This window comes from Coffea arabica, chromosome 11c (assembly GCF_036785885.1).
Source record: "Coffea arabica cultivar ET-39 chromosome 11c, Coffea Arabica ET-39 HiFi, whole genome shotgun sequence".
Lineage (NCBI taxonomy): Eukaryota > Viridiplantae > Streptophyta > Magnoliopsida > Gentianales > Rubiaceae > Coffea > Coffea arabica.
The window spans coordinates 6,619,651-6,691,739 of record NC_092330.1 but is presented as its reverse complement, the minus strand read 5'-3'; the positions used below and the strand labels follow the sequence as shown (position 1 = coordinate 6,691,739).

General features: G+C 40.9%; 3 protein-coding genes across 3 annotated transcripts; 2 read left to right on the top strand and 1 right to left on the bottom strand.

Moving 5' to 3' along the window:
* Window positions 1-11,407: 11,407 nt before the first annotated feature.
* On the bottom strand, window positions 11,408-13,816 carry LOC140016444 (uncharacterized). The gene has a single exon (XM_072069965.1). It carries the CDS (start codon window positions 13,814-13,816, stop codon window positions 11,408-11,410), a length of 2,409 nt encoding a protein of 802 aa, XP_071926066.1.
* Window positions 13,817-18,380: 4,564 nt separating this feature from the next.
* On the top strand, window positions 18,381-19,784 carry LOC113715875 (uncharacterized). Its single transcript, XM_027240177.2, has one exon. The coding sequence runs from the start codon at window positions 18,381-18,383 to the stop codon at window positions 19,782-19,784; it is 1,404 nt and encodes a 467-aa protein (XP_027095978.2).
* Window positions 19,785-46,193: 26,409 nt separating this feature from the next.
* On the top strand, window positions 46,194-46,976 carry LOC140016443 (zinc finger BED domain-containing protein RICESLEEPER 1-like). The gene is made up of 2 exons (XM_072069964.1): window positions 46,194-46,836; window positions 46,933-46,976. The coding sequence occupies exons 1-2, from the start codon at window positions 46,194-46,196 to the stop codon at window positions 46,974-46,976; spliced, it is 687 nt and encodes a 228-aa protein (XP_071926065.1).
* The last annotated feature ends 25,113 nt before the right edge of the window (window positions 46,977-72,089 follow it).

The following is a 72,089-nucleotide window of genomic DNA, read 5'->3' as shown; positions in this document are numbered from 1 at the left end:
TCATATTACTCACAAATTTTGGAATAAACTAAAATATTATCAATGAATACTATGATAAATTGATCTAAATAGGGCTTAAAACTCGATGCATCAAATCCATAAAGGCTGTTGGGATGTTCGTCAATCTAAAAGGTATCACGGCAAACTCAAAATACCCATATCTTGAATTAAAAGTAGTCTTTAGCATATCTTCTTTCTTGATCCTTAATTGGTAGTACCCTTATCTAAAATTTAGGTTAAAAAAAATACCAAAACTCCTTGCAACTGATAAAACAATTTATTAATGTGCGGCAAAGGATCTTTATTCTGAATTGCAATATCACTCAAGCACCAATAATCTATACATAATCTCAAACTCCCATATTTCTTCTTAACAAATAGTACTGGTGCTCCCACGGGGATTCACTTTTTGAATAAACTCTCGTTCTAGTAAATCTTGTAATTGTACTTTCAATTTCTTTAATTCGGTAGGTGCCATTCTATAAGGAGTTTTTGAGATGGGCATTGTTCCAAGTACTAAATCAATCTTAAATTTTATCTCTCTTTCTAGTGGCAACGACACTAGCTTATCAGAAAAAACATTTGAATATTCTCTTATTACCGGCACATCTTTGATTTTCATCTTATCCCCTGGGGTGTTAATTGGAAAAAACTAGATATTGTTGGACTCCTTTATTCAACAATTTTTTAGTCCGAATTTTTGAAATAAGAGTAGACGAGACTAATCTACCGCTCACATCTAACCTTAAAATGGTCTCTCCAAATATACAAAATTTAACTACTTTTGTCCTACAATCCAATCGAGCATGATACCGAACTAACCAATCCATTACTAATATGATGTCATACCCTTTGATGTTTAAACTTATTAAATCTACCAACAATTTTTGCTCTCCAATTCAAATCTCACAATTCCTATAGAAAGTATTGGTGATTAGACATCGGTCGTCGGTAGGTGTTCTAACTTCCATGCCATAGGGTAACTTATCAGGTTTGACATTAATTCCATACATGAAATTAGGGTTCACAAATGAATGGGTTACACCAGAGCCTATCAAAATTTTAATCAAGCGATGGAAAACAAGGATCGTACTTTCGACAACTTCAAACGAATATAGGATTTAATGTTGATCTATTGCATATCCTAGTTGGCACTCTTGACCTGCCTCCTCCTACATTCGATTGCCTAGGGTTTACTCTGTCTAGTCGCTAGACGTCACTCCCTTCTCGATGTACATTTGGGCAATTAACAATTCTGTACTTGGTACTTCTACAACGCAAGCACCCCTTTCTCCAATACTCGTCCTCGGTGTGATTAGGTTTTTCATAAAATTCACAAGTTATATGAGGAACTGATGCTTACTAGGGGTGCAAACGAATCGAGTCGCTCGCGAGCGGCTCGATTCAAGCTCAACTCGAGCTCGATCAATATATCGAGCTCAAGTCGAGCTCGAGCTGGTCGAGCCAGAGTCAAGGTCAAGGTCGAGCTCAAAACATTAGCTCGCGAGCTCGAGTATATATATATATATTTTTTATTTTATTTTTAATAGTAAAATTACATAAATATCCTTAATATTTTATTATTTATTAAGAAAAAATATTATTTTATTTATTTTTTTAAAAATAAAATAATTATTTTTTATTTTTTTCTAGCTCGAGCTCTAAAATTACCAGCTCATCGAGTTCGAGCTCGAGTTCGAGTTCGAGTTCAATGAAATTAAGTCAAAGACTCGACTCGATAAGGTAAAAAACTCGACTCGACTCGACTCGTTTGCAACCCTAATGCTTACCTTCCTTGTGAGGTAGTTCTTTGTTGTCCTTACCCATTTTTGGACTCCTCTCAATTGGGTTCCTTTTAGTGTCCCCATAATTCTAACTTCTCCTGCCTCTTTTCCAATCTTGGGTGAAAGTGCACTCCTATCAACTTATCCCAAGTTAGTATTTGGTGTACCTCTTTTCCTGGTATGAAAGGCCTTTACTTGAAATCTTGCAGATTCAACCCTTTGAACTTTTCAAGTGTTTCCCCAAGAGTAGTTATTTGAGCGGCCGCTAATGCTTCTTGGATTTCTACATAAAAACCTTGCACAAAACGCCTTATTTTTTTCTATTCTATCACTACTAATTTAGGGGTGAATTTAGACAATTTAGTGAACTGTGTTTCATACTCGACAACATTTTGAGCTTCCTAACGAAACCTTATAAACTCATCCGCTATTTTCTCCTGGATCAAGGGTGAAAAAAATATTTCATTGAACTCCAGAATAAAGCTTATCCAAATTTTAGGGGTTTGTTCCCTTTCCCACCTACCTCTATTACATTCCATCAAAATCAAGTAACTCCCTCGAACTAAAATATGGCGAAATTCGCTTGGCTCTCTTCTGGATAATTCAAAATCGTGAAATATCAATCATCTTTGTTAACCAATTCTCGGCTATTTCAGGGTCAGGTCCACCAAAGAATTTAGATGAAGAGAATTTTTGAAAACATTTGAAAGCTCTATCTTCTCCTCCCTCAGGATTCTTAGGGTTTCTAGATTGGTTAATAGGGTTTTGACCCTAACGATCCACTAACTATACTAACAGGTCGGCTATATGATTAATGGCCATAGCCATTTGGTCTCCTACTCCAGTCTCCGATCCCTGATTTTGATTGCTTATAGATTTTCGATCACCTCCTTGTTCTTGGAATTGCATGGGTCCACGCCTATGGTCTCGTCCACGTCTTCTACCATTCATACTTATAATGGTCTAGATATACATGTATAAATATGCAGGAATAACAATTAAATATAGTCGTAAATTAGAACACCAAAAACAATAAAGCATAAATTCAGGAAACCAAGTACAAGTAAATACAATTTTTTTTATCTAACACAAGTTTTCATACATCCTACTTAATAATAAGTTCATAACTGAGTACATTAACTACTAGATAAGAGTGATTCACAAAACAAGTATACAAAGTCATCACAAAATATAATAAACGAGCCCATAGCAAAAGTCAAGGCAAGTACTATTCTAACTCTCAGCCTATCCACCCTTTAGAAAAGTTCAAAATAAGATTCACGCTCTAAAAGGTCACTGGCTTAGCTCCTCACGGCCTGCCACCGAACCAGAGGCTTCCCCGTCTTCAGTTGGTTCGAATTCAGATGCATTTCTCACACTAGAGGCTTTATTGCCCCTATCCCCAAGTAGAACCTCGTATTCATTCAATATTCCTTCAACTCTATTCTTTAGTCCTCTAACAAGGCAATCGTCAACCTCTCGTAGTTGTTCACGAAGAGCATTCATCTGTTCTTACTCCTTGAGAACACTCTCCCAAAGTTCCTAGATCCTATTCCTTTGTATCATCATAATGGCCCTCATTGTCTCTATCTCACTTTGGACTCTATCCTTATCTCCAGTTAATCTCCTCCTTTTATCTATCACTGCCAAAATCACTTGATCAAGATATGAGTAGTTCCTCCAACAATTGCACCGCCGAATCTTGCGTGCCGGACTCCAACATAAAAAAGGGCCCCCTGGTCTTTCTCGACAATGAATCATCGGACGGTGCCTCGGAGGCTGCTCCCTTTCATCACTTCAACCAGTTCCTTCCATAACCTACAAATCACAATTAGAAACTTAAGCATGTGACGCCCCCACTTCTCCCTAAGGCGAACCAAAGTGAGATATGCCCAACTTGGGATGAGCTACACAGCCCAGCGAGATTCTAAGACACTCTAACAGTTCAAATAAATCAAGTAAGTTGGGCATATCATATGAATGGTTCAAGGTTACACAATGGCATGTTATCATGAGGTGATAATCATTGTACGGGTAATTTGAGACATTTATCATGGTATGAGACATTTATCATGAGACAGTTATCATGGTTCAAGACATTGTCATGTATAGTTCACGAGTGATTGGAGCTTATTACGGGTGCGAGTAATTAAGCATGTTACAGGTATGAAGCATTAACATGAAACAGGTATCATGATATGAGTACATTGGACAGGTAACAGGTATGGAGCATATCATAGGCATAGCTCAGGATTTCGTGTTGGCATTTTAGCATGAAACAATTATCATGATACAAGATAAACATATACTGTAGGATACGATATTCTAGTGGAACTCTGTCGGTCATTTGTGCCTTATGACTTCCGGATCCCCTCGGTTTGACTGGCCATCATATTATCCCTCCAATGGTAATATTCGAGTATACCAAAATGGTGGTCCAGGGTTCCAACCTACCCGACCGAGCCCAGTCCTGACTCGAGTAGGTCAGTAACCAAGGGCAGGGCCCAAGTTCAGCTTAGAACTTACAACATTCACAGATAACCAAGTAATTCGACAAAAGGTAAAATTAATCATTTGAGTAGGTCAAGTGAGGTAAAGTACACACTCGTCTAACAATGATGGACAGTTTCATATAACATGTGATTCATGATAATCAAGTAATCAAGTGGATACTTAGCACGTAAGCACGTAAGCAATACAAGTTGATTTCATGGGAGCATGTAATTCACGGATATCCAATAGTCATGTAGATTGAAATCATTGAGCAAATAGTCAAGTAATCAGGTAGTCATGTGGGTTGGTAAACGGTTAATGGTTAATGGTTAACAGTTAACGGTTGACGGTTGACGGTTGACGGTTGACGGTTATCGGTTGAGTAGTGATGGTTAATTGACAGACATTTGTCATATTAATAGGCCATCATTGGCCGTTATCCCATTTTTAGCATGTGAGAGTCGAGGAGATTCACTCCAACGACGTATGCAACCTTAGTATACCAAGTCATGTTATTCGAGCATTTCCAAGTGAGGAGGTGATTTTTGGCTGGTAACTAGACCGACCTGGATCAGTCCTCTCTGAGATGAAGTGAGGTGAACTCATGTGTCCGAAGTGAACCTCCTTGTCCGAAGTGAGTGGCGGGGCTTCTCCCCTGGTATCACTCCGACGATCAAGTTAGTATGAGAACGAGAATAATGAGAATGAGTTAATGAACAGTGTTTGCTTACTTGTTGGGAGTGTGAATGAGGTATTTATAGAAGAGTAGTGGTCAAGACGGAAGGCTCATGCTAGCGGGACCCACTCTCTGGAATTACGGCTCTGTCTCCTGTCAGGAGGTCTGACTCTGACACTGTAGCCGCCTGGGAGTGATGACGGAGGGTATGGTGCAGGTGCCATTAAGTGCCTCCAGTGCTTTTCAGATAAAGTGCTGGTCTTGGATGATGTCAGGTGGGTTGACATCATCAGCGTGCAGCCGAGGTGGATGTGCCGAGGTCGTCCACACGGTAGACTAGGGATGTAGCCGAGCTCAGGGGTTACGCTCAAGACAGGGATGAGCTCTGATGAGGGATGAGGCTCGGGTTCACCTCGGACACGCGGGGTGGCCGAGGTGAGCATCCTCAATAAGCCCCCCAAACCTCGGGAGCTTCGGGCCAGGGAGGTACCGAGGCTTCCTTGTGCCGAAGCCATGAAGAGTTGGGGCCCCAAACCTGCTCCGGAAGATGCGGGGGCGTGACACGTGGGCGTGTCAGTTGAAGGGACTTGGAGTCAGTTGGCACGTAACCGTCACGTTGTGAAGTAGTGGGACGTCTCGTGCAGAGGGTGTCAGTCGAAAGGACGGGGCATTAATGAGGAGAGAGGGAGACGTGGCGTTTTGAATTCGAACGTGGTTGTCTTTTCGCATTCTGGCCGCCTCTTCGGATTCCCAAGAACCCCTATAAATAGAGGGTCCTTTTCACCGTATGGCCCATCATTTTCTCTCTTAGCTTGCGATTTGCAAAATTTACGTCTGTTGCCGAGATCAATCCTGCCAGCCGAGATCACAGCCGAAGTCACCCACTTCATCCAATTCCGTAGACAATAGTAAGTATCCCTTTTCTTTCTTATCTCGTCTTTCACTCATGGCCAAAACGGCTAAAACCCACAAGGAGACCGTGACACCGAGCTACCAGACCGAGGTGAGGCCGGGTCCGGAAGAAGAAGCGACGACATCCAGCTCGGAGGGGTCGACACCGAGTTCTGAAGAAGGATCAACCGAAGTGAGAGTCGGCGAGGCAGGCTCGGGATTGGAATCGTCCGAGATGAGCGAGGGTGGCTCCGAGGTCGAATACAATACCGAGCTCGGGACCGAGATACCCCATGACGAGGGCGTACCGGAGCCAGTTGCTCCAGCGGACGCAGCCAACATCGACTTCGGCCAGATGCCGAAGTTTAGGAGTCGCGTAGAAAGAGATAGGGCCGTGAAGGTGGTAGACAAGTACCCCTTCCGGCCGTGGTACGAAATTTTGCCGCCCGAGATGGATGACACAGCCGCGGAGCCCCCCTTTGGCATGGTGGCCGTCTACGTTCAACAGCTGGAGGCCGGGCTGAGGATGCCGACGTCGAGGTTCTTCCGGGACTTACTTCGTCACTTCCGGGTGAGAATCACCCAACTCACCCCGAATGCGATCCGCATAATTGTGGGGTTTGAGATGCTGTGCCGACATCAGGAGGTGACTCCCTCCGTCGATCTCTTCCACCGATGCTACACCCTCAAGGCGCACGCGACGGATAAGGGATGGTTTTATGTTGGCAACAGGAACAATGCCATCCCGAAATTGATGATCGGTGCTCCCAACTCGATCAAGAACTGGAAGCGCGACTACTTCTTCGTGTCCGGAGTGGATTTTCCGAGGGGTTTTTGGTGGAGGCCAATTAAAGCGAAGGCCGACCCCTCTGCGGGGGATGCCGAAAAGGAGTCCTTCCAGAAGTTGATGAAGTCGGGACTTCGGCTGTTCAGCCATGACTACCCCGAAGCCGTGCTCGTGGATGGGAGGATAAGTCGAGCCGTGATCAATACTACCAAAGCTCCCTTCTTTTCCATTGAACTTAAGAAACCTTGTAATTTTCTTTCATGATTTTTTTTTTCATTTCGGCTAAGGCATATGATAATATTTATTTCTTGTGCAGTGACTAAACTGTCCGACCTCGTCGTCTCTGGCTCGTCCGAAGTGGCCAAGAGGCAAAAGAGGAAGAGCACTGACGAGACATCGGCACCTCCGCCAAAGAAGAAGAAGTCACAAGGATTGGCTATCCAGACTTCGACAGCCAAAAGTACTCCCACCCCGGCAGGCCAAAGCAGCTCAGCCGCCGCGGCTACCGGGTCCAACTCATCTGTGCCAGAGGGGGTGCCCTTTGGAGCCGTCGCGGCACTTCCGCCTCCTCATGGCCGAGGCAAGCAGTTAAAGGCTCCGGTCAATCCAGTTTCGGGGACCTCGCTATGGAATCGTTTCCATAGCCCCCCGGTGTTTTCCGGGGAAGATAAAACGCACCCCGGCGGGCATTGGTGTCCGGACTGGAAGATTTCGGTCAACGACAGGTGCCAGAATCCTCGGGTTGCCCGAGAACTAGTCATGCACTTCCCCTTGCCAAGGGATTTGGAGTTCATGAAGAAGCTTTCCCCCGCCGAGCTGGTGCAAAGTTTTATGGTGACCACGGCTTTCACCTCAGCCTTTGCGGCCGAGATGACACACCGATATTGTGCTCTGGTCGATGAGTAGGACACCGGCAAGCTACAGAATCAGATCTCCAAGTTGGAGAAAAAATTGGCGGTGTCCGAGTTTGAGAAGGCCGAGCTTGAAAGGCGGCTTAAGGAGGCCGAGGCGAAGGATGAGGAGGCCGTGGCCACTGTCAACAGCCTCAGATCGGCCCTCGAGGAAGAGCAGAAGAGGGGGGAGGAGGTGAAGAAGTCCCATGAACAAGCCCTCAACAGTGCTGGGGCCTCGGCGGTGGACACATTTCGAAGGTCCGAGACCTTCATCAAAGATCTCGAGCAGCTACTCACACCGAACTTCATGTTTGGCTTTACCTCAGCCATAGATGAGGCTGCGGCTCACCTCACCTCCGAAGTCTTGGAGTTTCTGAAAAACTATGCCAGCTATAACGAGGACTCCAAGGAGCTATGCGATCGGATGGCCGAAGGCATCCAGACAGGAAGGAACTTGGCCGAAGTCCAGGTCGAGTTCAACAAGTGGCTGTCCGAACTCGACGAAGTGTTCGAGGAGGTGGAGGTAGAAGAAGCTGGAGGAGAGGACGCTGAGGGAGACGAAGCCGGAGGGGACGGAGTCGGAGGGGATATCGGCAAAGAGCATGGAGATGAACACCCCGGCGGAAAAGAGGCCGAAGAGAAGGCTGCCCAAGAGGGAGTCAAGACCGGAGATGGAGCCGAGACGGGGGTCTAGGCTCATAGGCTTTAGGGGGTGGCCGAGGTGGAGAGTGCTTAGTAGCATTCGGACCTCAGCCTTGTATTTTTTTTAGCACTCTTTTCTATTGAATGAAAGCATTTTTCTTCTCATCTCAGCGCTTTTTGTTTCTTACTTTGACTTCATCCCTTGTTTGTCCCCCTTATTTTTTAATAACGGATGTTGGGCATCATATTATTGAAAAAAAACTAAATAGCTGAAGTCATAACTTGACAAGATAACTGGATGAAGTCAACTTTGATGAAATAACTGAATGAAGTCACAACTTCAAGCATAATACAACCTAAGGTTCTCGGCGTGCCAAGACCTCGGCAGTAATGAGCCATCTCGGTAACTCAGTTTACAATACCCTTTAGGGTCAGATTCCACAACTCGGTAAGGGCCTTTCAATTTCGGGCATAATTTCCGTTGCGGCTCAGCTCGGCTGACTGAATTTTTCCTGAGAACCAAGTCTCCAGGACGGAATCTACGATGTCTGACACGGGCATTGTAATAGTGTGCCAGTGTGTTCTTGTATGAAACTATCCGGGCTGAGGCGAGGTCCCTTCGTTCTTCGACGAGGTCGAGGTCTAGCAGCCTCTCTTCGTCGTTCACCTCGGCGGCATAGGCTGCCAGCCGAGGGCTGGGAGTAAGGATCTCAGCCGTGATGACAGCCTCGGCGCCATAGGTCAGGGAGAATGGGGTTTCTTGCGTCGCTGATCTCGGCGTGGTCCGATATGACCACAAGATACTGGGGAGTTCCTCCACCCAAGATGACCCAACTCGGTGTAGTCGGGTCTTGAGGCCATGCAGGAGAGTCCGGTTGAAGTTTTCTGCTTGACCATTGGCCTGAGGGTGGCCTACCGAAATGAAGTGTTGTTTGATGCCGAGTTTTGCGCACCAGGATTTAAAGGGGTTCTCGGCAAATTGCCTTCCATTATCCGAGATGATGACCTGGGGTATGCCGAAGCGGCAGATAATGCATTTCCAAAAGAATTTTTGAATGGCCAGCCCCGAGATGATCCGAAGTGGCTCGGCCTCGACCCATTTAGTGAAGTAATCCACAGCGGTCACCAGGAAGGTATAACCCCCGACGGCTTTAGGGAAAGGACCTATGATGTCTGTCCCCCATTGCTCAAACGGCCAGGGTGAAGTGATGGGGACCATGAAATTAGAGGGCTGGTGATGCTCGGGTGCGTGAACTTGGCAGGAAGGACAGCCGAGAACGAGGTCTTGGGCGTCTTGCCGAAGTGATGGCCAGAAGTATCCAAGGAGCATAGTCTTCTTGGCTAACATCCTGTGACCGACGTGAGCTCCGCACAGGCCTTCGTGGATCTCGTGGAGGATATGACGTCCGACCTCGGGGGTGACGCACCTCAGCCAGGGGCCGAGGTAGGAGCGCTTGTACAGTTCTCCATCGCGGAGAGCGTACCGAGCCGCCTTGCGTTGTATTCTTCTCGCCTCGACTCGGTCTTCAGGGAGTGTTCCCTGACTCAAGAAGAGGATGAACGGGGTCATCCAGGTATCTTCGGAGTGCACGGGGCAGGCCACCTCTTCCACATATCCGGGTTCACTCAGAACTTCCACTAAAACCGTTTTGTTGAGGTCAGAGAATGAAGTGAAGGCCAGCCCGGATAAGGCGTCGGCTCGCTTATTCTGGGACCGGGGGATTCTTTGGATTTCGAATGACTTGAAGTACGTGGTGAGTTGGTGAACCTTGGAGAGGTACCGTTGCATGGTCTCATCCTTGGCCTCGTACTCACCAAGAACTTGGCGTACCACGAGCTGGGAGTCACTGCGGACGTGGATTTGTTGGGCGCCGAGTTTGCGGGCTAGCTGGAGTCCAACGATTAGAGTCTCGTACTCGGCTTCATTGTTGGTGGCCGGGAAGTCAAAGCGGAGGGCGTAGGAGCACACCTCTCCTTGAGGTCCTTCCAGGAGCAGTCCGGCTCCGCAGCCGTCTCCGTTAGAGGATCCATCGACATACAATGTCCACAGGGATGAGGTGGGCATCTCGGCTTTGGTGGAGGTGGACTCCGGACCTTCCGTGAAGGTCAGCTCGGCTAGGAAATCGGCTAGGGCTTGTGCTTTTATGGCGGTGCGTGGCTCGTAGGACAAGTCATATTCTCCCAATTCGACAGCCCACTTGGTGAGGCGACCAGAGGCTTCGGGCCGCACCAATATTTGCCGAATGGGCTGGTCGGTCCTGACGGAGATGGGATGAGCTAGAAAGTAAGGCTTCAATCGCCGAGCTGCGTGGACTAGCCCCAGCACCAGTTTTTTCACTTGAGTGTATCGAGTCTCCGGTCCTCGGAGAGCTCGGCTGACGTAGTAGACTGGCACTTGGGTGCTCTCATCCCGGATAAGAACAGCACTGACAGCCTCGTTGGCTGCGGAGAGATAGAGGTAGAGCTTCTCCTCGGGTCGAGGTGAAGCGAGAGTGGGTAGGTGATGCAAGTACTGCTTCAGCTGGTCGAAGGCAGCCTGACACTCCTCAGTCCAGGCAAATTGGTCAGCCTTCTTCAGCACCTTAAAGAAGGGCAGAGCTTTCTCAGCAGATTGGGACAGGAAGCGGTTCAACGCGGCCAGGCGTCCATTCAACATTTGGACTTCTCGGACGTTCCGAGGTGGGGACATGTCCTGAATGGCCTTGATTTTGTCGGGGTTGGCCTCGATTCCCCGGTGGGAAACCAGATACCCCAAGAATTTTCCCGAGGTGACGCCGAAGACGCACTTCTTGGGATTCAGTTTCATTCTCGAGTCTCGCAGGACCCCGAAGACTTCCCTCAAGTCTGCCAGGAAGGATGAAGTGGCGAGACTTTTGACGAGTATGTCATCCACATAGGCCTCCATATTGCGGCCGATCTGATTCTTGAAGAGTCGGTTGATCAGCCTTTGGTAGGTCGCCCCGGCGTTCTTTAGCCCAAATGGCATGGTGGTGTAGCAATAAACACTTTGGTCGGTGTAGAACGCCGTCTTCTCTTGGTCCTCTTCACTCATTCCTATTTGATGATACCCTTTGAAGGCATCTAGGAAGCAGAGGATCTCATACTCCATCGCCGAGTCGACGAGGGCGTCTATCCTCGGGAGGGGATAGCAGTCTTTGGGGCAGGCCTTGTTGAGATCGGTGAAGTCTACACACATTCTTCATCCACCGGTGTCCTTTTTGACCATAACTGGGTTGGACAGTCAGGTGGGATATTGGATCTCGTGGATCATCTTGGCCGGCAAGAGCTTATCGACCTCATCCGATATGGCCTTGTTACGCTCGGGGCCGAAGTGCCTCCGTTTCTGCCGCACAGGTCGTGCCTGTGGGTTGACGTTAAGTTGATGAATCATGAGGTCGGGTGGCACTCCGACCACTTCATCTGCGGACCACGCGAAGATGTCTCGGTGGTCCTTGATCAGGGAGATCATTTCTTCTTTCAGGGGTGAGGGGAGTCCGGCCCCTACTTGGACCACTTGGTCAGGTTTGGCTTCATCCAAGACCACTTGTTCCACCTCATCCCCGGGCTCAAGCCTGCCGGGTTCTCCTGCCTTGTGAGGGTCGATACAGTCTATGGAGAGGACAGCCGGCCTCTTTTCTTCTGACCTCGGTGGGGGCTGAGGTCCGACTGCAGTTTGGATGGTGGGGAGGTAGAATTCTCGGGCGGCGCCCACGTCGCTGCTCACCTCGGCCACCCCCGCAGGTGTTGGGAATTTGAATCTCAAGTGGTAGGTTGAGTACACAGCTCTCAAGGCATTGAGCGTGGGCCGGCCTATCAGCATGTTGTAAGGGGAGTCCGTTTTGATCACAGCAAAGCTGATAGGCACAGTTCGGCAACGGGGATGACGCCCGATAGTCACCATTAAATTCACCATGCCCTCCGGGTGGACGACGTGTCCCCCGAAGCCGACAAGGGGAGTTCTGACCGGAGTGAGTTGTTCCCGGGTTAGCTTCAAACTCTCGAAATTTCGGTAGTACAGGACGTCTACCGAGCTTCCGGGGTCAACGTAGACTTTTTTGACTATATAATTATTTGTAAGGACCTCGATCACGAGGGTCTCGTGATTGCTGGAGGCAGCAGGGACAGGGTCGCGGGGACCATAAGTTATCACCTCGGACAGCCTCGAGCTCGGCTCGGCCACATCCATGCCGGCTTGGCGGTAGGTCCGCTTTCGGGAGTTCTGGCTGTCTCCTCCTGTGGGGCCACCTGAGATGGTGTTGATCACCCCGACAATGTTTGGGCCGTAGCCTGGTGATCCGTCACGTGGAGGCCTCTGATCCCCCTTGTGGTCCTCAGGACCTCGGCAATTAAGCTTGGTGTCCCGCCTGTCTTCTCGACGAGGACCTCGGCTCTCCCTGTGGGAGGCACTTCGGCCGAAGCCTCCATCTTTGCGGACAAATTGTTTCAAGTGTCCCTGTCGAATCAGGTTTTCGATCTCTCGCTTCAGATCGTTGCAATCTTCGGTCTCGTGCCCAACGTCTCGGTGGTAGGCACAGTAGAGGTTGGAGTTCCTCTTATCTCTCCTCCCAGAGATCTCAGGAGGAGTTCGGCCGAGGTGATTCTGTCTCATCACGGCCAAGGCATGAGATCGGTTGGAATTGAGAGGTGTCAGCTCAGCGTCCGAGGTGGACGATCGGCCTCTCACGATCCGGTCGAAGACACTCCGGCGGTGTCGGAGTGGGTTTGAAGTGCTACTTGGGCCGGGTTCACCTCGGCCAGTGTCTTTCCTCCTCCGGGGATCTTGCCCCGTACGAGATGCTTGGGCTTCTCGCTTCATGCGGTTCACATCCTCATTTCGGATTCCCTGGTCCACTCTATCCCAGAGTTCCCGAAGTGTACGAGGGTACTCCCGATGGATTTCAGTGTTGAATATTCCCGCCACCAATCCGTTGGTAAAGGCCGCGATAGTTACCTGCTCGTTCTGGTCAGGTATCTGCACATTCTTCTCGTTGAACCTTTGAGTATACGAGCGAAGGGACTCGCCCTGACCCTGTTGCAGGTTCAAGAGGTATGCTGAAGTTTTGGTGATTGGTCGAGATGATACAAAGCGGTGGATGAACCGGTCTATCAGCTCGTCCAGGGAGGAAATGCTCCCTGGTTCCAGACTCCAGAACCACTTCCGGGCAGTCCCATGTAGGAAGATGGGGAAATTTCGGCAGATCACAGCGTCGGGGACGCAGTAGAGTCGGAATGCGGAGATGAAGGCGCGGAGGTGATCCTCGGGGTCATTTCGGCCATCGTAGGTGTGCAAGTTTGGGAGCTTGAAGTTCGGGGGCACCATCTCCCCGTTGATGTCATCCGTAAAGGGCGGAGCCCTCATGTAGTCAGAAGCTAGACCCCCGGGGCGCCGAGGTGGGTCCTCAGCTCGTTTCCCTAGCAGTCCCCGGGAAAACGCCCGGGAGATGGAGGCAAGTTTAGAGGTCGCCTTGGAGGAGGCGCGCGTGAAGGTACTCCGTGAGAGACGCCCCTCATCAGAGTCCTCATCTGAGGGTACCTCAGGGGACTTCGTCGGCCTCCTCTTGGAAGACTCGGCCTTTTCTTTCCCCTGCCTTTTGAGGTACCTTCCTAACTTCTCAAAAATGGTAGGGTTGTGCGATACGAACTCGGCCATCTTGGCGATGACGTCTTCATTGTTGGGCTGGGTCCTTTGGGACCCTGGTTCTTCAGAGATGCGGTCTTGCTGGGCTCCCGAGGTCTGCCCAGCCCCGTTTGAGGGAACTCTTCCGCTTCTGGAGCGCGTGGATCTCATTTTTAGTAGTGGTCTCGTTCCCACAGACGGCGCCAATTGAGGAGGTGATTTTTGGCTGGTAACTAAACCGACCTGGATCAGTCCTCTCTGAGATGAAGTGAGGTGAACTCCTGTGTCCGAAGTGAACCTCCTTGTCCGAAGTGAGTGGCGGGGCTTCTCCCCTGGTATCACTCCGACGATCAAGTTAGTATGAGAACGAAAATAATGAGAATGAGTTAATGAACAGTGTTTGCTTACTTGTTGGGAGTGTGAATGAGGTATTTATAGAAGAGTAGTGGTCAAGACGGAAGGCTCATGCTAGCGGGACCCACTCTCTGGAATTACGGCTCTGTCTCCTGTCAGGAGGTCTGACTCTGACACTGTAGCCGCCTGGGAGTGATGACGGAGGGTATGGTGCAGGTGCCATTAAGTGCCTCCAGTGCTTTTCAGATAAAGTGCTGGTCCTGGATGATGTCAGGTGGGTTGACATCATTAGCGTGCAGTCGAGGTGGATGTGCCGAGGTCGTCCACACGGTAGACTAGGGATGTAGCCGAGCTCAGGGGTTACGCTCAAGATAGGGATGAGCTCTCATGAGGGATGAGGCTCGGGTTCACCTCGGACACGCGGGGTGGCCGAGGTGAGCATCCTCACCAAGCATGAGTTATTCATCACAAAAGAGAACGAGTGCGATAAAATACACACTTGAGGATGCTCACCTCGGCCACCCCGCGTGTCCGAGGTGAACCCGAGCCTCATCCCTCATCAGAGCTCATCCCTGTCTTGAGCGTAACCCCTGAGATCAGCTACATCCCTAGTCTACCGTGTGGACGACCTCAGCACATCCACCTCGGCACATCCACCTCGGCTGCACGCTGATGATGTCAACCCACCTGACATCATCCAGGACTAGCACTTTATCTGAAAAGCACTGGAGGCACTTAATGGCACCTGCACCATACCCTCCGTCATCACTCCCAGGCGGCTACAGTGTCAGAGTCAGACCTCCTGACAGGAGACAGAGCCGTAATTCCAGAGAGTGGGTCCCTCTAGCATGAGCCTTCCGCCTTGACCACTACTCTTCTATAAATACCTCATTCACACTCCCAACAAGAAAGCAAACACTGTTCATTAACTCATTCTCATTATTCTCGTTCTCATACTAACTTGATCGTCGGAGTGATACCAGGGGAGAAGCCCCGCCACTCACTTCGGACAAGGAGGTTCACTTCGGACACAGGAGTTCACCTCACTTCATCTCAGAGAGGACTGATCCAGGTCGATCTAGTTACCAGCCAAAAATCAGCTCCTCAATTGGCGCCGTTTGTGGGAACGAGATCACTACTAAAAATGAGATCCACGCGCTCCAGAAGCGGAAGAGTTCCCTCAAACGGGGCTGGGCAGATCTCGGGAGCCCAGCAAGACCGCATCTCTGAAGAACCAGGGTCCCAAAGGACCCAGCCCAACAACGAGGATGCCATCGCCAAGATGGCCGAGTTCGTATCGCACAACCCTACCATTTTTGAGGAGTTAGGAAGGTACCTCAAAAGGCAGGGGAAAGAAAAGGCCGAGTCTTCCAAGAGGAGGCCGACGAAGTCTCCTGAGGTACCTTCAGGTGAAGACTCCGATGAGGGGCGACTCTCTCGGAGTACCTCCAGGCGCGCCTCTTCCAAGGCGACCTCTAAGCTTGCCTCCATCTCCCGGGCGTTTTCCCGGGGACTACTAGGGAAACAAGCTGAGGACCCACCTCGGCGCCCCGGTGGACTAGCTTCTGACTACATGAGGGCTCCGCCCTTTACGGATGACATCAACGGAGAGATGGTGCCCCCGAACTTCAAACTCCCAAACTTGCACACCTACGATGGCCGAGGTGACCCCGAGGATCACCTCCGCGCCTTCATCTCCGCATTCCGACTCTACTGCGTCCCCGACGCTGTGATCTGCCGAAATTTCCCCATCTTTCTACATGGGACTGCCCGGAAGTGGTTCTGGAGTCTGGAACCAGGGAGCATTTCCTCCCTGGACGAGCTGATAGACCGGTTCATCCACCGCTTTGTATCATCTCGACCAATCACCAAGACTTCAGCATACCTCTTGAACCTGCAACAGGGTCAGGGCGAGTCCCTTCGCTCGTATACTCAAAGGTTCAACGAGGAGAATGTGCAGATACCTGACCAGAACGAGCAGGTAACTATCGCGGCCTTTACCAACGGATTGGTGGCGGGAATCTTCAACACTGAAATCCATCGGGAGTACCCTCGTACACTTCGGGAACTCTGGGATAGAGTGGGCCAGGGAATCCGAAGTGAGGATGTGAACCGCATGAAACGAGAAGCCCAAGCATCTCGTACGGGGCAAGATCCCCGGAGGAGGAAAGACACTGGCCGAGGTGAACCCGGCCCAAGTAGCACTTCAAACCCACTCCGAGACCGCCGGAGTGTCTTCGACCGGATCGTGAGAGGCCGATCGTCCATCTCGGACGCTGAGCTGACACCTCTCAATTCCAACCAATCTCATGTCTTGGCCGTGATGAGACAGAATCACCTCGGCCGAACTCCTCCTGAGATCCTTGGGAGGAGAGATAAGAGGAACTCCAACCTCTACTGTGCCTACCACCGAGACGTTGGGCACGAGACCGAAGATTGCAACGATCTGAAGCGAAAGATCGAAAACCTGATTCGACAGGGACACTTGAAACAATTTGTCCACAAAGATGGAGGCTTCGGCCGAAGTGCCTCCCACCGGGAGAGCCGAGGTCCTCGTCGAGAAGACAGGCGGGACACCAAGCTTAATTGCCGAGGTCCTGAGGACCACAAGGGGGATCAGAGGCCTCCACGTGACGGATCACCAGGCTACGGCCCAAACATTGTCGGGGTGATCAACACCATCTCAGGTGGCCCCACGGGAGGAGACAGCCAGAAATCCCGAAAGCGGACCTACCGCCAAGCCGGCATGGATGTGGCCGAACCGAGCTCGAGGCTGTCCGAGGTGATAACCTATGGTCCCCGTGACCCTGTCCCCGCCGCCTCCAGCAATCACGAGACCCTAGTGATTGAGGTCCTCACCAATAACTACATAATCAAAAAGGTTTACGTTGACCCCGGAAGCTCGGTAGACGTCATGTACTACCGAACTTTCGAGAGTTTGAAGTTGACCCGGGAGCAACTCACTCCGGTCAGAACTTCCCTTGTCGGCTTCGGGGGACACGTCGTCCACCCGGAGGGCATGGTGAATTTAATGGTGACTATCGGGCGTCATCCCCGTTGCCGAACTGTGCCTGTCAGCTTTGCTGTGGTCAAAGCGGACTCTCCTTACAACATGCTGATAGGCCGGCCCACGCTCAATGCCTTGAGAGCCGTATATTCCACCTACCACCTGAGTTTCAAGTTTCCAACGCCAGAGGGGGTGGCCGAGGTGAGCAGCGTCGTGGGCGCCGCCCGAGAATGCTACCTCGCCACCATCCAAACCGCAGTCGGACCTCAGCCCCCGCCGAGGTCAGAAGAAAAGAGGCCGGCTGTCCTCTCCATAGACTGCGTCGACCCTAAAAAGGCAGGAGAGCCCAACAGGCTTGAGCCTGGGGATGAGGTGGAACAAGTGGTCTTGGATGAAGCCAAACCAGACCAACTGGTCCAAGTAGGGGCCGGACTCCCCTCACCCCTGAAAGAAGAAATGATCTCCCTGATCAAGGACCACCGAGACATCTTCGCGTGGTCCACAGATGAAGTGGTCGGAGTGCCACCCGAGCTCATGACTCACCAACTCAACGTTAACCCACAGGCCCGACCTGTGCGGCAGAAATGAAGGCACTTCGGCCCCGAACGCAGCAAGGCCATATCGGACGAGGTCGACAAGCTCTTGCCGGCCAAGATGATCCACGAGATCCAATATCCCACCTGGCTGTCCAACCCAATTATGGTCAAAAAGGACACCGGTGGATGGAGAATGTGTGTAGATTTCACCGACCTCAACAAGGCCTGCCCCAAAGATTGCTATCCCCTGCCAAGGATAGACGCCCTCGTCGACTCGGCGATGGGGTATGAAGTCCTCTGCTTCCTAGATGCCTTCAAAAGGTATCATCAAATAGGAATGAGTGAAGAGGACCAAGAGAAAACGGCGTTCTACACCGACCAAGATACTTATTGTTATACAACCATGCCATTCGGGCTAAAGAACGCCGGGGCGACCTACCAGAGATTGATCAATCGCCTCTTCAAAAACCAGATCGGCCGTAATGTGGAGGCCTACGTGGACGACATCCTTGTCAAGAGCCAGGCCACTTCGGCCTTTTTATCCGATTTGAGGGAAGTCTTCGGTGTCCTGCGGGATTCGAGGATGAAATTGAATCCAAAGAAGTGCGTGTTCGGCGTCACCTCCGGAAAATTCTTGGGGTATCTGGTTTCCCGCCGGGGAATCGAGGCCAATCCCGACAAGGTCAAGGCCATTTAAGATATGTCCCCACCTCGGAACGTCCGAGAAGTCCAAAGATTGAATGGACACCTGGCCGCGCTGAATCGCTTCCTGTCCCAATCCGCCGAGAAAGCTCTGCCCTTCTTCAAGGTGCTGAAAAAGGCTGACCAATTTGCCTGGACTGAGAAGTGTCAGGCTGCCTTCGACCAGTTGAAGCGGTACTTGCATCACCTACCCACTCTCGCTTCACCTCGGTCCGAGGAGAAACTCTACCTCTATCTTTCCGCAGCCGACGAGGCTGTCAGTGCTGTTCTTATCCGGGATGAGGGCACCCAAGTGCCAGTCTATTACGTCAGCCGAGCTCTCCGAGGGCCGGAGACTCGATACACTCAAGTGGAAAAACTGGTGCTGGTGCTAGTCCACGCAGCTCGGCGATTGAAGCCTTACTTTCTAGGTCATCCTATCTCCGTCAGGACCGACCAGCCCATTCGGCAAATATTGGTGCGCCCCGAGTCTTCCGGTCGCCTCACCAAGTGGGCTGTCGAATTGGGAGAGTATGACCTGTCGTATGAGCCCCGCACGGCCATAAAAGCTCAAGCTCTGGCTGACTTCCTTGCTGAGCACACCTTCACGGAAGGTCCGGAGTCCACCTCAGCCTTAGCCGAGGTGCCCACCCCCTCCCTGTGGACATTGTATGTGGATGGATCCTCTAACGGAGACGGCAGGGGAGCCGGACTTCTCCTGGAAGGACCTCAGGGAGAGGTGTGCTCCTACGCCCTTCGCTTTGGCTTCCCAACCACCAATAATGAAGCCGAGTACGAGGCCTTAATTGCTGGACTCCAGCTGGCCCGAAGGCTCGGCGCCCAGCAAATCCACGTCCGCAGTGACTCCCAACTTGTTGTGCGCCAAGTTCTTGGTGAGTATGAGGCCAAGGATGAGACCATGCAACGATACCTCTCCAAGGTTCACCAGCTCACCGCGTACTTCGAGTCTTTCGAAATCCAAACAATACCCCGGTCCCAGAATAAACGAGCCGACGCCTTGTCCCGGCTGGCTTCCACCTCATTCTCTGACCTCAACAAAACAGTTTTGGTGGAAGTCCTGAGTGAACCAGGATACATGGAAGAGGTGGCCTGCCCCGTCCACTCCGAAGATACTTGGATGACCCCGTTCATCCTCTTCCTGAGTCAGGGAACCCTTCCCGAAGACCGAGCCGAGGCGAGAAAGATACAACGCAAGGCTGCTCGGTATGCACTTCGTGATGGGGAACTGTACAAGCGCTCCTACCTCGGCCCCTGGCTGAGGTGCGTCACCCCCGAGGTCGGACGTCATATCCTCCACGAGATCCACGAAGGCCTGTGCAGAGCTCACGTCGGCCACAGGATGTTAGCCAAGAAGACTATACTCCTTGGATACTTCTGGCCATCACTTCGGCAAGACGCCTAGGACCTCGTTTTCGGCTGTCCTTCCTGCCAAGTTCACGCACCCGAGCATCACCAGCCCTCTAATTTCATGGTCCCCATCACTTCACCCTGGCCGTTTGAGCAATGGGGGACAGACATCATAGGTCCTTTCCCTAAAGCCGTCGGGGATTATACCTTCTTGGTGACCGCTGTGGATTACTTCACTAAGTGGGTCGAGGCCGAGCCACTTCGGACCATCTCGGGGCTGGCCATTCAAAAATTCTTTTGGAAATGCATTATTTGCCGCTTCGGCATACCCCAGGTCATCATCTCGGATAATGGAAGGCAATTTGCCGAGAACCCCTTTAAATCCTGGTGCGCAAACCTCGGCATCAAACAACACTTCACTTCGGTAGGCCACCCTCAGGCCAATGGTCAAGCAGAAAACTTCAACCGGACTCTCCTGCATGGCCTCAAGACCCGACTACACCGAGTTGGGTCATCTTGGGTGGAGGAACTGCCCAGTGTCTTGTGGTCATATCGGACCACGCCGAGGTCAGCGACGCAAGAAACCCCATTCTCCCTGACCTACGGCGCCGAGGCTGTCATCCCGGCTGAGATCCTTACTCCCAACCCTCGGCTGGCAGCCTATGCCGCCGAGGTGAACGACGAAGAGAGGCTGCTAGACCTCGACCTCGTCGAAGAACGAAGGGACCTCGCCTCAGCCCGGATAGCTTCATACAAGAACACACTGGCACACTATTACAATGCCCGTGTCAGACATCGTAGATTCCGTCCTGGAGACTTGGTTCTCAGGAAAAATTCAGTCAGCCGAGCTGAGCCGCAAGGGAAATTATGCCCGAAATGGGAAGACCCTTACCGAGTTGTGAAATCTGACCCTAAAGGGTATTGTAAACTGAGTTACCGAGATGGCTGATTAGTGCCGAGGTCTTGGCACGCCGAGAACCTTAGGTTGTATTATGCTTGAAGTTGTGACTTCATTCAGTTATTTCATCAAAGTTGACTTCATCCAGTTATCTTGTCAAGTTATGACTTCAGCTATTTAGTTATTTTTCAATAATATGATGCCCAGCATCCGTTATTAAAAAATAAGGGGGACAAACAAGGGATGAAGTAAAAGTAAGAAACAAAAAGCGCTGAGATGAGAAGAAAAAGGCTTTCATTCAATAGAAAAGAGTGCTACAAAAAATACAAGGCTGAGGTCCGAATGCTACTAAGCACTCTCCACCTCGGCCACCCCCTAAAGCCTATGAGCCTAGATCCCCGTCTCGGCTCCATCTCCGGTCTTGGCTCCCTCCTGGGCAGCCTTCTCTTCGGCCTCTTATCCGCCGGGGTGTTCATCTCCATGCTCTTTGCCGATGTCCCCTCCGACTCCGTCCCCTCCGGCTTCGTCTCCCTCAGCATCCTCTCCTCCAGCTTCTTCTACCTCCACCTCCTCGAACACTTCGTCGAGTTCGGACAGCCACTTGTTGAACTCGACCTGGATTTCGGCCAAGTTCCTTCCTGTCTGGATGCCTTCGGCCATCCGATCGCATAGCTCCTTGGAGTCCTCGTTATAGCTGGCATGGTTTTTCAGAGACTCCAAGACTTCGGAGGGGAGGTGAGCCGCAGCCTCATCTATGGCTGAGGTAAAGCCAAACATGAAGTTCGGTGTGAGTAGCTGCCCGAGATCTTTGATGAAGGTCTCGGACCTTCGAAATGTGTCCACCGCCGAGGCCCTAGCACTGTTGAGAGCTTGTTCATGGGACTTTTTCACCTCCTCCCCCCTCTTCTGCTCTTCCTCGAGGGTCGATCTGAGGCTGTTGACAGTGGCCACGGCCTCCTCATCCTTCGCCTCGGCCTCCTTATGCCGCCTTTCAAGCTCGGCCTTCTCAGACTCGGACACCGCCAATTTTTTCTCCAACTTGGAGATCTGATTCTGTAGCTTGCCGGTGTCCTGCTCATCGACCAGAGCACAATATCGGTGTGTCATCTCGGCCGCAAAGGCTGAGGTGGAAGCCGTGGTCACCATAAGACTTTGCACCAGCTCGGCGGGGGAAAGTTTCTTCATGAACTCCAAATCCCTTGGCAAGGGGGAGTGCATGACTAGTTCTCGGGCAACCCGAGGATTCTGGCACCTGTCGTTGACCGAAATCTTCCAGTCCGGACACCAATGCCCGCCGGGGTGCGTTTTATCTTCCCCGGGAAACACCGGGGGGCTATGGAAACGATTCCATAGCGAGGTCCCCGAAACTGGATTGACCGGAGCCTTTAACTGCTTGCCTCGGCCATGAGGAGGCGGAAGTGCCGCGACGGCTCCAAAGGGCACCCCCTCTGGCACAGACGAGGTGGACCCGGTAGCCGCGGCGGCTGAGCTGCTTTGGCCTGCCGGGGTGGGAGTACTTTTGGCTGCCGAAGTCTGGATAGCCAATCCTTGTGACTTCTTCTTCTTTGGCGGAGGTGCCGATGTCTCGTCAGTGCTCTTCCTCTTCTGCCTCTTGGCCACTTCGGACGAGCCAGAGACGACGAGGTCGGACAGTTTAGTCACTGCACAAGAAATAAATATTATCATATGCTTTAGCCGAAATGAAAAAAAAAAGTCATGAAAGAAAATTACAAGGCTTCTTAAGTTCAGTGGAAAAGAAGGGAGTTTTGGTAGTATTGATCACGGCTCGACTTATCCCCCCATCCACGAGCACGGTTTCGGGGTAGTTATGGCTGAACAGCCGAAGTCCCGACTTCATCAACTTCTGGAAGGACTCCTCTTCGGCATCCCCCGCAGAGGGGTCGGTCTTCGCTTTAATTGGCCTCCACCAAAAACCCCTCGGGAAATCCACTCCGGACACGAAGAAGTAGTCGCGCTTCCAGTTCTTGATCGAGCTGGGAGCACCGATCACCAACTTCGGGATGGCATTGTTCCTGTTGCCAACATAAAACCATCCCTTATCCGTCGCGTGCGCCTTGAGGGTGTAGCATCGGCGGAAGAGATCGACGGAGGGAGTCACCTCCTGATGTCGGCACAGCATCTCAAACCCCACAATGATGCGGATCGCATTCGGGGTGAGCTGGGTGATTCTCACCCGGAAGTGACGAAGTAAGTCCCGGAAGAACCTCGACGTCAGCATCCTCAGCCCGGCCTCCAGCTGTTGAACGTAGATGGCCACCATGCCAAAGGGGGGCTCCGCGGCTGTGTCATCCACCTCGGGCGGCAAAATTTCGTACCACGGCCGGAAGGGGTACTTGTCTACCACCTTCACGGCCCTATCTCTTCCTACGCGACTCCTAAACTTCGGGATCTGGCCGAAGTCGATGTTGGCTGCGTCCACTGGAGCAACTGGCTCCGGTACGCCCTCGTCAGGGGGTATCTCGGTCCCGAGTTCGGTATTGTATTCGACCTCGGAGCCACCCTCGCTCATCTCGGACGATTCCAATCCCGAGTCTGCCTCGCCGACTCTCACTTCGGTTGATCCTTCTTCAGAACTCGGTGTCGACCCCTCCGAGCTGGATGTCGTCGCTTCTTCTTCTGGACCCGGCCTCACCTCGGTCTGGTAGCTCGGTGTCACGGTCTCCTTGTGGGTTTTAGTCGTTTTGGCCATGAGTGAAAGACGAGATAAGAAAGAAAAGGGATACTTACTATTGTCTACGGAACTGGACGAAGTGGATGACTTCGGCTGTGATCTCGGCTGGCAGGATTGATCTCGGCAACAGACGTAAATTTGGCAAGTCCCAGGCAGAGGAAGAAAATGATGGGCCATGCGGTGAAAAGGACCCCCTATTTATAGGGGATGGCCAGAATCCGAAGAGGCGGCAAGAATACGAAAAGACGACCACGTTCGAATTCAAAACGTCGTGGCACACTCTCTCTTCATTAATGACCCGTCCTTTCGACTGACACCCCATCATCGCGAAACGTCCCACTACTTCACGACGTGACGGTTACGTGCCAACTGACTCCAAGTCCCTTCAACTGACATGCCCACGTGTCACGCCCCCGCATCTTTCGGAGCAGGTTCGGGACCCCAACTCTTCATGGTTTCGGCACAAGGAAGCCTCGGTACCTCCCTGGCCCGAAACTCCCGAGGCTTGGGGGGCTTATTGAGGATGCTCACCTCGGCCACCCCGCGTGTCCGAGGTGAACCCGAGCCTCATCCCTCATTAGAGCTCATCCCTGTCTTGAGCGTAACCCCTGAGCTCAGCTACATCCCTAGTCTACCGTGTGGACGACCTTGGCACATCCACCTCGGCACATCCACCTCGGCTGCACGCTGATGATGTCAACCCACCTGACATCATCCAGGACCAGCACTTTATCTGAAAAGCACTGGAGGCACTTAATGGCACCTGCACCATACCCTCCGTCATCACTCCCAGGCGGCTACAGTGTCAGAGTCAGACCTCCTGACAGGAGACAGAGCCGTAATTCCAGAGAGTGGGTCCCGCTAGCATGAGCCTTCCGCCTTGACCACTACTCTTCTATTAAGACCTCATTCACACTCCCAACAAGAAAGCAAACACTGTTCATTAACTCATTCTCATTATTCTCCTTCTCATACTAACTTGATCGTCGGAGTGATACCAGGGGAGAAGCCCCGCCACTCACTTCGGACAAGGAGGTTCACTTCGGACACAGGAGTTCACCTCACTTCATCTCAGAGAGGACTGATCCAGGTCGGTCTAGTTACCAGCCAAAAATCACCTCCTCAACACTCAACGCCATTTTTCAAAACCAAGTAGGCTAAGCAAGCAATCTAGCAAGTTAAGCATGTATCGAGTTCATATGGTCATTTGATATGGTTAATCATTTAACCAATTCATGTAGATATACAATGCAAGTATACATTCCTTAAATAGGCATGAGTTTGGTAAATATTTAGTACATAGTACTTAACATTTAATAACCATGAAATAAGTATATTCTAGACTTATTCAATTACGTATTCCAATATGGATCACTCACCTAGTCAAAACAAGCGTTTTAGGTGTCCGCTCCGAGATCCTCTTGAAGGTCCCCTCGAGTGCCTGAGCAAACAATACTCAACTGCCACTCAATATCACTACAAATCTCTAATTATCGAGGAAGATTGTACGCTAGTACAATCTAAGAAAATCTTATGAAAATGAACCTCAATTACTCGTAAATCGAGATTCAAGTGGAGTTTCTTAAAGTACATGAGCAATTGAGTTCTCATTTTGGAAATCAAGTATAAAATGTTCAAGTAATATCGAAGGAATAAGGAGTATTTGAAAACTCCCTTCCCTTGGAATTCGGAAAATTTTCAGGTTTGATACGATACTTTGAAAAATTGTATCTCATATTGTACATGTCAAAAATTGGAAAACTTGGTACCATTGGAAACCTCTTTGAAAGTACTAAAAATTCTTAGAAGACACTTTTCCACGAATGTAAGTGAAAGGCACTCAAATTTTGACTCAAAATTGGTAACTTGAATTACCAAGACAGATTTAAGTTGGTTTTTTGGCCAGCTTTGGAAATTTGGCAAAATTCACTTGTTTTGAACTAACCTTTGAAATTTGAAAATCAATTAGTGTTGCAATCCAAGAGTATAACAAAATAAGCTGAACGAGAAATGGAGTTTCGAGCACCAAGATATGGTGACCCAAAGTTACCAAAATTTTCTTGTTAAACAAGGGTTTTCAAACTTAAATCATGAACTTTGGAAGTTTGATTGAACATCAAACCTACCTCGGAATAGCCCCAAATTTGGTATGTACATATAACCATATAAGGGTTATTCCTCTACCAAATTTCATAGAAAAATATGCAAAGCAAGTCGATTAATGAAACCACAAGAAATTCTAAGGCTAAGTTGCCTTTGAACTTCCGTTTTGCCGTTTTTCAAACGTTTGCCCAGGGCACATTTCAAACATGGTCCATTCCAGTACGAAACATCTAAAATATGTCCAATGTGCATTTGATAGGTGATTTATACCAAGAAGCTTCGAAAAACAAGTCCCAAATCATTGTTAGTTACAAATCTGTCCAAGTGGAAAATTCTATCACTGTAGCAGTTTCAAACATTGGCCACAACTCATTCAATTCAACTTGAAATTGTGCGTGGTTGATGGCGTTGGAAAGGTCTCTCATAAAGCTGAATTTTCTTAGAAGAAACCATTTTCAAATTCCATTCACAAACAGCTCGTTTTTGAGCATCAAGAAGTAATTTTTGTCCTGTCTCCTGGAGAGCAACGAAACAGGGCAGTGATTTTCAAACGAATGGTGAGGCTCACTCAAGTGGAACTAGAATGTGAATTTGGTACCAATGGAAAGCTGGGAATGTCTAATTTCAAATGCCACCAACGGCACTCAATTTTGACATCGGAGTATAGAGTTATGAATGAAACAAGCAAGCTGTCTGAGCATTACGGGAATAGTTTTCTAGATTTACTAGCTTCACGAAATTAATTCATTTGACCAACCAAACCTCAATATTTTTCAATGAAATTTTATACACCATCTATACAACATATAAACATCATATACAAGCCATTAAACCCTCAAAATTCTGCAAAAAGGGTACGATTAAAGCAGGAGCAAAATCGGAACTTTTTACTCCATGCACTCCTTGAAGGTTCTACTAGTTATACACCATTAATCTACCATTTTGAGCACTAAATCAACATTAAATCCATCATCAAGCATGAGATCAGTCCCCAATACAAAGGTAGGAGTTTATAGAGCCCACCCATTTCATTTTACACCAAATTAAAGCTACCCATGAGAATCCAAGAGCTCATGAGTGTAATCTAACTTTCATAAATCAAGAATGAAGAGGTTGATCGTTCATTACCTCTCTTGATGACTAAATCAGAATTTTTGGTCACTTTGAAACTCAAGAAAACCGTGGAAATGAAGCCCCTTTCTAGCTTAAGATGATCACCAAGTGATTAGCTAGGTGTGGTTCAATTTTGGTGGAGTTTGGTAGTGTTTTGTTGAAGAAATGAAGATGGAATTTGAAGAGCTTTGAGTTGTTTCTTTTGTTTCCTTGGCCGGCTGTTCTTGGAGCAGAAAAAGAAGGAGTTGCACGGCACTTTAGATGATGAATTGAAGGGTTTTGATCTAGTGTGATTCACCCATGAGAAGTTTAAGAATGTGTGGCCCAAAATGCTCCAAAAGTCAACTCTCCTGCGTTTTGTGCTTGATTCTTCTTGCATTTGTTTCACTAGTGCACTAAACCTCTAATGCACTTCCATTTATATAAATATTATTCACTCTCAATTGTCCCAAAATAAGGGTCTAAAGTTTCTAAATTTAAATTGCGCATGTGAAAACGCGTATCTCCAATTTAAGCGCGATAGCGTGAAACTTCCGAAAAATTCTTATGACGATAGTACTAATAACTATCACTTGAGTATTTAAACATTAAAATACCTAATTTAGGTCCATTGTACATGTCTCCAATATTCCAAACTTATTGTACTCTCAATCAGTCAAGATTTCCAAAGACGTGTTCACTATTTTCACTAAATGAGATTTCGGAAATTAATTTTTGAAACAAGTCACTTTAAAAATATAATGAAACTATATTTCCATGTAATTAGGTCTTAAGAGTTTAGAAAATAATATTCGGAATAAAAGGCCAAATAAATAATTAAATAAGTTAGAAATAGGAGATTAAATAAGTAAATTTTGCGAGTCCTCACAACCTCTACTCCTTAAAAGAATTTCGTTCTCGAAATTCATACCTTCTGTAATCTCAGACAACTCTGAACCGTGTGGTGTGTTCATGTCATGTGTTCTTTCAGATGCCACTGGTCGGTTTCTCCTTCCATTGACTTGTCGAGGGACAGATCCATTTCCTTGTTGAGCAGTAGTTTCTCGTGGATACCTCATTGGACAGTCATGAACTTTATGGTTGGTACTCCCACACCCCATATACTTCCGTCCCTTTAGCCAACAGTTTTCTTCAGTGTAATTCGTCCTTCCACAATATCCACAAGTCGGACGAGGTGTTGTGACCTGATTTGCTTGCGAGGTTTTCTTTGATTGTGTCTGTCCTATTGAAGTCCCTCGCGACATAGTTCCTTTTGGTTCCTTTATCATGAGTGGTGCAGGAAGTAACAGTCCTACTCCATCCACTTCTTTTCTAACTTTGGGTGGTGGTTCATTTTCTCCTAGTGTACTGTCAGATGCATCTCTTTTCCTTGCTTGAAAAGCTCTCAGTTGAGATTTTGTGCTTTCTACCCTTTGCGTTTTTTCGAGAGCATCACTAAATGTTTCAACCTGTGCTGCGACAAGGGCATCTTGGATTTTCAAATCTAATCCTTGGATAAACCGTCTTATTCTCTTCCGTTCAGTAGCTACCAATTCTGGGGCATATGTAGATAATTTCGTAAAGCGTGTTTCATACTCAGCTACACTTAAAGTTTCTTGACGAAGCTTTATGAAATCATCTTCTCTCTTTTCTTGGACAAGTGGATGAAGAAATTTCTCATTAAATTTGCGTACAAAGTTTATCCAAGTCCTTAGGGTTTGATCCCTTTCCCACTTGTTTCTTATAACATTCTACCAGGTTCGGGCTGCTCTTTCAAGTTGAAATACAGCAAAGGTGACTTGTCTCTCCTCTGTATAACCCAAGGCATCGAATATATTTCTTATATTCTCTAACCAATTTTCAGCCACCTCTGGATCAGGTCCTCCAGCAAACTTGGGTGGAGAAAATTTCTGAAACCGCTCTAAAGCTCGATCCTCCCCTATCCCTTGGTTTCCACGTTGGTTTCCTTGTCCAACACCTTGACCTTGTTGAGCTACTAAGAGCTCTAGGATATCCGTCATGCGAGTTAAAACTTGTCCCATTTGATAATTTCCTCTCCCAACACTTGGTTCAACGTTTTGATCAATATCGGACTCATTAGCTACTCTTTCATTTCGGGGTTGTCTAGATTGACGTCCCTTTCGTTGTGCTCTAGTTTCCATGTTCACAGCTAATCTATACACATATGTATAAATCTCACACTAAACCATAGTCGAACTACACACATATGTCAGTAACAACCTTTAAAGGAAAAGAAATTACATATACAAATATCATTATCACTATGCAAGTAAATACAAACTAGAGTTCATTAAATCATAACACAAATTATGGCCAAGTAAAGTTCATGCCAAGTCAAAGTCAATAACAAAAATAAACAAGTGATTATCACAAGTACATTCATCTCCAAGGCGCAAACTCTTAAGTTCTACTCCCATCGTCTCACTATGAAAGATCACAAGTAGAGATTCACTAGATTAATTGGAACTAGACGATTCTCGTTCCCTAACATGCTCGATTTCAATCCCAACACAAAGATCTTTTGGATTACGATATTTTTCATCTTCCACTCTTAATTATTGTACCATCATAACCAAACAATTATTGGTTTTCTGTAATCATTCACATGAAATATCGATTCATTTTTATTCCCCACAAATGGAGATATCAAGTCCTTAGGGTTGCTTTCCACTCTCAATCACTCGGGTACAAGAATCCAAAATAGGATAATTCACATCTCGAACCGGCCGGTCCCAAGAGTAAATCACCATATTCAAGATTCCTACCCAACATACATATCAAATTCCCTCCAATTATTAAGATAAAGGTTTTACAACTTATAACATTCATGATTCACAGCTTACATTTCGAGAAGGGCACTTAAGTCTTTACTCAATCACATAGTAAGGACCATAACACCACTTGGCCCTATCTTGCTCCTTTGTAGAGACCACATGAAGTGGCTCTAAATTTCATCGCTGCAAGCAATCATTTAACTTTCAGACCAATCCCAAAGTCCGGCATCCTGAACATTTAAGTCTAGAATACACTACAAAAATCTGAAACCTAAGCTCTGATACCAACTGTGACGCCCCCACTTCTCCCTAAGACGAACCAAAGGGTATCCGCGGGACGCCTGCCCAGCTCTCGCCAGGACTCACTACAATCTATCATTCAAAAGCTCGAAATACTTTAAGTAACTTCAATACATAATTAAAATACTTCAAATATCTCACACTTACAATTATGTAGTTTTCAAGATTAAATACAACCCAACGGAAAAGGGTACAATAGCCATCCGTTATAATATAAGTTAAAGTTTTCAAAAGAAAATAATCTAGTACTACTCACGAGCACTCTTGGTCTTGAACCCTGTAAAAGAAAACCACAACGTGGGATGAGCTACACAACCCAGCGAGATTCCAAGACACTCTAACAGTCCAAATAAATCAAGTAAGTTGAGCATATCATATGAATGGTTCAAGGTTACACAATGGCATGTTATCATGAGTTGATAATCATTGTACGGATAATTTGAGACATTTATCATGGTATGAGACATTTACCATGAGACAGTTATCATGGTTCAAGACATTGGCATGTATAGTTCACGAGTGATTGGAGCTTATTACGGGTGCGAGTAATTAAGCATGTTACAGGTATGGAGCATTAACATGAAACAGGTATCATGATATGAGTACATTGGACAGGTAACAGGTATGGAGCATATCACAGGCATAGCTCAGGATTTCGTGTTGGCATTTTAGCATGAAACAATTATCATGATACAAGGTAAACATATACTGTAGGATACGGTATTTCAGTGGAACTCTGTCGGTCATCTGCGCCTTATGACTTCCGGATCAGCTCGGTTTGACTGGCCATCACCTTATCCCTCCAGTGGTAATATTCGAGTATACCAAAACGGTGGTCCAGGGCTCCAACCTACCCGACCGAGCCCAGTCCTGATTTGAGTAGGTCAGTAACGAAGGGCAGGGCCCAAGTTTAGTTTAGAACTTACAACATTCACAGATAACCAAGTAATTTGACAAAAGGTAAAATTCATCATTTGAGTAGGTCAAGTGAGTTAAAGTACACACTCGTCTAATAATGATGGACAGCTTCATATAACAGGTGATTTATGATAATCAAGTAATCAAGTGGATACTTAGCACGTAAGCACGTAAGCAATACAAGTTGATTTCATGGGAGCATGTAATTCACGGATATCCAATAGTCATGTAGATTGAAATCATGTGAGCAAATAGTCAAGTAATTAGGTAGTCATGTGGGTTGGTAAACGGTTCACGATTAACGGTTAACGGTTGATGGTTGACGGTTATTGGTTGAGTAGTGACGGTTAATTGACAGGCATTTGTCATATTAATAGGTCATCATTGGCCGTTATCCCATTTTTACCATGTGAGAGTCGAGGAGATTCACTCCAACAACGTATGCAACTTTAGCATACCAAGTCATGTTATTCGAGCATTTTCAAGCATGAGTTATTCATCTCAAAAGAGAACGAGTGCGATAAAATACACACTCGACCCCATTTTTCAAAACCGAATAGGCTAAGCAAGCAATCTAGCAAGTTAAGCATGTATCGAGTTCATATGATCATTTGATATGGTTAATCATTTAACCAATTCATGTAGATATACAATGCAAGTATACATTCCTTAAATAGGCATGAGTTTGGTAAATATTTAACACATAGTACTTAACATTTAATAACCATGAAATAAGCATATTCTAGACTTATTCAATTACGTATTCCTATATGGAACACTCACCTAGTCAAAACAAGCGAGTAGTTCTCAAATAAGCGTTTTAGGTGTTCGCTCCGAGATCCTCTTGAAGGTCCCCTAGAGTGCCTGAGCACACAATAATCAAGTGCCACTCAATATCACTACAAATATCTAATTATCGAGGAAGATTGTACGCTAGTACAATCTAAGAAAATCTTATGAAAATGAATCTCAATTACTCGTAAATCGAGATTCAAGTGGAGTTTCTTAAAGTACATGAGCAATCGAGTTTTCATTTTGGAAATCAAGTATAAAATGTTCAAGTAATATCGAAGGAATAAGGAGTATTTGAAAACTCCCTTCCCTTGGAATTCGGAAAATTTTCAGGTTTGATACAATACTTTGAAAAATTGTATCTCACATTCTATATGTGAAAAATTGGAAAACTTGTACTATTGGAAATCTCTTTGAAAGTACTAAAAGTTCTTAGAAGACACTTTTTCACTAATGTAAGTGAAAGGCACTCAAATTTTGGCTCAAAATTGGTAACTTGAATTACCAAAACAGATTTAAGTTGGTTTTTTGGCCAACTTTGGAAATTTGGCAAAATTCAATTGTTTTAAACTAACCTTTGAAATTTGGAAATCAATTAGTGTTGCAATCCAAGAGTATAAAAAAAGAAGCGGAACGAGAAACAGAGTTTCGAGCACCAAGATATGGTGACCCAAAGTTACCAAAATTTCCTTGTTAAACAAGGGTTTTCAAACTTAAATCATGAATTTTGGAAGTTTGATTGAACATCAAAATGACCTCGGAATAGCCCCAAATTTGGTATGTATATACGACCATATAAGGGTTATTTTTCTACCAAATTTCATAGAAAAATATGCACGGGAAGTCGGATAATGAAACCATAAGAAATTCTAAGGTTAAGTTGCATTTGAACTTCCGTTTTGCCGTTTTTCAAACGTTTGGCCAGGGCACATTTCAAACATGGTCCATTCCAGTAAGAAACATCTAAAATATGTCCAATGTGCATTTGATAGGTGATTTATACCAAGAAGCTTCGAAAAATAAGTCCCAAATCATTGTTAGTTACAAATCTGTCAAAGTGGAAAATTCTATCGCTGTAGCAGTTTCAAACATTGGCCACAACTCATTCAATTCAACTTGGAATTGTGTGTGGTTGATGGTGTTGGAAAGCACTCTCATAAAGATGAATTTTCTTAGAAGAAACCATTTTCAAATTGCATTCACAAACAGCTCGTTTTTGAGCATCAAGAAGTAATTTCTGTCCTGTCTCCTGGAGAGCAATGAAACAGGGCAGTGATTTTCAAACGAATGGTGTGGCTCACTTAAGTAGAACCAGAATGTGAATTTGGTACCAATGGAAAGCTGGGAATGTCTAGTTTCAAATGCCACCAACAGCACTCAATTTCAACATCGGAGTACAGAGTTATGAACGAAACAAGCAAGCTGTCAGAGCATTACGGGAACAGTTTTTCAGATTTACTAGCTTCACGAAATTAATTCATTTGACCAACCAAACCTCAATATTTTTCAATGAAATTTTATACACCATCTATACAACATATAAACATCATATACAAGTCATTAAACTCTCAAAATTCTGCAAAAATGGTACTATCAAAGCAGGGGCAAAATCGGAACTTTTTACTCCATGCGCTCCTTGAAGTTTCTACTAGTTATACACCATTAATCTACCATTTTGAGCACTAAACCAACATTAAATCCGTCATTAAGCATGAGATCAGTCCCCAAGACAAAGGTGGAGGTTCATAGAGTCTACCCATTTCATTTTACACCAAATGAAAGCAACCCATTAGAATCCAAGAGTTCATGAGTGTAATCTAACTTCCATAAATCAAGAATTTAGAGGTTGATCATTCATTACCTCTCTTGATGACTAAATCAGAATTTTTGGTCACTTTGAAGCTCAAGAAAACCGTGGAAATGAAGCCCCTTTTCTAGCTTAAGATGATCACCAAGTGATTAGTTAGGTGTGGCTCAATTTTGGTGGAGTTTGGTGGTGTTTTGTTGAAGAAATGAAGATGGAATTTGAAGAACTTTGAGTTGTTTCTTTTGTTTCCTTGGCCGGTTGTTCTTGGAGCAGAAAAAGAAGGAGTTGCACGGCACTTTAGATGATGAATTGAAGGGTTTTGATCTAGTGTGATGCACCCATGAGAAGTTTAAGAATGTGTGGCCCAAAATGCTTCAAAAGTCAACTCTCCTGCATTTTGTGCTTGATTCCTCTTGCATTTGTTTCACTAGTGCACTAAACCTCTAATGCACTTCCATTTATATAAATATTATTCACTCTCAATTGTCCCAAAATAAGGGTCTAAAGTTCCTAAATTTAAATCGCGCGTGTGAAAACGCGTATCTCCAATTTAAGCGCGATAATGTGAAACTTCCGAGAAATTCTTATAACGATAGTACTAATAACTATCACTTGAGTATTTAAACATTAAAATACCTAATTTAGGTCCATTGTACATGTCTCCAATATTCCAAACTTATTGTACTCTCAATCAGTCAAGATTTCCAAAGACGTGTTCACTATTTTCACTAAACGAGATTTCGGAAATTAATTTTTGAAACAAGTCATTTTAAAAATATAATGAAACTATATTTCCATGTAATTAAGTCTCAGGAGCTTAGAAAATAATATTCGGAGTAAAAGGCCAAATAAATAATTAAATAAGCTAGAAATAGGAGATTAAATAAGTAAATTTTGCGAGTCCTCACAAAGCAAACTTAGGCACACTTAATAAACTAGACCCTAATGTTTCATACTATCACACATAGGCTTTCACACGATCAAGACTTCTAATCTGTTTAGACTATTTCAAACTTAGATTTTGATACCAACTGTGACGACCCTCCCCACCCTAAGACGAACCAAAGGGTTTAGCGGGCCGCCTGTCCAACTCTTGTCAGGACTCAAATTCTAACTTGCCCACAGACCTTGGTTACAAGCACAACCACATCAAAAGTAAGAATCACATCTCCAAGACAATAAGAAGAACCATTCTTCAATAGATACATGAGATAGTGATCACTTCAACTGATGATACATCACTGGCTCAAAATTACAAAAATCGAGTTTTCAAACTTTCAAGTCATAAACAAACTAAAGAGTTGATACTATTACACAAAAGTAAAAGATTTAAATAAAATTTGACCATTCGCAATCAATTACATAACTTCTCGCCTCCTGTAAGGAAAACAAACTAAAGGGTGAGTTTTCACTCATTGAGGTTCCAAGAAGATCATGCAATCAATAATATAATACACAAGTTACAAAGAATGTAAAGCACTACAAGATAGAGCAAATACACTTCAATCAAGCATTAACACATTCATTTAAAAGGATACGGGGCTCTCATGAGCTTGTTCAAGTAGTTTGATCAAGATTCAAGACTTTTGTTGACACTCCATCAACTCTATTCCATATTACTATCAAATAATTCACCACTTCATGTCATTCTCTAACCACCATTCAACCTCCTATTGGGCCCGCACATCAAATTCAAGAAGGGTAATATTCGAGTATACTCGTTCAAATTCAAACTCAAGAGCTCAAGTGCAAGTTCAAGTTCCAATCCAAGTAACAAGGCTCATGGTTTATTGATCTCATCGACCAAACCCTTTCCGCCTTGATTTGACCAACTAACCAATGGGGTTTGGGGCCCCAAGCATCCAATGGAATAACAACCCAAACGACCATCAACTCAAACACAAATAAAATAATTCATTTAATACAATTATCAGGAATCTAGCCATGAAAGATCAAGTATGTTAAGGTACATCCTCGCCCCAGGAAAAATCAATTCAAGGGCAAGTATCTCAACTAAGCAAATATGTCATTCAAATAAGGAAATAAGGCACGTAAACACTTCACAAGCACTTAGAACACTCACCACTAAAAGCAAAGTTCAAATGTCTGCCTCGGGTGCAATTTTGGCCTCACTTCCAAATCCTAGAATCAAGTAAATAGAATACAATAAAATCCACTACTCCAAACCACAACATTTAAACGAAACTACTTTCAAATCTCAACTAAGAAATCTCTTTTTTTTTCTCACTCACAAACTCTCCCCAAAACGCATGATTTTTTGTTCAATTCAAGGGAAAAATTCGTGTACATGTTAGGTCAATGATTCAAGCAAAAGGTAGTGTGAAAATATCTCACTTTCATCCGCGATTAGGGCTTAAAACTGCCCAAAACAGTTTTATTTCTAAGCTGGAAATCCAGCACTTAAAACTGGAAAAAAGTGAGCTTTTCACCTCTTAAAATCTATCAATTTTCGTTCAAATCCACCAGTCATGCTAGGGTTAACGTATAATCAAGTGTTTAGGGCATTAACAAGATGATTTTACCACACAAAATCAAGAGTAAAGCTAAACAAAATCGCTCTCTCTTTCGGCTAGCTTTGAGCAGATTTCTAGCCATGAAAACAATGAAAGAAATGGAGTTTAAAGCATTTAAAGTTCATGATTTTGGTTCAAATCTAACACACACTTGTAGTTTAAAATCTTATAGAGTGTTTTGAGAAAAATTGAGGTTAAAATCATCATGAAAATTTAGAAATCATGGCTGAAATTCTAGCCCCCATTTTCAGCTAGCAAGCAACAAATTTCTCAATTTTCAACCAAACATACCTAGCAAATCCATAAGGTTTCATCACCAACATAACAATAGATATATAAAACCAAAATTTCAACAAGAAAATCACCATAGTTGCATATAACATCCAAACCCTAAGAACTCAAGTATCAAGTTCAAAAACCATCAATTTGGAAAACTTCCAAAATTCACCACAAAGGAAATATGTTTTGTTATTAGTAGTAACTATAAAATAGGAGAATATATAGGAATAGATATGGCCGATTAGGGGTGTCAACGGGTTAGATTCAGGTAAAAATTAAAAATTTCAGACTCAGACCCGTTATAATGTAGTACACCCCGACTTGACCCGTATACCCGACAGGTTTTGACCTTAAAATTTCAGAATCGAATCCGATGGGTCCTGGATCGGGTTCGAGTCTATCCGAAAAGAAAAGATCCTAACTTAAGCATTTCAAAATTAAAGCCAAAATCAATCACAAATCCAATCTCCAAACTTAAACAAATCAAATTACAAAATTAAAAAATCATAAATAACTCGCAATAGTTAATCCAAAACTAACAACAAATCAATCTACAAAGTCATTAGTAAATAATTAATTTGGTAAAAAAATGTATTCAGAAATATTTATATTTTATAATTATTAATATTTTGATCGGGTCTGGATCGAATATGGGTTGGAATCTTATATTTCGTATCCGACCCTTTTTTTGTTAGAATAAACTGGTACGGGTTTAGGTCCGGATATCGGAATTATTTTACAATCCAAACTTGAAAAATTTTATTGGATTCGGGTTGGGCTCGAACACCTTACGGCCAACCTCTCATTTGATTAGTACTTCGGCAAGTAACAAGAGTGGTGAATTATTGCTTTGAGAAGGGAATGACGGCCGCTCAGTCTTTCTTTTTTCTCCTGGTTATTTTCTTTGTCAAGGACTTATGCTAATTGTTTCGATGAAATTGTGCGGGTTGTTCACAGTAATGAGCAGTTAAATTATCTTTTTCTGGTCAAGGAATAACGAAGGATTTGATTCATCTACAATTGTGAGATCTAATTGTTTTTATCTATTTCTTTTATTCGTTAGTATTCATATGTTTTTTGATTAATTTCTCATGGTTATTTTGTTATTTGAATATTATGAACACCCGATATTTAATTCAACTTAACAAGCTAATGCCAATTAGAACAGTTAAATCCATAATTGTTTAATTGTATTAAATTAGTGGTAGTGTGATTGGTTTCATGTTAGGGAAATATATGATCTTATTTAAATAAATCCTAATAGTGTGTTTATTGATTAGACAGGGCTTTTCTAGTTTCTAATGCAATCAGAAAATTAAATTCTACAGGTGTACTTAGCATTGTTTCTTAGTTAGGTAAGTAGTTAATGGGCATACCTTAACTATCAAGATGGTAAAGAAAAGTTAGTTGTCATCGCGTGCTTGACAACTATAACCTATTCATTAACGAATAGATAAAATAATTATTGCATCAATGACCAGTTGTATGAACTGCTTCCAGAATTATACCTTGGTTAGAACTTGTTAATTCTTGATTTAAATTTAATTTGCTTTTGTTAAATTATTTTTCTTTCTATTGAGTATTTATTTTAATTTTAATTTTAATTTTCCAAAACCCCCTAGTTGGCTTTTGTTTGGAAAGAAACAAGTTTCCCTCTAATCCCTGTGGAGACAACTATACTTGCCATTATATTCGTTTATAATTTCTCTTTGAGTAGAAATTTATTATTGCACAAGTTAGACACTTACTAATTTTTCGCATCATTGCCGAGAATTGGCGTTAGAATATTTGTTTCTTTTCTAGTTTCTTTTATTTTTTGATATTTTTGCTAGTTTATGCCTCATTTTTCTCGTACAGGTGATTTGATTTTCAATCCCGAGGTTGAGAACACTTGCATAGGCTAAGAAAGGAAACCAGAATACGGAAAGGAGAGCAGTCATCTACTGCATCTCCAGGATTTAACTTGGTTGTGGAATTATTGAATTCTTCTAGTGATTCTAAGTAGGAAGAAGTCAAAATGGCAAACAATAATCGGATCTTGAGAGAGTTGGCTGCTTCAGATTTAAATCAGTAGCCTTTATGCATTACTTTTCCTGATTTTGCTGTGAAAATGTAATATTTGAATTAAAATCAGGATTAATTCATTTCTTACCTAATTTTCATGGTTTGGTAGATGAAGAGCCCCATAAACACCTCCAAGAGTTCATCGTTATTTGTTCGAGTACGAAGCCACCTAATGTTACAGAAGAACAGATAAAGATGCGAGCCTTCCCTTTTTCTTTGAAAGGAGCTGCCAAAGACTAGCTATACTACTTGCTCGTGGGGAGTATCACCATATGGAAGGATATGAAGAGAAAATTTTTAGAAAAATATTTCCCTACATCCCGAGCTACTAGTCTGCGGAAGGAAATTTATGGTATTAAACAACAATCCAGAGAATCCCTCTACGAACACTGGAAGAGGTTCAAAAAATTGTGCACTAGTTGCCTGCAGCATCAAATTAGTGATCAGTTGCTCATCCAATACTTTTATGAAAGCCTGCTCTATAGGGATAGAAGTATCATCAATGCTATAAGTAAGGGCGCTTTGGTGAACAAGACTTCTTGAGAAGCGTAGAAATTGATTGAAGGAATAGCTGAAAATTTTCAACAATTTGGCATGCGAGATGATGTGCTTGCTCGTCGAGTGAACGAGATGACCATTTTATCACTGTAGGAGCAATTGCCTGAACTAACTTCTATGATCCAACAGATGATAGTGGGGAATGTGCAGTAAGTCAAGGCATGCAAAATTTGTAATGATATTAGGCATTCCACAATAATTATGATCAACAATATTTTTTAATCTGAGAGGAGCATATGTAAAGAAGATGAATGGAGTAAACAATAGGACATTCACTTTTTTATTAATAAGAATACCGAAAACTATGGAATCAACATTTGCAGCTTCATTATAGCTTAACAAATGATTAGGCCTTTGCTGGGTGTCAAATTCTTTATCTTCTGGTTCCTTATTACTTTCACAATAATATATAACTGTGTAACGCTGCCTTGCATCAGCCAACTGGGATTGAACCGGCCTAATATGAGTTAGAAAAATCTTCTCATTCAGTTCAGCATGAACCATTTCTAAGGAAAAGTTCAATATTCTGGTAGAAAAATCTTCTCATTCAGTTCAGCATGAACCTTTTCTGAGGAAAAGTTCAATATTCTGGTAGTTATAATATAGAGGAAGCACACTATCAGCATTATAAACATAGAAATATATGCTAAGCAAAGATATATATAATGTAATATATGCACATATTAACCTGATTTAAGTGTTCCATTGCATCTAATCCAGTGAAAGTAAGCAAATTTTTAGCAAGCTCACCAAAAATGGAAGTAGTGACTCTGCTTGTTTTATCAATCAGATCGATGTCAAAGTGGCATCTGTATATATACACAAAAGTTAAGCACTAGAAATAAAATGAAACACTGAGAATCAGTTTGAAAAAATGGTAGAATGAAAAATGGAAAAAAGAATGTCAGAAATTAAGATGATGAACTATACAACGAGAGACCTTGATTCAGCTGGTTGCCTTTCTTTGCAAGAATTGCATGTAAAAACCACTCCATATGGAGATGCAGTAGAGTGGAAGCATTTCTTGCAGCCTATACACCTTAATTTTTGGAAAATATGCTCAAAAGAAAAGCATACTTTGACCCACTAAGTCTGAAATTAGATTATGAATATAAGAGACGAAAGGAAAAACTTTGGTAAAAGGATTTGAGGGTGCCAATGCATACTATAATGCACAGAGACTGTACCTTTTGTGCAAGCCTTAGAAGTATAACTTTAGGTATCTTCTGATCTGGCTTTAGAAACATATCAAGATTGTACTTCATGATTGTTCTGTCAGTAACAAGGTCTCTAAGAAGTTGACCACCTTTCCAAGCCCTATGAAAAAGCGATTATATTTATTAATAATTAGAATTGCATACCATGGTTATGTTCACAGTAGGGATAAAAAAAATGAAAGGCTAGTTAATAACCATTTCTTTAAGTATCCAGCTTCTTATATAGGCGGATCAATAAGAATTGCAGAGTCAAATCAGGTAGATAGCGTGACACCTGAAAAAAAAGGGTTAGCTATGACAAAAAAATGAAAAGAAGGAATACATATCTGCATTAGGAAAAAAGCAATGAGCCGTAAAACATAACAAAGATATACTGTAGGAATGTAAAGTTGCATACCATTATAAAAATTAACCTTTAGCCTGTGGCAAACAAGAACAGGGTTATTTTGTATGTTCTCTGCAATCCGGTGACCTTTATTGGTGATAAAACCATCCCACAAATATAGCATAATAGTTTGCACACTAATATAGGAAAACAAGGAATTATAAAATAAGCCAAAAAAGAAACTTGTAATATAATTAACACGATGTCCATAAGAAAAAGCTTACTCTTCGTTAATAATGACAAATTTTTGGACAATTGAATCTTTCCATTTTTGTTGATATGTTTAACATCCAGTGCCTTAATACCTACTGCAAGTATATCTATTGTAGAATGACACAAAATTAGTAAAGAAAACGTAGATAACTGATGAATAAATGCAAAGACGGGAATTATAGTTGACATCCATGTAGTTGACAAGATCACTGAATTTTGTATAGTCAAATTTCATAGCTAGGATATCTTCATCATCATTGACTGGTTTGATGACTATTCGACTCATGATAACCCATTGGATCTTCAGTTCAGCAGTTTGATACTTTTCTGGAATGAGCCTTACTATAGCATTTGAAATTAGGTACTTTTTGTAAACTTGAAGGATAGGACTCATCTTTGGAATGTCATTATTGAATATAATTCCTTCTACCCATGATCCCTATTCAGAAGGAAAAAATTATAAAGTTATTAATTATATATGTATCGTATTGTAGATAAAGGTAGAAGATGTTTTCATTATAATAAAAATATAAGGATCACATTAATGTGTTCCTTTAGTGATGAATCATTTAGTTGTATAGCAGATAAAAAAGTATATATGATGGCAGTAAACAGGAAACATCTAAATCCCAAAAAAAAAACTTCTAATTTTTTTTTTGTAGGTGTCATTGCTGATCTAGTTATTTGCTGCTTCTCTTGCACGGTCACCTTCCAGGTCCAACCTTCAGAGCCAGGCAGAACATCTTTTATCGGGATAAGAGGTTCCATTCTACAATTTAAGGTAAATGTACAAACACAATGGCAAATTGTTAAATAGCATTATATTGTTGACATCATAAAGCAATTATTATTCAATGGTATGCATAATTATACCTTATATATCATATCTTAGCCAAGGAAATATATCACAAAAGACAAACATTTCTTGTTTTACCATCAACTTTCAAGTCATCAGAAGTCCTTAGAACAACTAAAACTTTAACTATATCAGAGCTTCTAGCTCTAGACAAAGCAACATAGAGTTGTTCATGAGAAAAGACGGATTCACGGAGATAAATTCCAACATACTCAATAATTTTACCTTGAGACTTATTAATTGTCGTTGCAAAGCATAGACGGATAGGAAACTGTGTCCTTATAAATGGAATCCCATTCTTTTCGCTATTAGAAGTTTGCAAAGGAATCCTTAAAATAAAGACCTTTTTTCCTTTATGGGGGCCATAGACAATTTTGGCAGAAATAGTGTGTTGACACAATTCTCTATAGATTAACCTTGTGCCATTGCAAAGACCCTCCGTTGGGTTCACATTTCTTAGAAGCATTATAGGACAATTTTCTTTTAGCAAAAGTTCATGAGGAAGTACACCTTTTGGGTTTAGAGAATTTAGAAAGTCCTCATAATCTACTTGATGTCGCCTATCAACAGTTCTATCACTGCAAATGTCTATGAAGATTTTCAGGAAAAATTTTCAATCGTCATCCCATTTATTTCATCCACCGAACTGTTTTGGATAGAGTACACATCTATTTATCATTCGATAAGAATCACATGAGCGTAGATTTAAATCAAGGAAGATAGCTCCTAATAACTTGGTAGAATTTACATGTAATTAGGTCTAAGAGTAAAAATATACACAAAAAATGAAATATTTACAACACAATATATAATTTTAACCTGTCAAGTGATTCCTTTTTGTTATGGTAAGGAATGACCAGATGAGGTGCAAGAGATATCTAACCATGTAGGTTCAACTCTTTCTCCTACTCTAAACAAGAAATTCGAAAAAGCTGGATCTAAGATAGCTCTCATATTGGTCATCAATTGCGGTTTATGCATATTAGACCATAGAGGTGAATTCAAAAGACTTGATCTAATCAAATATTCTTCACCTAGCTATTCAATAACTGGTAGAGTTTGTCGAAAATCGCTACAAAAAACAATAGTCTTTCTTCCAAAAGACAGATTAGATTCCATTATATCTCTAAGAAGACTACTAAACGCCTCAATCGTTTCTCTTTTTGCCATTGAAGTCTCATCCCACAAGATTAATTTAGCTTACAGATCAGCTTGGCAACACCACTCTGTTTACTGAATTGACAAGTTTTTTGTTTTGAAAAATCCAAAGGAATCTTAAATCTAGAGTGCACATTCCTACCACCGGGGAGGACGGATGCTGTGACACTAGATATGGCAACTGCAATTGCCATGTATCCTTGTGAGCGAAGAACTATAAGAAGCGCCCGATACAAGAAAGTTTTACATGTTCCAACTGGGCCATCGTTAAAAAAATCCTGACTTTTTGAGCTAAAGATTGAATTTAGAATCAAATCGAATGCATATTTTTGTTCAACATTCAATTTTAAAGGAAGATGCATATTTTCTGGATCAACCTGTATGTTTGTTTCGCTTTGAATTTCTTTAGTCAGCCACTCACTATAAGAGCATATAAAGCAGTAGCCTTTAAGAAAATGATAGTCATCAAGTTTTTTTCCCATGTGTTGTTAATGTCTTGAAAAACCTTCTTTTTAATGTCTGCTAATGTACAATTAGTGTGTGCTCGGCTTCATCCATAATCAGAAGATAGTTCCACTTTGAATGTTTCCCAAAGATATTTAGGATTTCTTGGAGAACAATAGAACAGAAGCATGGCAAATAAAGATCTTAATGAACAGGGCATTTGAAAATGAGCAGTTTCCTGTAAAGTTTCTTCTATATAGAAATTAGATTCCAATAATCCTAAGCGTAAACAAGCCTTTCTAAAAGAGTTCATTTTGTGATCTCTAACCATGAGCAAGTCATCAAATGACGTTGGCCCTCAAGCATGTGTAAGTAAAAGTCTGCCCACATAACATCCATTTTTAGTGCAAGTTGGGCGATAGTAAGATCGTTTTCATTGGCCATGATTAAACTTGCAAGATAGGGGTGAGCAATTACGGTAATTACCGAATTACCGACCGAATTCGATTTAAATTTGGTAATTAGGTAATTCGGTCGGTAAAGCGGTGATATCAAATTAATTAGAATCGAATTAGGGTCGAAAATGGTTTTATAGTTTTTGAATTCAGATTTACCAAATTCGAATTTATTTCGGTAAAACGGTAAATTATTACTGTTTTCAATTTCAAAATTCCGAATTAAGTTAAATAGGAAATAATATCCTTATGTCCAGATATTCCAATTTCAGACTTTTGCCCTAATTCGTTCAGTCGTTCTCCTCTTCATCTCCTCTTTCTCTCGTTCCTTTGCGCCGCCGCCCACAATAGTCTAAGCCTAATGCCCTAAGCTGTTTCTGGGTTTCTCCTCTCCTCATTCTCCTCAGTCCTCTCCTCTCCTCAAGGACCTCAACTACAGAAAGCTCAAAGCTCACCCCTAACTTTCTCCGTTTCTCGTTCTGACCGAGCCTCCACCATTGCTGACCGAGCCTCCACCATCACTAGGACCACGGTTCACTAGTGTTGAAGGTAAGTTTAGTGCTTTACTTTGTAGATTAATAAGTTGTCCTAATTTCAAAATTTATTTGATTTGAAACATGTGTAATTCTGATTTTGGTTGAGAAATGTTTGATTGGTGTGAAGCTGAGGCTTCTAAAATTAAATTTGCTACTCCGTATTCAACATGAAGTTGCTGATTAGAGCCTTAATAAGAAGTATAGCAGTAGGGCTTCTTCCATTGGTTTTTCTTTTCAGATTTGTTTATATAACTTACTGGCTTCTAATATGATCACATTCTAGTGGAGGTGCTTCAATTTTAATGCACACCACGTGCTTCAATAGTTTCTGTTGAACTGGAAATTACTGGATTCAAGTAAGGTCATACGTACTAAAACAGAAATTGCCAGAACTGTTTACTGAAAAACTTCTTGGTGACCACATTTTAACCAACCAAATTACTGCATCAGTATTTTTTTTTTGGATTTATTCTCTTTTCACTGCTATTCCTAATTGTTAAGTATGTATGACCTTTCATCTCTTTCTATTTAATTTTTGGACCGTCTAAGTCCTAAGGACCAAAAAAAAAAACCCTCATTAATATATTAGGTAGAAATATGAATGTCAAAATGATCCCTCATGCATGATCAGTTTTTTCTAGTCGTTCACAAATGATTATCTGCTAAAATTGTACAAGACTAAAAAGTTAATTAAGCAGCAGGAATAATTGTGCGTTAGGACAACAAGAGGAGAACAGAAGAGAACTCGGGATTATTTGAAACAGAATATTCGTGTGCGGAATGTCGTCCAATTGGACCAATTCTACTTGTAATTCCACTGAAGTCATTTGATTAAGTGCTTTCTAGTCTTTTATTTCAATTTATTGATAATTGATTGTTGCACTAAATTGTATAATTTACTTGCTCAGATTTTCAAAAAACTTAAGCTATGTCTACTACTGATGGTGAGAGTAATCCAAGTCGCAATGAGCTGGAACAAGAAGGATCATCTAGAACTCTTCTTCCTAGTCCTACTACATAAAGCTGTGAAGAATCTGGTTTTGTCAAGAAAAGAGGAGAGTACAAGAAGAGGTCCAAAGCTTGGGATCATTTTCATGTAAAGCATGTGAATGGAGTTCGTCATGCAATTTGCAAGTACTGTGAGAAGGACATAGCTACGGATCCCAAAAGTCATGGTACGACTCCCTTTAATACTCATGTAGCTAAATGTCCTCTAAATCCTAAAAATAAGCACATTGGCCAGGCTACTTTGTGTCTGGGTGAAACTGAAACCTTAGAGGGAGAGGTTAAATGGGCAATCATAAGTTGGAAATTTGATGCGGAAGCCATTAGAAAAAGCATAGCTTATATGGTAATTGTTGATGAATTGCCATTTAAACATGTAGAGGGTAGAGGTTTTCAATATATGATGCGGACTGCTTGTCCATCATTTAGAATTCCTTCGAGATGGACTATTTCTAGAGATTGCTATCAGCTGTATTTAGATGAAAAACTTAAGTTGAAACATCTCTTGAAGAATAACAGTGGCAGAATTTGTCTAACCATAGATTCTTGGACATCCATTCAAAGGATAAACTATATGTGCCTCACTGCCCATTTCATAGATAATGATTAGAAACTGAACAAAAAGATCCTAAATTTCTGTCCTATTTCTAGTCACAAGGGAACTGAAGTTGGTAAGGCCATAGAAAAGTGTTTACTAGAATGGGGAGTTGATGATATCCTAATTGTTACAGTTGACAATGCAAGTTCCAATAATGTAGCTATCCAGTATTTACGAGGAAAACTCCAAAATTGGGGAAAAGCTGTGTTAGGGGGGAAATGGACTCATGTGAGGTGTGTAGCTCACATAGTGAATTTAATTGTTAATGATGGCATCAAAAAACTTGGGGATTCAATTGATTGTATCAGGGCAGCAGTGAGATATGTTAGACAGTCACCTACTAGATTGAAAAATTTCAAGGAGTGTGTTGAAATTGAAAAAATTGAATACAAAAGATTGTTGTGTTTAGATGTCGCTACTAGGTGGAATTCTACATATCTAATGCTAGACACAGTTCAAAGGTTTGAGCGGGCTTTTGAGAGGTTTGAGAAGCAGGATCCTTATATGCTTCAAGAGTTAGAAAATCTGCCAACAAAATCTGATTGGACAAAAGCTAGATTCTTGGTAATTTTTTTGGAAAACTTTTATCAGCTAACTGTGAAGGTTTTCGGTTCCAAATATGTGACTTCAAATAATTTTTTCACTGATATTAGTCACATTCATGGCATTTTAATTGAAATGACAGCAAGTGATAATGATGAATTGAGTTCAATGGCAAGATCAATGAAGGAGAAATATGAGAAGTATTAGGGAAAGATTGAAAAGATGAATATGCTGATTTTTATTTCCTCCATGCTTGATCCTCGAACTAAACTTGAATACCTTGAATTTGTGGTTTGCCAAATGTATGGTGAGTCCAATGGTACAACAATAGCTGGCCTTGCAAAAGATGCAATGTTTGCGCTGTTTAATGAATACAAGATGCTCAACACACCTGCCTCAAATTCTGCATCTCATGCTTCATTTTCAAGTGAATCTCAAAGGAGTAAAACTACATTTCATGGACATGGGAATGCCTCTAAAACAATCACTGATAGGTACAAGTTGGAGTTTAAGAAGAGAAAAATGGAACTTGGGGGCAGGGATGCAAAATCTGAATTAGAGAAATATTTGAATGAGGATTGTGAGGAAGATGATGATAGATTTGATATCTTGTTATGGTGGAAGGCCAATAGCCTTAGATTTCCAATACTTTCCAAAGTTGCTCGTGATGTGTTAGCAGTCCCAATTTCTACCGTGGCCTCTGAATCTGCTTTTAGTACTGGAGGTCGTGTTCTTGATACATTTAGAAGTTCTTTGACTCCTAGAATTGTGCAAGGTTTAATATGTGCTCAAGATTGGCTTCGGTCCTCCAAGACAGAATTAAATGTAGAAGAAAATCTGGAAGAACTTGAAGCCTTTGAATCTGGTAAGCTATCAAAATTTTTATTGTAGAATTTGAAGTATTTCTTTATTTCTAATAATTGCCTTTATGATACTTCATGAATTTTGTTTGTTCTTGCAGAGTTGCTGAAGACCAGAACTGAATCAACTATAATTGACCTTTGAGAGGTCACAAATGCTGAAGTTTGCATTTTGAGAGTTGAACCAACTCTTCTTGACTTCTTGCAAGTTGCAGTTTCAATGTAATTGGCTTTCTGGATTGCAACTCTTCTTGTGGCTTTCTGGATTTTCGTTTGTGGATTGCAGTTTCTGGATTGTGAATTGTGGATTGTTTCTAGATAATTGACCTTTGTGGCTTTGTGGCTTTCTGGATTGTGGAATGTGGATTGTGATTTCTGGACAAGTTAATTCAGACTTTTATTTCTGTTGAGTTATGATTTTTGGATTGATTTATGATTTTGGATCACTATAATTTCTGATTTGTGGATTTGTTTGTGATTTGTGATTTGTTTGTGGATCAGTGTAATTCGTTTGTGGATTTGTTTATGATTTCTGGATTTCAATGATCAGTGACTCAGTGTAATTTGTGGATTTGTGATTTCTAGAGTATTTTGTGATTTGTGACCAATTACATTCGATTAGTTTGTAATTTGTGGCTCGGTTGTTTGCTGATGGATTTGTGGATCAGTTTGTAATAGCATTGTTGTTTGCTGATGAAAAATGGTCCAAAGAAGCAATTTTCACGAATTCGATTAAATCGGTAAAATTTCGTTTACCGAATTCAATTCGGATTGAATTTGAATTCAATATTTCCTATTTCGAATGCGAATTAGGTCGAATATTTCCAAAACCATTTACCGAAAATTATCGATTTCAACCTATTGAATTACCAACTTCGAATTCGATGCTCACCCCTATTGCAAGAAAGGGTTAATATAAAACAAAAATTTTACCTCACCGCTCCCTTACGTGTTTCACTCACCCTCGTGTATTACTCAAGTGTTTTTAAACACTCTAATAATCTCACCAATCACTTCTCAAGTCACTTGATTGCCTCTCTTGAAGAAATCAGAATTTCCCAATGAGTATCAACCAAACTTTCACCAAGCTTCACACTAGATGGTGGCGGTTTAAGGCTGGAATTTTTTAGAGTGAAATGGATTGATATAATGCCTCAAAACTGTATTAAAACAAGCTAGAAAACACCAGATCTGTCTGCACAAGAATGACTCAAGAATTTGAAAACTTTGGACTTTGACTAGTGTCTCAAATTAGGAAATTAATAACTAACTAAAACCTAGACTGACTTGGATTCGTTTTTGGACCCTTAGACATGATTTTACAAGCTAGAAAGACACCCAAAAACATGACTTATATTGCCGGTCAGATTGCAAAACTTGGCTAAAACAAGAAACAATGGCTAAAATTTTTGAAACCTAGAAACTCTTTACTCGATTGCACCCTTGGCCAGAATTTTGGAAGTTGAATCCAAATGGTTCTTGGATTTTATTTTGGAGTATAAAAGCTACTGATTTTTGGAGTAATTTTTGTGTATAAGTAGCTAGCAAAATCTGAATTGGATTAGTTATATGATGGCTAGGGTTTGTTAGCAATCCCAAGTCAACTTGGTTTCCAAATCAGTCTTGCCTTCTTGTTTCAATCCAAGAGTGATCCGACTTCTTGTTTCTTTTTTTTTTCACAATGACTCTTTTTTTCTTTTCTTTTCAATTTCAGATCAAACACTCAGGACAAGAATTTAAGCTGCAACAAGAAACAAGAATCAGCCGCTACTTTGTTCAAGAAATAGGAACTAGGGTTTTGCAAGAATTTCAAGATTTGGAAACTTTTGTTCAAGAATTCAAGAAACCCTAATATTTTCCCCAAGAACTTCAAGATTTGTCAAGAAAGTATCCAAGATAATTCCAAAAATCAAGATTCTTATCAAGATACTTCAAGAATCCGATATACTTACAAGAAACAAATGTAAATAGCCACAGTAGGTGCAAGAAACACAAAGCCCTAACACACTTTGTCAAGAAAACCCTAGATTGAGCTTCGGATTTTCAAGAACAATAATGACCAGAAATTTTTTTGGGATGAATAGTAATGGTGAACAGTGTCGTGAACAGTAGCGTAAACAGTGCTGATTTTTTTTTTCTGACTCTAAACAGCTTCAAGACTCAAGAAACAAGATAACAAGACAAGAAACATGATGCAAATAAGAATGGAAGTTTGAACAGCCAATAAATCACACAAACATCAATGAAGAACGAGAAACCCTAGAATTCTATAAGGATTAAACATGGACAGAATTGAAACAATGAAAACTTACAAAGACACGAACAAGATACACTTGATATCATCAATCTAGCTCTAATATCCAAGCTGATACGAACCCGTTCGAAGGTATGAACTCGTATCCCACGTAGCCCTGGACCTAGATGAAGAAATCAAGTTGGAGTGCGGAATAACACTTGACCCGTCTAAACTTTAAGATTATGAACCTTCAATTGAATCTCAACCCACAATCAAATGATTTAGTGAACCAATGTTATTGATAGAAGGCCACAACCAAGGTGTGTACTTGATTGATAAGTTCAAATTGAATAATTTAAGAAAACTCTCAAGTATTCAAGAAAAGCTCTCTTGGACAAGAGAAGTGAATAAAACTCACAATTTTGATGTAAAATCTGATTAGCCAAAACATTTGGAAAGACTAGACTATTTATAACCTTACATGGACTCAAAACCCTAAAGTGCTTTGGAATTGTTTAGAAACCCTAATGTGATTTGGAATCATTTATTTTCCTAAAACTAGCAATTCGGCTCACTTGAGAGACTAAGTTGGCTGAATTTAGTTACATAAATAAACTAATTAAAACAGGAAATAAATCAGCACTTAAATCCTTGCTATCACTATTTAATCAAACGACACAACTACTAAGGGAATAACTTAACTAAGCTAGTTTGCTTCTAACTCTTCATATGTTTGAATGGGGATTTGGATTTGGATCTTCATGTTCTTATCAGGCTATTACCAGAAGATAAATATTAATAGATGACATGGAAGAAGTTAACAAAGATACATCGTGCAATAAGAAAATCAGATATAGGCATTTGAAGGACAACAAATTAGCACTATACCTCCAGAAAGAAGTGACGAAGTGCAGGTCAGTGTAATAGAAGAACGTGAGCAATTTTTTAATTGTAAATTACTATTAACACTATCTAATATCTGCATGATTGGATCCGTATTTGAGCCTTCTCCAGAAGTGAAAGATGAGTCACACAAATTAACACGATCTCAGGTAACAAGCTCAGATTCACTATTAAGTGAACAATTTCTATCATCACCTAAACAAGCAGAAGTTGGAATATAATGATTTGTATCATCACCTAAACAAACACTAGTCTGAACATAACCAAGCGGAGTTCTAGAAAAGTAACGTCCACTATTTTCTCTAGACCTCTAAAATTGAATTGTTTCAGTACAAGAAGACATAGTAGCGTTTCTCCTCTTTGCAATTTTACGCTCTTGGCGACGACTAAGAAGATTAGCCTTCTCATTATTTGGCATTTCTACATACCTTTTACGCAGAAAAGGAGATCAACATTCTAGCATTCTTGTTCATCTTTGGATAATATAGATAAAAAAAAAGATAACAAAACAAGAGCCAGGAACATGAGAGCCTTTAAAAATAGATTTAAAAGACAATAGCAAGTTATATAGCAGACACAAAACAAAGGATGATTTTTAAAAATTCTATAAAAGGGGAGAAAGACAGAACAGATAATTTAATGATCAAGAAGGAAAAGGCACACAAGCTCGTCGAAACAAGCAGAATAGGAAAATAAATAGCATTTCTTTTAAAGGAATGCACCAGAGTAAATACCTGAAGCAATAACTGGAACAAAGGAAAACCACAATTGAGATGAAGCAGCTGAAACAAAGCTATGAACCTAAAGTCACAAATGATTAAGTGTAAAATTTTGTCAAAGAAAAAATTATAATACAATAATAAAGAGTAAAAAAAAAGTTGCAGACAACAATAAAGAGTAAGGAAGACTAAAGCAAAAAAATTATAATACAACAGAGACGACAGCCTAACAGCAACACAGAAAAGGTGCTAAAAACACACAAATAGAGCTGAAATACTAACTAATTCAGCAACAACTACAGCCATTTAGCAGGCAGTGGTCAAGTACTTCTAAAGTGTAAAACAAAACCAAAAGCTAAATAAACATAAAGCTAACAAAAGAACCTAACATGGCAATTTGGTCAGTAGATCATCTACTGTTACGGTACCAATAATAAAGTTGAAGCCACGATGTCAAAGAACAAAACCAAAGAAGATAACAAAAGCATAGTAAATACACAAAAAAAGCTTGACAAAAACAACAATTCAACTACACTAATGCACATTTTTCAATCCTCCCATGAAGAGATTTGAGAGGGGAGCCACTAAGATAACCAGAAGAAAACTAATGCACAAAACAAATGATGCAGGGCAACATGCAGAAGTTCATTTAAGAGATAAAAATGCAATCGAAACAAAGATAAAGGTTGAAAAAGGAAAAATATATAGGGCACAGTAAAATAGCTTCATAAAATTGCAGAAGAGCTCACTTGATATTGTCAAATGGTGAACAAGAAGGAAAAGAAGCAACAACAAAATAGCCACTGCCATACCAACTAGTAACAAAGAAACTCGGAAAAGTAATTGCTTTCATTATCACTATCACCTAAACCACGGGAAAGAATGACAAAATCATGGAGAAAATGTATGGCAGCTCACCACAGAGTCACGTTGCTGACCTTCTCGAAGAAGGAGCTGAATTTTTGGCTAACCAAACCAAATGTGACAAAGGCCACATGTAAAACCCACAATTTTTGGGCTCATTTTATCTTGCCCAATTTAATTAAATGGTAATTTATTATGGGTAAAAGCAAAAATATTTGCAGATTAGGTTAAATTGTAAATTAAGGAGTAAGATGAGATAAAATAGGGTAAAAGTTCACCATAGTTAAAACTCCTATCTAAACTACCTACTAGTGGATGGTTATTAGGGTTTAACAGACTTATCAAAACAACAAAGAAAAAAAATATAATAACCTATCCCCAACCTTACCTTTCTTTCGTCTGCCTCTCTTAGAGCGAGAGCTGTCAGAGAGTAGAGAAAGAGAAGAAGGCGTTGCTGTCAATCAGTTAGGCAACTAAGCACCTAAACCTGTAAGTCCCAGATTCATGTGAAAACTCCTCGTTTAAATTCTATTAGTCGGATTAATTATTTTAAAGATTTTACAGATTGTATTATGTTACATATATGTCTACAAGAAATTTAGGAGGATTCATATTTGGATTAGTAGAAATAGGGTGTTAGATTCTGATCTTTGGATGAATAAATTGCCCAAATCTGTTGAAGAAAAGAAAAAAAAAAAAAAAAGAGAAGAGCCAGCCGCCGCTGCCCTGTTTTGGTACAACGCCACACGGAAATTGGCGGCAGAAAAAAAATTGGCAAAGGTTGGTCTTCGGCCAACCCAAGATAGAAAAAAAAAAAAAGAATGCCAGCATATGTTGCTGACAATAGGCCAGCAATGGCAGAAAGCCTTGGGGGTCACAAAGGATCCCAATGAAAGAATTGGCCATCGGTCAACCAAGTCAAGGATGGTTGGCCAATGGGTCCAACCCAAAGGAAATTAAAAAAAAAAAAACAAAAGGGGGGAGAAAGATGGTTGGCCTTTTTGGCCAACCAATGAAAACAAAGGGTCGCCAGAGAGTCTAGCGACCATGGTCAAAAAGAAAATGATTGGCCTTCTGGCCAACCATGGCTCTAACCCGAAGAGGAAAAAGGGATAATTTAGATGTTAACCAAATACAAGATAAAATAAATAAATGTTTAATAAATAAATTTTGAATATAACTAGTCCATTTTTATAAGTTATCATAGGTATTAAAATTCAGGACCCAATTTAAAGTAATTGTTAGAATTAAAGTATTGGTCATGTAAAACTTATATTTAATTAATTACGTCTAAGATAATTAAAGAAAAATTTAGGATATCTTAATTTAGCCTTATGAGGCTAATGTAGACGAGGTGAGATAAATTTATCATAGTCATAATAATAATAATAATAATAATAATAATAATAATGCTAATAATAACAACAATGATAATAATCATAGTAGTAAATAATAATGCTGACGATAACACTAATAATAATGATAGTAAATAATAAATAATAGACAATAATAGTAAGGATATTAACAATATGGACATGGAGGAAATAAATTGAGGATATGAACGAAGATAAAAATATAAATACGAGTGGGATAAACTAATACAATAACAATTGTAATAAGCCAATATATATATAAATGTACATGTGTACATAAATAATAATAACGCTTACACACGCATAAAAGTAAAAATAAAGGGAAAGGTAATAGTAACTAGTGAACATATATGTATGTGGTAATTAAGAATGAATTAACGTCGATGAGGACGATACTAATAATAGTGAATAATTATAAATTATAAATGAATATAGTAAGATAGTAGTCAAGATAGTAAACAGGATTATGAATAAATTATTTTCTTTTAAATTAGGAAACTTCGCAAAATGAACATTTTCCAAATTAAGAAATTTTCTAAAATAGAAACCTTCCAAACTAGGAAACTTTCCAAAAATAGAAATCATCCAGTATGAGGGGAATGCTATTAGGGTCCATATAATGGTCTAAATATGAATCTTGTACTTATTTAGAGGTTGTATATTTATGCATTTATAGGAAGTAGCAACTAATTAGGAAACATATACATTTGATAGGTGCAATACAAGGATCTAAGGTAGTTCCACTCGAGCAGCCAAACAGAGGTAGGTGGTACTTACCCTTCTGGGATTTCAAAGGTGCAAAATGAAATTCTTGTTTTCAATCACATTTTGTTGTGTTGACTCGAAAGATGTTTGATTAAATGCTTTACTTGGATATTTATGAAAGCTATATTTTACTATACAAAAATGGACCATGAGACTTATTTGAAATGTTTTGATATGTTCTTATATACAAATTGAGCTGAATCTTTTATGAAAGCAAAGAATTATGTATATGATATATGTAATGAATTTTGACAAGTAAAGCTCAGAGCAGTCATGAAATAGACGATAGGGGCTATAGTCCTGTCTAATCACCATGGTAGCCTGGTATAAGGTCCGGCCGATTGGTAAGGTCATAGTAACCTGGTATAGAGTCCGGCCGATTGACAAAGTCTGGTATAAAGTCCGGCCGATTGGCAAGGCCATGGTAGCCTGGTATAAAGTCCGGCCGATTTACCCCAAGAATGAAATGAGATCAATCGATAGTCATGAAATCTATTGGTCGCCCACCTAGAAGAGGTTTAATCTCTAGGCTGAGTACTCAATAGCCAGCAATTGCATGTACTTGTTATGAGCTGATCTGACGGAATGATTTATGAATTGATTTGAAATGAGACTTATGAACTGATATGAGTTGATTTACGAATGGATATGAAGAGATTTGTGACTTGAGACGAAATGATTTATGACTTTACAATTTCTCATGTACAACTATCAATAAGATGCTTTTAAATTGCTTGTCATTCTTTACTACTGATTTCTTTATAAATAATGTTACTTTCAAAATTACGGATGTGAATAATATGCAAACGATTTGAGTTGTACTTATATATATATATATGTGTGTGTGCATCTATAAAATTAAGAGTGCATGGTCCAACAGAGGGGTAAATATTATCTACTGAGCGATGTGTCGCTCAACCCACTTCTTACCATTTTTGCAGATTCTGAAGAGTATGAATTGGTTTACGTAGAAGACCCTGAGGATGACTTTTATTAGTTTTAGATGAATAGAAGTTGGCAGGCTTGTTACGTCCAGTTGTTAGTCTTACTTACCTTTGTTTCTGCTGTTTCTATTGGAGAATAAATGTACGAACGTCTTGATTATTTGTAGACTTTCTTTTATATGTAATTCGTACCGCACTCTATTTAGTACTGTCAAAGTTAATTAGTTAATGTAGTCTTGTATTCCTGAGTGGGACTTGGGAGTACGGCAGATGTCATGTGACGAGCACGTGCGGGCTCGAGACGTGACACCACATTACTAATACACCTTTGAAAAAACACAGCAACTCCAAAATTCAATAAAAGGTCCGGATGTAAATAGGGACAAACCAAAGCGCTAAAACCGTAATATCAACGGATTTGTGAGCCCAATGACCACATTACCAAACAACTTCTTCACTATTTGAGCAGGAACTACAAGGCCAAAACAATATACAAAAAATTTAACAACAACAGGGCCAGCACACAAAAGTCAAATGGTGAACAAGAAGGAGAAGGAGCAGCAACAAAACAGCCACTAGTGTGAGGACCCGAAAAATTTCTTATATTTTTATCGAATATTAATGGTTTAATTAAGTATTTATCCACCTGTTTTCCCCAAATAATTTATTACGACCATTTGAAATCCATTCGTATGGAATAATGTCTTCCTTATGCTTTTAAACGTCCTGTTAACAACTTCAATTTTCGGATGATTGTTTAGGTGAGAAATAATGAACACGAGTGTTTCAAGGTGATATTATATTTGAAAGTATGATTATCCTGGGGAAATTAAGAACGGACAATAGCAGATTAAGAAAAGTTAATCGATAATTAAAGGTGAATAAGTTCTAAGTGAGCATATACTACTCACGCGTGGATAGTTTTCCAAAAGACGCATGGATACAAATTTATTGGAAATTTGAGGAGTTAATACTCGACTCATGTGAGGACTCGTAAAACTCCTATTAAAACCCTATTTTGAGCTGATTTAATTATTTACTTGTTCATTTATTCCGAGTATTATTTTCTAGACCTATTGAACCTAATTACGTGAAAATATAGCTTCATTATATTTTTTTAAAGTGACTTGTTTCAAAAATTAATTTTCGGGAGCGCGTTTAGTGAGAACAGTGAATAGTGGATGGAAATTTTATCCGATTGAGAGTACAATAGGCTTGGAATATTAAAGACTTATACAATGGATCTAAATTAGGTATTTTAACGATTAAATACTCAAGTGATAGTTATTAGTATTATCGTTATAAGGATTTCTTGGAGGTTTCGCGTTATCGCGCTTAAATTGGTGGTACGCGTTTTCACACGCGCGATTTTAATTGAGGGACTTTAGACCCTTATTTTAGAACGAATAAGAGTGAATAATATTTATATGAATATAAGTGCATTAGAGGTTTAGTGCACTAGTGAAATAAACTTGAAAGGAATCGAACCCAAAATGCGCGCGTACACGCGCAAGAAAGAGTTGACTTTCGGCGAATTGTGGCCACACATTTAAGCTTACTTTAGAAGCTTTATTTCAGCATATCACACGCCTCTTTCCCTCTCATTTGGCCGAACCATCAGCTGTAACAAAACAACTCCAAGTTTTGCAAATTTCATCTCCAAATCTTACTCAAACCTTCACCAAATTCAACCAAAATTTAGCTACACTTAGCTCAACACTTGGGAAGTTCATTTAGCTATAAAAACAAGGAGCTTTCCATGGTTTTCTTGGAGTTTCAAGGGACCGAAATTCTGCTCTTGTACACCCACCAAAGTAAGTAATGATCCAACACTCTAATCTTGATTTATGGAGGTTGTTCAACACCTTTAAGCTCTTATTTTCATATGGGTTGTTGTTGTTGTTGGAAGAAGTGGAGGTGGGCTCTATGAACTCCCACCCTTGTCTTGGAGGCTGATCTCATGTTCGATGATGTTTATAATGTTGGATTAGTACTTAAACTAGTGGATTATTGGTGGAAAATTGATGGAACCTCATGATGGGTGCAAAGGCCAAATCTGACCATTTTGCCCCTGCTTTGTTCGGCCACTTCAATGCAAAAATTTGAGGATTTAATGGCTTGATTGTGTTGTTTACATATTGTAGTAGTTGTATAAATATTTTCATTGAAAAATACTGAGTTTTGGTTGGTCAAATGAATTTATTTCCCAAAGCTAGTAATCTGGAAACTGTTCCCGTAATGCTCAGACCAGTGTTCGTATTTTGTCCATAAATCCGTGCTACGACATCGAAATCAAGTGACGTTAGCGGCATTTGAAACTAGACATTCCCACCTTTCCAACGGTATAAAATAGATGTTCTGGTTCCATGTGTGTGAGCCGTACCACTCTTTTGAACTCAGCTGTTCTGTTTCTCTGTTCTGCTGGAATGAAATACAGAAGCTGTGATTTGAAACTCGATTTCGAGCAAGTTGTGTAATGAATTTGAAAAACGTTTTCTTTTGTGAAATTTTATCCTTATGAATGTATTTTCCAACACTATCAACCATGCTCAATTCTGAGTTAAATTGAGTGAGTTATGATCAAAATACGGAGACTGCCCTGTTCTTGAAAACCCCAACTTTTGGACTGATTTGAGACAAGACTTGGAGTGGTTTTGCTAATTGATTTTCGTGGTGTTAAACACCTACCAAATGTACCATGAATGTTCATTAGGCTTTGCCTACACTACTGAACCATATTTGGAGGATTTTCCTTAACCAAATGTTTGGAATGGAAAACAAAAGGGCTCAAGGCAGTTTTGTCTTAGGATTTTCGAAACTTTGGTTGTTTTATTGACTACCTTTCCGAAGGTATTTTTTCATGAAAATTGGTAGAGGGATACTCTTTATATAGGAGTATTATACTGCCAAACTTTGTACCAATCCAAATCCGTTTCGATACCTGACTAAAGTCCCAAAATTGGAGCTCAAATCTGGAAATTGTTCACCAGTTTTGAATTTTTCCCTAACTTTGAGCCACCGTATATAGGTGCTCGAAACTCCGATCCTTGATCCGTTTTTTCTGTTATAAACCTTACTTGCAACTCTAATTGAGTTACAAATTTCAGAGGCTAGCTCGTAACGTGTGAATTTTTCCGAATTTCCAAATTTAGCGAAAAACCAACCCCGGCTCAATTCTGAGTGTTCTGGAACAGCAACTTTAAACCCATTTTTGAATACCTTGCACTTAGATTCATGGAAAAGTGTCTTCTAAGAACTTTTAGTACTTTCAAAGAAATTTCCAACGGTATCAAGTTTTCCAATTTTTGGCATGTAAAATGTGAGATACGATTTTTTAAAATATCGTATCAAAACTGAAAATTTTTCGAATTTCAAAAGAAGGAAGTTTTCAAGCACTCCTTATCCCTTCGATATTACTTGAACGTTTTATACTTGATTTTCTAAAATGAAAACTCGATCACCCTTGTACTTTAAGAAACTCCAGTTGAACCTCGATTTACGAGTAATTGAGGTTCGTTTTCGTGAAACTTCCTTAGATTGTACTAGTGTACAATCTTCCTTGATAATTGGGATATATGAATGATAGTACATTATTATTTGCTCAGGCGCACACGAGGACCTTCAAGAGGATCCTACCGTTCACACTTGAACTTCCAGAAAATATTTCTTCTTGATTTGCTCGGTGAGTGTCAAGTGTATGACTACTTGAACTCTATGGACTTGATTCATGCTTGGCTTACCTGATTACATGCCTAGCCTACTTGGTTTTGAAAAATGGAGTCGAGTGTGTACTTTATCGCACTCGTTCTCATTTGAAACAAATGACTCATACTTAACATGGTTTGCCTGGTTTACATGACCTGAAATACATGCTTAAACCTGTCAAATGCTTGAATACATGATATGGTATGCTATAGCTGCATACATCGTTGGAGTGAATCTCCTCGACACTTACATGATACATAGGGGACGCCCAAACTCATAGGCCGACCTTGGGACTCGAGCCGGCATGGGTTTGGTCGGGAACCTTGGGGATCCATGAGAATCACATGATAAGCTTGATCTATTTGAGAGATCTCGCTTGGCATACTCGTGGAGTATAACCTTATAAATGTCGTGCGGACCCAAAGCGGTGTATGGTAGACGGATGAGAAGTAAGTGGTGAACTACTGATTAGAAATATCAACCCGGTTGACGGAGAGTCATCGCGGGGAGATATACGAATGACATCGGCAAAACAAATGGAACTTAGCTCCTGAGAGCTACTATATCCTTGAATTGTTTCTTTTTACATTTCGTTGGCTTTATGAATTACTTGTAATTTATCACTTGAACTGTTATTTGGGTTTGTTATTTGAACTACGTGCCTGCATGTGTGTTCTTGGCCTCACGAGCGTTTTTGCTCACCCTGTAGATTTGTTTTCCTTAACAGGTTTGAACTTGGAGGTGTACTGGAAAAACCCTTCTGATGTGCTTTTGTTTAGGATTTCTATTATATTTTGACTATGCCCTTGGTTTTGGGTTGTACTTTTGGAATTGAAATGTAACTTTTGGGGCGTGATGTATATTTGGGAATCATGATGTACTTTGAATACCCGACGTGCGGGTTGGATAATGGATGATTATTGTTAAGCTTGAACGCTTCCGCATTTACTGTATTTAAGTTATTTAGTTGTGTTATGTAGATCGATAATAAGCTTGAATGGAATTACTTGAGTCCTGGCGAGAGTTAGGCAGGCGTCCCGCGGATACCCTTTGGTTCGCCTTTGGGAGAAGTGGGAGCGTCACAGTTGGTATCAGAGCTTAGGTTTTAGATCTCTGTAGTGTATCCTAGATTTAAACGTTTCGGATGCCGGACTGTGGAATTGGATTGAAAGTTAAGTGATTGCTTGTGAAAATGAAAATTAGAACCTAGGTTCGAATTAGTGGATGACAAGGAGTCTTGATATGGTGTGATACATGTGGGATAGTATGAAATGATCAAATCTTGTTTATTTAGTGTATCTGGACCTACCTGAGCTTTTACTCTTAAGTGTAAACTATAGAAGGTAATGGTGATATTAAATTGTCTCGGAGGCGCCTTCCGGTGGTCCACTATCGAGAGGGTGACCTAAGAGAGCATTGGAGAAATGGCCGATTTGCTAGACTAGGATTTCATGTGAATTTCAAAGGACTTGCTCGAACCCAAATAGTGGGATGTTAATAGTGGTCGATCATTGGAAGTGGCTATCCGAAGAAACTAGAGTGATTCTAAGGGATGATCGAGAACTGAGGACAATTGCGGATGCCTAGACTACTAGAATTCCTGAAATTGAAATTGAAATACTTAAGGAGTGAGGGAGACAAAGGCTCCTAGTGAGAAGCTTCAAAAGCTAAGAACCGACTTGTTAGGGTAGTGCCCGAAATTAAAGACAGGATGGATGAGTTGGTGGTTGGGTGTGTTACCTTGGTTGAATGAGTGGTGAATGACAAGTTATTCGATATGGGACATGAAATCTAAAACTCCTAGTGTTGGAAATGAAATTGATCCTATGGAGGTAGTGAAGACTTTTGGGTTCTGCCAATCACTAATTTAGTGATTTAAACTATTTTAATAGTTTTTGCCAAAGATAGACAGGGTGACGCTCGCTTAAAGGCCGTTGTATTTTGTGTCTTGTTTCAATATGTTTCCTACCTTTTGAGGCAGTTAAACATTTCTCATGACATGTTTGATCTTATTGCTTTATGATTTCAAATCCATGATTGGGATTATACGTATTTGCGATTATCTCAGCGTCTTCCCTTTTATTCTCATATTTGTTTAGCGTGATCAAAGTCTCACTTTTCAAACTTCGTTTAGGTGCATTCATTTCATGCCATGTTTATATGACTGTTAAAATTATGAGTGGCCAAATAAGTAAAAAGGGACCGAGGGCGAGGGGTTAGGCTACCCCAAGCTCCAGGGGATAATTAGGGAACGATTGCTGGATTGAACCGAAACCCTAGAAATGAAGAAAACACCTACATAACTCCCACTATTGACCATACGACTGATATCCTAGAACGGTTGGTTGAGTACCAAAGCTCTGGACCAATAAGCCAACCTAAGAACCAGGAGAGGTGTGAAAATGAAATGATTCTTGAAGGTCGTCTATCTAGGTTTCACAGGGGATCTAACTTTGAAACAGTAAGATTGATTTGAAAGGATACAATAAGGCACTAATGGGACTACGAGATTTTGATCTCTTTTCGAACAACTTCATAGACAAGTATCGAATATTGAAGTAAGACATGAAAAACTTTATATCAAGGAATAGAGTCCCCGTATCTGGCTGTAATTGGAATTAATGGTAGTGATTTTATGGAGACTTAAGAACTCACCCATGTTCGGCAGAGAATAGCTAAGATTTATATTTTGGGGTGGCCTATAAACAAAAGAATGAAAGAGTAATCTGGCTCGAACTTCCATTATGCATAGCTACTCTTTTGATCCTTTGATTTGCCTGGCAGGTTAGCATTTGACTTAAACCAACTAGTAAGATGACAACTTTGGGAGAAATGCGTAAGGAATTGGACCTTCTTCGAAATGAGGTAGAATTTCAAAGGAAATTGGCTGACTACTGGGAAGGACGGTGGAAACAAGAATATGCAGAGAAAATGGAATTACTACGCCAGAATGTAGAATTAGAGAAGAAATGCAAAGAAAATCCTCGAACTGGCCAAGGCGCCACTTCTCTTGCAAATTGTAGATACTGCGGCAAGGTTAACCACGTTGAGACCGAGTGTTGGATGAAGCAAGGAAAGTGTCTGGGGTGCGGTAGTACCAAACATAAGATTTCGGATTGCCCTAGAGCTTTTAAAAAGAGGTAGTACTCAATAGCCAACTAGGTTCACTGCAAAGCGATCAAGTGCCAGATGGGAGTAATTAGTACTAATGGCTATGAACGGGGTCCTAGTAGTGAAGGTTTCACAGATTGAGATGATTTGACTTCACTCTAGGAATAGAGGTTGTAGTTTTACCCTAGACTAGACTAGCACCTTTGGAGGTTGTGATCTTTTGAAAAAGAGAAAAGTCTTTTGTTGTTTTGTATCCTAACAACTTGACATGTTTTGCTACAACCCTGTCGTTTCCACTTTTCCTTTTGAGAGGATTTGATAAACCTCTTCCAACTGGATGTAATTATTATGATGTTTATGACTCATGAAAATTTATTTCGCTTTTAATTATTTTTATGACTTACACGTATGTTTAAATCCTACCCCACGCCCTTAGAATTATAATAAGACACGAATGGTATTGGATGTGATCGAGATTTTGCTTGAGAATATAGACCACCTAAGGTCTTGATAGTGACTAGAGATCGGGACCGAAGTGAGGACCTTAGCGTTGAAATGGGAGTCAATGTTTGAAATGCCAATTTAAGATATTAAAATCGGTGGATTTGAGTTAGTGAAAAGAAATAATTAATGGATTCAATGTGCCTAACGATTAAGGACTAGATATCGTATTTGGAATGAAGGCTAGAAACTATGTATTTATAGATTATGGAGTCTGGAGCGATGTGACCATTAAGAACAACTACCCTTTTGTCTTACATGGATAAGAATTCGATAATTTGTAAGGAGCCGTGATCCCATTTAAGTTGGATTTAAAGTAGAGATATTACCCATTTGGAAACCCTAGGAACTAATGTGGTTAATACCGTTTTCAAATTAAGACATTCACACTTTAAAATTTTCGGTATACCCTTCGAGTTGATAGATGCACTAGAAGCATTTATGGACCCAAGGTATCGGAGTTAAACCGTATTTGGACAAATCGGTGGAGGCATTTATTGATGATATATCGATATACTCTAGTGTTTGAGAAGGTCATGAAAGACACTTGATGGTAGTTTTACGAACCTCGAGAGAACGCCAACTTTTGTTAAGTTCAATAACTGTGAGTTCGATTGGAAGAAATAGCCTTTTTAGGTTATACAGTATCTAAGGAAAGAATTATTATTGATTCAGCTAAAATGAAAGATTGTATAAGAGGAAACGACCAGAAAAGCATATTGAAATTTGAAATTCTCGGAGTTAGCCGAATACTACCTTTGGTTTATCAAGGATTTTTGTAAGAATGCAAGACTTGGCAAACCATTTGAGGTTCTAAATGTAAGGGAAAATCTTGAGATGAAGAATGTTAATCGGTGTACATGTGTAGGAGGTAATTTTGTGATTTACACAGATGATTCAAAGGATGGTTTAGAATGTATATTAATAAAACATGATAAGGTGATTGTATATGCCTCAAGGAAGTTAAAATATTACGAGAGGAAGTAGCCAACTCCTGATTGGGAGTAAATAACTACAATATTTGCCTTAAAGAAGTGAAGATATTACCTATATGAGGTAGACATGAGGCCGATTAAGTTGTTCTATGACTCGGAAGTTAAAATGCCTATTGAAAAAAACAAATCAAGGTTTGATTGCTAGTCGAATGAATGGAAATTGTCAAGTATAAGTAGGTGATCGATCTGATAGGCTTAACTATTAAGAGAATGATATTTTCTCAGGTGTGAATTTCGAGAACGAAATTCTGTTAAGGAGGGGAGGATGTGAGGATCCAAAAAATTTCTTATTTTTTTTATCAAATATTAATGGTTTAATTAAGTATTTATCCACCTGTTTTCCGTAAATAATTTATTACGACCATTTTAAATCCATTCGTATGGAATAATGTCTTCCTTATGCTTTTAAAATGTCCCGTTAACAACTTCAATTTTCGGAGGATTATTTAGGTGAGAAATAATGAACACGAGTGTTTCAAGGTGATATTATATTCGAGAGTATGATTATCCTGGGGAAATTAAGAATGGACAATAGCAGATTAAGAAAAGTTAATCGAGAATTAAAGGTGAATAAGTTCTAAGTGAGCATATACTACTCACGCGTGGATAGTTTTCCAAAAGACGCATGGATACAAATTTATTGGAGATTTGAGGAGTTAATACTCGACTCATGTGAGGACTCGTAAAACTCCTATTAAAACCCTATTTTGAGCTGATTTAATTATTTACTTGTTCATTTATTCCGAGTATTATTTTCTAAACCTATTGAACCTAATTACGTGTAAATATAGCTTCATTATATTTTTTTAAAGTGACTTGTTTCAAAAATTAATTTCTGGGAGCGCGTTTAGTGAGAACAATGAATAGTGCATGGAAATTTTACCCGATTGAGAGGACAATAGGCTTGGAATATTAAAGACTTATACAATGGATCTAAATTAGGTATTTTAATGATTAAATACTCAAGTGATAGTTATTAGTATTATCGTTATAAGGATTTCTTGGAGGTTTCGCATTATCGCGCTTAAATTGGTGGTACGCGTTTTCACACGCGCGATTTTAATTGAGGGACTTTAGACCCTTATTTTAGGACGAATAAGAGTGAATAATATTTATATGAATATAAGTATGTTAGAGGTTTAGTGCACTAGAGAAATAAACTCGAAAGGAATCGAGCCCAAAATGCGCGCGTACACGCGCAAGAGAGAGTTGACTTTCGGCGAATTGTGGCCACACATTTAAGCTTACTTTAGAAGCTTTATTTCAGCATATCACATGCCTCTTTCCCTCTCATTTGGCCGAACCATTAGCTCCAACAAAACAACTCCAAATTTTGCAAATTTCATCTCCAAATCTTACTCAAACCTTCACCAAATTCAACCAAAATTTAGCTACACTTAGCTCAACACTTGGGAAGTTCATCTAGCTATAAAAACAAGGAACTTTCCACGGTTTTCTTGGAGCTTCAAGGGACCGAAATTCTGCTCTTGTACACCCACCAAAGTAAGTAATGATCCAACACTCTAATCTTGATTTATGGAGGTTGTTCAACATCTTTAAGCTCTTATTTTCATATAGGTTGTTGTTGTTGTTGGAAGAAGTGGAAGGTGGGTTCTATGAACTCCCACCCTTGTCTTGGAGGCTGATCTCATGTTCGATGATATTTATAATGTTGGATTAGTGCTTAAACTAGAGGATTATTGGTGGAAAATTGATGGAACCTCATGATGGGTGCAAAGGCCAAATCTGACCATTTTGCCCCTGCTTTGTTCGGCCACTTCAATGCAAAATTTTGAGGATTTAATGGCTTGATTGTGTTGTTTACATATTGTAGTAGTTGTATAAAGATTTTCATTGAAAAATACTGAGTTTTGGTTGGTCAAATGAATTTATTTCCCAAAGCTAGTAATCTGGAAACTGTTCCCGTAATGCTCAGACCAGTGTTCGTATTTTGTCCATAAATCCGTGCTACGATGTCTAAATCAAGTGCCGTTAGCGGCATTTGAAACTAGACATTCCCACCTTTCCAACGGTATAAAATGGATGTTCTGGTTCCATGTGTGTGAGCCGAACCACTCTTTTGAACTCAGCTGTTCTGTTTCTCTATTCTGCTGGAATGAAATACAGAAGCTGTGATTTGAAACTCGATTTCGAGCTAGTTGTGTATTGAATTTGAAAAATGTTTTCTTTAGCGAAATTTTATCCCTATGAATGTATTTTCAAACACTATCAACCATGCTCAATTCTGAGTTAAATTGAGTGAGTTATGATCAAAATACGGAGACTGCCCTGTTCTTGAATACCCCAACTTTTGGACTGATTTGAGACAAGACTTGGAGTGGTTTTGCTAATTGAGTTTTGTGGTGTTAAACACCTACCAAATGTACCATGAATATTCATTAGGCTTTGCCTACACTACTGAATCATATTTGGAGGATTTTGCTTAACCAAATGTTTGGAATGGAAAACAAAAGGGCTCAAGGCAGTTTTGTTTTAGGATTTTTGAAACTTTGGTTGTTTGATTAACTACCTTCCCGAAGGTATTTTTTCATGAAAATTGGTAGAGGGATACTCTTTATATCGGAATATTATACTACCAAACTTTGTACCAATCCAAGTCCGTTTCGATACCTGACTAAAGTCCCAAAGTTGGAAGCTCAAATCTGGAAATTGTTCACCAGTTTTGAATTTTCCCTAACTTTGAGCCACCGCATCCTGGTGCTCGAAACTCCGATCCTTGATCGGCTTTTTCTGTTATAAACCTTACTTGCAACTCTAATTAAGTTACAAATTTCAGAGGCTAGCTCGCAACGTGTGAATTTTTCCGAATTTCCAAATTCAGCGAAAAACCAACCCCGACTCAATTCTGAGTGTTCTGGAACAGCAACTTTAAGCCCATTTTTGAATACCTTCCACTTAGATTCATGGAACAGTGTCTTCTAAGAACTTTTAGTACTTTCAAAGTGGTTTCCAACGGTACCAAGTTTTCGAATTTTTGACATGTAGAATGTGAGATACGATTTTTTAAAATATCGTATCAAAACTGAAAATTTTTCGAATTTCAAAAGAAGGGAGTTTTCAAACACTCCTTATCCCTTCGATATTACTTGAACGCTTTATACTTGATTTTCTAAAATGAAAACTCGATCGCCCTTGTACTTTAAGAAACTCCAGTTGAACCTCGATTTACGAGTAATTGAGGTTCGTTTTCGTGAAACTTCCTTAGATTGTACTAGTGTACAATCTTCCTTGATAATTGGGATATATGAATGATAATACATTATTATTTGCTCAGGCGCACACGAGGACCTTCAAGAGGATCCTACCGTTCACACTTGAACTTCCAGAAAATATTTCTTCTTGATTTGCTCGGTGAGTGTCAAGTGTATGACTACTTGAACTCTATGAACTTGATTCATGCTTGGCTTACCTGATTACATGCCTAACCTACTTGGTTTTGAAAAATGGAGTCGAGTGTGTACTTTATCGCACTTATTCTCATTTGAAACGAATGACTCATGCTTAACATGATTTGCCTGGTTTACATGACCTGAAATACATGCTTAAACCTGTCAAATGCTTGAATACATGACATGGTATGGTATGGCTGCATACGTCATTGGAGTGAATCTCCTCGACACTTACATGATATATGGGGGATGCCCAAACTCATAACCCGACCTTGGGACTCGAGCTGGCATGGGTTTGGTCGGGAACCTTGAGGAGCCATGAGAATCACATGATAAGTTTGATCTATTTGAGAGATCTCGCTTGGCATACTCGTAGAGTATAGCCTTATAAATGTCGTGCGGGCCCAAAGCGGTCTATGGTTGACGGATGCGAAGTAAGTGGTGAACTACGGATTAGAAATATCAACCCGGTTGACGGAGAGTCATCGCGGGGAGATATACGAATGACATCGGCAAAACAAGTGGAACTTAGCTCCTGAGAGCTACCATATCCTTGAATTGTTTCTGTTTACATTTCGTTGGCTTTATGAATTACTTGTAATTTATTACTCGAACTGTTATTTGGGCTTGTTACTTGAACTATGTGCCTGCATGTGTGTTCTTGGCCTCACGAGCGTTTTTGCTCACCCTGTAGATTTGTTTTCCTTAACAGGTTTGAACTCGGAGGTGTACTGGAGAAACCCTCCTGATGTGCTTTTGTTTAGGATTTCTATTATATTTTGGCTATGCCCTTGGTTTTGGGTTGTACTTTTGGAATTGAAATGTAACTTTTGGGGCATGATGTATATTTGGGAATCATGATGTACTTTGAACACCCGACGTGCGGTTGGCTAATGGATGACTATTGTTAAACTTGAACACTTCCGCATTTACTGTATTTAAGTTATTTACTTGTATTGTGTAGATCGATAATAAGCTTGAATGGAATTGCTTGAGTCCTGGCGAGAGCTAGGCAGGCGTCCCGCGGATACCCTTTGGTTCGCCTTAGGGAGAAGTGGGGGTGTCACAACTAGCATACGAATTAGTGACAAAGGAACTCAGAAAAGCAACTACTCTCATCATTACAATCACCTAAACCTCGGGAAAGAATGAAAAAAATCCTTAAGAAAATGTATAGCACCTTACCACAAAGCTATGTTGCTGACCTTCCTGAAGAAGAAGCTGAATTTCTAGTTAAGCAGACCAGATCTGTTAAAGGCCATATTACCAATACACCTGATACGGAATTTGGTGAAGGTTCGAACCATTCAAGTCGCTTGGAGGAATTTTGATGTCACTTAGTCATTTCTCTTTAAGTTATAGTTCGAAATAAGTTATAGTTTGTTAGTGTCATTAGTAACTTAATTCTAGTAGCTTTAATTTATTAAGTTGAGTCATTAGCTAATGGAATAAATGGTTCAAAGGTCATGTTGACTGTAGTAAACCATGGTTAGAGTTCATAAGCCATGTTGGTTGAGTTAAGAGTCAATTCTTTGTTGTTAATGTTTAGTTAAGTGAGTTTTAGTATGGTTATGACTAGTGAGTCATGTAAAGGGTATAAAAACCCTTAGTTTTACGTTTTACATATGGTGAATGATATTTGAGAAAATTTTCAGATTTCATTTCTCCTGTGAAATGTTTTCTAGGGCTTGTCAAAGCCATTATTGAACATCATAGAGTTGACTCTAGGTGATCATCGACTTATCAATCAAGTATTCATCTTGATTGTGGCGTCGTCTACCCGTTCTAATCATTTGTGTTCGGTCCAAAACGATTACAACATCCATCCCCCCAAACATTGATCCTTAATCTAGGTCCAAGCTTGTGGTTTGCGACCTTGATTTGTCTTGGTGTATCGAGAATTGTATCAGTTGGTATCAAGAGCTAGGGTGAAGGTATCATCGTTATATCCCTTTTTGTTTTGTTTAGTCTAGGGTTTTGTTTGTTTAATCTTTGCTGTTCGAATTTGTGCAGTCCAGTTCATGACTTGTTTGTGTTTCTCCTTCGTTTACCTTGTCTTGTTTATTTGTCCAAATATGTCTGAAGTTACCTTGTTGAGTTGTTAGGGTTTTTGAATCTTTCTTGGCTATTCGCGTTTGTTCTTTGCTGTCCGTTGTTGTTCCTTTGTCCAAATCATGTTTGAGTCTTGATTTTGTGTTTTGTTGTCCTGTTTTGCAAGTCTTGTGTTGACTAGAGTCCAGAAAACAAAAAAAATTCTGGTTGAACCTCGTTCTTATAGAATCCATGGCTGTTTTTCTTGTTTTGGTTGTAGTCCGTGGCTGGTTGTTCTTGTTGCTTGGAAGTGTTCTAAGTTCTTGAAATTTCTGGAAAAAATCTTGAATATCTTGAAGTTTCTTGAACGAATTCTTGAAATCTTGAAGTTCTTGGGTAGCATAATAGGGTTTCTTGCAAATCTTAAACCAAAGTTTCCAAATCTTGAAGTTCTTGGAAACCCTAGTTCATATTCTTGAGTTTGTGAATAGCAGCTGCCTTGTTTCTTGGTTAGGTGATTGAATTGAAAAGAAAAGAAAGAAAAAAAATCTAATAAAAAAAGAAAAAAGAGAGAGAAGGAAATACCATCATCAGATCACAGTCTAGAATGTAGAAACAAGAAGACAAATGAGTTGGGAAAACTGAAATCAACTTAGAACTTTGCTTCCAAATTCTAGACATCAAAGCCTTGTTGAGTTTAGTTTACTTGTTCCAGCTACAAAAAAATCCGAAACACACTTAGGAAAGTGTCCTAAAAACAGCATCTTGTTTCCTAAGTGAAACCAAAGGACATCCGGATTAGACTTCCAAATTTCCAGCCAAGCATACGATCGGGTAGTCTTTTCTAGGTTCCAGAAAAAAATTTTCTGCCGATTTCACTGTTGTTCCAGATTTGATTCTTAATTTGTTCAGCCACATTGTGTCCATTTTTGAGTCTTTATTTCCAGTGTTAATCTAGTCTAGGTATAGCCCATACAGTCCAAGTCAGTTTTGGACTATAAAGAGTCATAGTTTCCTAATTCTAGTTTCCTTGTTCAAGTCCAATAGTTTCCAGATTGTTCCGTCAGTATTGTCCAAGTCCAAACAGGTTTTGTAGAGTAGTTTTCCCGCAATATTTTAAGTGTCTAGTTCATCCAAAATTATGGTACAAATCTGCATCATTGTCATCAAAAATCTGTCCAGATCTTGAACTCATTGCATAGGGTTTTGTCGAGTTCAACTACAGTGCATCTTTACCAAGCAAATCTGCAAATTTCCAGCACCTTTGTCCGTATTTAATCCTTGTTGTTTACTTGTCAAATTCTGACCGTGACACACTCTTGTGATTACTACTTGATAAGTGGAGTTTCATCTTGAGGAAAGCTCTAAGTTATTCAATACGGGCATTTAGCAGCCTTGAGAACTTATTTTTGTGAGCTTAGTAGAGGGATTAAACACTTGAGTGATAAACGAGGATGAGTGAAACACGTGAGGGAGTGTTGTGAGTATCTATTTTTGTTTTTTACTAACCTTTTTGCAGGTACATAATCATGTCTAATGGAGTAGGATCATCACACTTTGATTCCAAACTTAATATGGAATTCATGATGAGTAGAATGCAACAAATTGTGCATGAAGCTTTCGAGCCTCTTCATCAACACCTTGATCAAATGGAGAACAAGGTTATCAAGAGGAAGGGTTCCATGCAATCTACCTCTTCAAAGTCGACTTATTCAAGGAGTGATAAGAAGGTTCATTGTGAGGACCTGAAAAATTTTCTTAGTTTATTTTATTTCTTTGAATATATTTTCTTTATCTTACTTTATTACCTTAATTTCCTAGATATTTTTACAAGTGATACAAGTTTTAAATTATTTTTCTTGTATAAGTTAGTTCATGTTAAGTTTGAAATGCATTATGGAAGTGGGACCCGCTAATGCAGTAAGTGCAATAAATTTTTGAAGATAAGTAGGAGTTTTGCATAAAGGGATATTATTTTATAAGGTGCTAAAGGATAATTAGAGTTTAACTAGATAGTTTAACCTTTGGAAGACAAAAAGATGAGGATGCACCTTAGTGAGCCAAGTGTCGGGAGATCTTTGGAGTCTTGACTTTGACCACAACCTTTCTTAACCTTTACTAAAACCAAGTTAGACCAAAATTCCTTCCATTTTCTCCTAGCTTTGGCTAAACCATTGAGAGAAAAAAAGGGAAAGAAAACTCCATCTTCCACCTCAAATTTCTTGCTTGAATCTTGAGTTTAACCATTAATCTTGCAAACTACGTCATAAAAAGTGATGTCCAAGGAAGACCAAAGGCTTTAGTGGAGAGATTTTTGGGAGAGAAGCACTTGGTTTCCAGTTTTCTTGGGGTTTCAAGGTAACTATGGCAAGAAACCCTTTTTACTTCTAATACTTGCATACTAGTGGTTTTAGAGATTGATTTTGGTAGTTTTCATGAGAAAATTCATGGTTTGAAGTGGTGATTTGAAAATTACAGCTTTGATGGTTAAATTTGAGCCCTTATATGATGCTTGAGCTTGACCATGGTTTGATAGCTTTGTCATGTGAATTATCTGGCTTTTATATGTTAGTTTGGCTTGCTTAAGGAAAATTTCAGCTTGTAGTTGAAATTTTCAGCTTAGGGTTTCCAAAATTCAGCTTTATTGTGATTGATATTTGAGCTATAAATCTGCTATATTTGAATGGTTTGGTGGCCTTAAACAAGTGTATTCATAGCTTATGAGTTGTGGTTGTTGATTGAGGGTGAATGGAGATGAAATTTGGTGTTGAGTTTGGATGGAAAAGTAAAGAAAACAAGGTGAAGTGCTGCTAAAAATTTTACTACTTCCTTTCTTGTGAAATAAGTGATATAAGAGGGATGATTTTGAGTTGGTTTGGACTTCGGCTACATGTGATTTCTTGTGTGCACTTTGATGGTAGCGTATAAGTTGAAATTTTGATAAAATCATGTGAAAAGTAAAAGGAAAAGTGATGGTTCCTTCTAGTATACTTTCTAGTTGCAATTGTTTCACTTTAAGTTTGAGGTTGGTTGTCTTCTTAGCTATTTTGTTGCCGGAAATTCCAGCCATGAATTGAAATGAAAGACTCTTTGTTTATTCATGTTCTTAGGTCCAAATGTTTTCTTTCACTCCAAAATCACATTTGCACCTTTGCACTAGTAGTTAACTTAGATAGGCATACAACTCATAGTCGAGCCTAAATTATGAATTCCGTTCACTTGGCTTTGGATGTGGGGACCATAATTATTTTACCTTGGTTGTTCTTAGGGCTTGTCGGTGATCAAGGGCATAATTCGGGAGGAACTTTTGACGTTATTTTTGCTTGAACTGGTGAGTGTACCACTCGCATGACTTGTTGCTTAACTAATTTACTTGTGCTTGAAATTTATAACTTGAATGACTGTGACTTTAGTTTATCCTAGACGGGATGAAAGTGTACTTTATCACACTTGTTTCCCTTGACTATTTGACTGGTTAACTATGCAATTTGGATATATTACTTGTGCATGAGTTGATGTCGTATAGAGGCTAATATCCAACGACCTTACTGTGAAATTTGAGCTCAAACCTCATTGGTAGTCAATCGAATCGAGCCAGCAAGGGTTTGGTCGAGGTAGAATGACGAACCATGAGGAAACTATTACTGATTCACTGACTATTCTGATATTTGGTATACTCGAGTATTGCTACCACTGTTTAT

Bases quoted from the DNA above. Each gene is read 5' to 3' on its own strand.
- LOC140016444 (XM_072069965.1), bottom strand. From the start codon at position 13,816: ATGGCCGAGTTCGTATCGCACAACCCTACCATTTTTGAGAAGTTAGGA.
- LOC113715875 (XM_027240177.2), top strand. From the start codon at position 18,381: ATGTCCCCACCTCGGAACGTCCGAGAAGTCCAAAGATTGAATGGACAC.
- LOC140016443 (XM_072069964.1), top strand. From the start codon at position 46,194: ATGAATATGCTGATTTTTATTTCCTCCATGCTTGATCCTCGAACTAAA. The intron at 46,837-46,932 runs GTAAGCTATCAA...TTGTTCTTGCAG, and splicing joins ACTTGAAGCCTTTGAATCTG to AGTTGCTGAAGACCAGAACT.